Raw genomic sequence first — 72,089 nt, 5'->3', positions numbered from 1 at the left:
TATAAACAAAAATATGTAAATTTTAAACTGAGACAAAAAATCGATTCTAAAAAATTCATTGGTTGAGAGAAAATATGCAAATGTATACACACTTTTATTGCATTCTACATAATTAATCATTATAATTCGCTTAATTTTACGTTTAATTAAATTATGTCGAGTTGTAAAACGGAAGTGCTTTGATGCGCTTAATTTATGTTATTCTGTAAGTTATCATCTCTCGAGAAAACAAGTTCGCGCGAAGATGCGCGGAATTTCTTGCTGTTTATAAACCACATTTACGTGCAAGCGATGACGCGACACCCATCTGCGTGGAAATTGCATTTATACTCAGGAGCGGACTAGCCGAGAAAATTGTTGTATCTCAATAAGTGTATTAAATATTATAACATGAAATTTATTAAAATCACATGTCATGTCATGTCATGTCATTAAAAAAAATCAAATTTATATTTTATATTATCATTTCATATTATAATCAAGATTGAATTACTTGTTTCTTAAAAACATAACATTTCTTATAATTTTGTACAAACTTAATCTATATATTTATATATGATATAATGTAATTTATAATATAATCAATTGTTCCTATATATATACATACATGAAGAAAACAGTTTTGTTCAAGTATCTAAAAATTTAGATCAAATATAAATCTAGAAAAAGCTTTAGATAATACAATTATGTAAAACATTTAGCACTATTAGCTAAAATATATAAAAATTTTGTAGTATTATCATTATGCTTAAACAATCCGTATAATTAGTTAAATTGCAAAATTGACACAATAACAAAATTATATTCAGCTCTGCATCTAGCCAAATTTTTAAATGCTTAGATCAGTAAGATCACTCTCGTTTCATATACACCAAACGCGTGAAAAATTCATGACAAATTTATTTAAAAATTACCAACAATTATCATATCACCAATTTTTCAATAATAACTCCTCTCGACCAATCCGTCCCTGATCGTATTATAGCGAAATGCTTGTATAGAGATGTAGTAACGTCGGTCGGGCTCAACGAGCATCAGGGTGCACGTAGGCAGATAATGAGCAGAGATACGCGCGCACACGGGGATGTAAATGATATACTAATGCAGGAAATGCCTGGTTAGGTCCTATGCATCATCCGTCGCCAGGTGTTAGCTCGACGCGACCAATCCGTCCGGTGTCGACATTGCGCACAACGCAGTTGGTGAGACAGTTTCACCAACAAGTTGTCACCGACTGGCCTTTAAGGTCGTCCAACCTTAAAACGCCCTATCGACCATAACGGGCCACTTCTCGCTTGAGTTCCTTCCGCATCTTCATTCTTCCTGACCAAATGCGATCACCTGTTGTTTCAAGGTGAGAGAACTTCCATACTCAACTGTGAAACCTCGCCGTGTGCAGTTATGCGTGAATTTTACGATCTATAAAACTGTACGATGCGACCAAAAAATAATTTAAATAAAATACGCATGTGATTACAGTTCGATTATAGTTCTATTAAATAATAGCATAAATTATTAATAAAACACAATTATCATATCCCAAAGTAAGACGACTCAAGAAATTTCAGAATAAAAATATTTATCGAAATATTTATCTGATCGATTATCATATATATAATAATAATATATAATCGTGTAATTTAGTCTTATATTTGTTAGTTATTCTGTTTTATTCTTTAAAACTATTGACTATTGTAATCCGTTAATGTAAACGTGAAAATAATAAATGTATCATAAGCAACATCAATTTTATATTTCTATTTTATTTTGTCTCTTAATTTATAGTGAAATTTTCTTAAGACGATTTGATATGTAACGCATGCTTTAAATCGACTTATCTAGTAAACTTAACTGCTTTTTGCCTCCGCTTTTCCCATATCTTCAACCTGTCTGCCTATGACAACCTGTTATTTCAAGATTACCATCTTTATAGTTAACTATGTAGATTTTATTATCATGTTTCTATTATTTTGTTTCATATTAACTGTATATATTAAAAACGAAAATTACTCTAAAAATAATGTTTTATTAACTGTAATAATCACCTTTCATGATCAGTTTTCAGAGTATATGTGTTTTTATTTTTTATAACATTATCTTTCTGTAAATCATTTATTTTCCGTACACACTAACATATTAGGTTCAAATTTTTAATTTTTTAGCCTAAATATATATTTATATTTCATACATTTAGTAATTATTCAATTCAGTAATATGCAAGAAGTTTAATGAAAGTAGAATATATCCCAACGAAATATATAATTTGAAGGACAGGATGACAGAACTTTCATTAGAACTTTCAACACATTAATGTACAACAGTTTTTGTCATTACTAAGCGTTATATTTCTTTAGAATTAAGTTTTGTTTTATTTTTCAAAAAACTCATGAAATAGTCGAATTATTCGAGCATGCGCAAAAAAAATGAAAAAATACAATTTTCAAGATCAAGATTTAATTCGATTTAAAGCAATGTATTTAATTCAATATTTGTAACAAAGAGATTTAATTTCTTGATAAATTTGATAATTTGTTGCGATAAAATCATTAGCACAAAATAAAATAAAACTATCGAATCTAATCTATCAAATATAAATATCATACGTTAATATATTTACTTTAATTTCTCTATTTTTTGAATATTAAAAGAAATTCGCGATCATACTTTAAAGACATCTTTCAGAATTTGCGTGTTTTTTTTCTCTTATCCCACATTTATCTGACTAACGGGCAAATTTTCTAGAAGAGCATAACGGAAGTGAAAAAAGACCTCTAACGAGGTCGAGATTCGAGAAGCTATTTACTAGAAGGATGCAGGTAGATCGAAGGCAAATCGATAAAAACATTGAGAGAAACGCGTGATGCGAAAAGGAAAAGAGAGATTCTCACGCTTCACCGGGAATTCGGCAAACGGCTTGAGGTTGTCTTTGGGTTACTCGCAAGATCGTGCAAGATGTGACCTCCGATTTCTCGTCGAACGTACCTTTGAATCAAAGTATTGATAGTACAAGGCCACGCCGGCCATGCACAAAATACGTCGCTCATTTAAGAATTTAGACTTTAGTACTCATAACTTTTTATTATCTCATAAATCTCATAAAAATTTCAATCAATCGAACAATTAGATACGATTTATCATCTAATCTTATCTAGACTTTTACAGGAAATAATAATCCGCGTGAAATTTGTCCGATAGAACGTAGCGGATTTTAGCCTGATTTTGAAAACACTCTATGCGTCTCTAATGCAAAAAGATTATATGCTTCTGTTCATCAAACGCTGTGGCGAACTTAACATAACGGGTCGTTACGTCTCATCTGATTTCCGTGAAACTCCCGATTACGGAAGGAGCGTCGGGGGGATGTCCGTCTTTCTCTCTTTTCTTCTCCCGTTTCATCCGGCCGGTCTATTATGCGACTGAGGAAACTGTTGATTAAACCGTGACGGGAAAAAGGAAACGGATGATTTCAGAGATCTGCCGCTGGCTGCGGCCACGATTAATACGAAACTCCCGTGAAACGCTTTGATCGCAACAAGAAAACTGCGAAATTGCTTTTTGTCGCGGCGAATTTCGGGTCACCAAAGATATACAGAATATGCAGAAACCGAACGCGGATAACGCATAATGATAACGGTACTCGCGACGCTTTAGATCGTCTCGTTTCGAGTACCGAGTATTACCGTGTACTCAAACGCAATGCGGCGGCGAATTTAAAAGAGCTCCAACGCGTTGCGTGTTTCAATCCCGCGTCATATTTAATTGCCCATAAACTATCCGCGTTGCGGCTCGCACTCGTCGGATTTGCATTTTGTTTTCCAACATAAAGTTTCTCGCGCGGGTAAGCGATTTAATCGAAGAGCAGGAAATTAACCGATCCGCAAGATCGCTTAATAGAGACGCATTTCCGGTACGAAGGAACCTGTTTACGGCCTGCACTTTTCAACTGTCATTGTATAAAAGTTAATTTGCCATATCTGCTTTCCGTGAAACAGATGAAAAATAAATTGCAATGCCCATAAATAACTGTTTCTTGTCACAATGTACATTTGAACACTTAGCCGCGTAGCAAATCTATAATCTCTTTTTTTATTTCTAAGTCCAGTGTATTTGGAGGCAATAAATAAAAATATTTTAATTAGATAGTTATATCTTACTACATAACTTTTGACCATTGTAATAATTTCTTTTTATCCCTTGTCGGAAACCGATTTGCAATCGTATTTCAGGCACAACATATAAGTCATTTCCTACGTATTATTTCGCGCGCGTTGCCGAATGATAATTAAATCCCTCGGAATAACAGTTAACTAAAACATTCGCCGGGAGCTTGTTAAAATTTTTCACGCGTACCATCGTTCGCACGAGCAAAATGAAAGCATGTAGGATTAATTATAATTACAAACCGCAAGCGTTGTGGGCAGTACCATGTACGGGTGCGTCGACATCACATTTTTGTCGTCGGAGATGCCGATAACAACGACAGCAACAATTAACATCGTCCTCATTCACCGACAAACCTTAATTTATCACTGTTGCCGAATACACAACGATGACTTTCTCGCGTTTAATCCCGCGAAGTGGTATAATGAATCTGATAAAATTCTTTCAAAACCAAAGTGTAGAATTAAAACAATTCTAAAAATTCACGAAAAGAACACTTTTGCTGGCAAATCTAAAAATTTGGCTAGCTACAGATCTGAAAATGATTTTGTTGAGCCTTCAAAATTATTATATACGATGTTCAAATTGATTGTTAGAAGATCAAATATTTTTGTAGTATTATCATCATATTTAAGTGTTCTACAAAATAATTTTGATTTGATGGACAAAATTATTTTCAGATCTGTATCTGATCAAATTTTTAGAATTGCCAGCAAAAGTATTCTTCCCGTGTATGTATTTATGTACAAAAGAATATACATATAATTATGTGCATAATTTTTACATTACTATTTTTTTGTATTACATTCAAGAAAATTACTAGAAGTAATAAAAAATAAGTAATAATTTAAATTTTTTATCGTAAATTTTATAATACCTTTTACAACAAAATTTACATTAATAATAACATTTTTTGCTGAATATAATTACTAGAAAATTGCTTTAAAGTATTCATGAATTTTTAAAAATATTGCATGTTATATAAAAATATAATAAAGTTTTTCTTAATAACTTTTTTTATAGACGTAGTCTTGTTGACGAAAGATAACTATTTTCAAGACTTCAAGACTTTTATTCAAAGATAAGACCTATTGCTCGCCATTTGCTAAATAATCGCTGCGCTAAGTAAACCCGTTTTGCGATAGATAGTGGGAAGTATATGAGAAAAATTATATGGGAAGTATATGGGAAAAATTATGTGGGAAGTATATGGGAATAACTATGTGGGAAAAATATGGGAAAAACTATGTGGGAAGAAGATGGGAAAAACTATGTGGAAATTAGATGGGAAAAACTATGGGGACGTTAGATGGGAAAAACTATGTGGGAACTAGATGAGAAAAACTATGTGGGCGTTAGATGGGAAAAACTATGTGGGAAGAAGATGGGAAAAACTATGTGGGAAGAAGATGGGAAAAACTATGTTGGAACTACATGGGAAAAACTATGTGGGAATTATATGGAAAAAACTATGTGGGAAGAAGATGGGAAAAACTATGTGGGAACTACATGGGAAAACCTATATGGGAATTATATGGGAAAAACTATGTGGGAAGAAGATGGGAAAAACTATGTTGGAACTACATGGAATAAACTGTGTGGGCGCTAGATGGGAAAAACTATGTGGGAAGAAGATGGGAAAAACTATGTTGGAACTAGATGGGAAAAACTATGTGGGAAGAAGATGGGGAATACTATGTGGAAACTAGATGGGATAAACTATGTGGAAACTAGTTGGGATAAACTATGTGGGAACTACATGGGAAAAACTATGTGGGAATTATATGGGAAAAACTATGTGGAAAGATGGGAAAAACTATGTGGGAACTAGATGGGAAAAACTATGTGGGAAGAAGATGGGAAAAATTATGTGGGAACTAGATGGGGAAAATTATGTGCGAAGAAGATGGAAAAAACTATGTGGGAAGAAGATGGGAAAAACTATGTGGAAAGTATATGGGAAAAACTGTATAGGAAGTATATGTGAAAAACTATTTGGGAAGTATATGGGAAAAACTATATGGGAAGTATATGGGAAAAACTATGTGGGAAGTATATGAGAAAAACTATGTCGGAAACGTGCGGGACAAACTATGTGATAAGTACACGGGAAAAACTATGTGGGAAGTATATGGGAAAAATTATGTGGGAAGTATATGGGAAAAAAACTATGTGGGAAGTATATGGGAAAAACTATTTGGGAAGAATATGTGAATGAAATTCATGGAATTCAGAAATAAATCTCTCCTTGAAAACAACCGGCATTCGTGTACGAATAATAATTTTGAATTCGAAACCCTCGAGTCGGATACTTCGAGAGCTTCTGGCGAATGATTTCACATTTCGCACCCATATGCATCGTCATCGTCGCATGTGAGGGTAAGTATGGTCGAAAACTGGCACGTGTAAACAGCACCTTGCTCTCCTTGGATAACACGTTGTCACGAAAGAAATATTAAATTAAGCGTTGAAAACTTAATTTAATATTTCTTAAAGCTTGAGAATAATTTCCATAATATATATTCCATAATATATATCCTTACATTCAGTTCATCAAACTCTTATTGAATATCTATTATTAAACATTTAGCAATATCTTACAACTGCACATGTTTAATTTACTATCATATTTGTACACTACAAAAAAAAAAGAATAAAATATCAAAGCAAACAAAAATAAAGAAAATAAATTGTTGTCCATATTAAAATATTATATATTATATATCAATTAGTTTAACTTTTCTGTTTCAATCAATAATCAATACAATTTGCAAAAATGATGTTTACTGCTATATGAAATAAAGACCATACCCTAGAATCTCCATTGATTAAAAGAAGAAGAGGCATATATAGTGCCTCGAAGTAGATTAAGTCGGAGAGACGATCCTCGGCGATTTCCCGTAGACGCATAACGGGAACAATCGCGTTCTCTCGATCGAGTCGTTCGATCGAGAGAACAGCCATGGATCTCTCGATCCTTGCATCCGCGAGCGGTGTCGAGCGAATAGCAGGGCGTGGGGTGGCTGACTACTCTAGAGCCCGGATCGCTCCCGCAAGGTAGCCTCAAGTGGAGGAAGGAGGAACGGCGGGGAAACGACGACTTAGAAAGTGAAACTGAAAACACCAAGTCGGATGCGAGAAGACCCCACCCTGGCGTGGTCTATTCGCACAACGTAAAACCGTTGCGCGCTCCCACACGCGTGAGCGTCCCTCACGTACGTGCGCTTGGTGAACGAATTTAAAGCGGCATTGGGAGAAAAACGGCGATATCGCTGTGTGTATCGTCGCGACGAGACGAGTGGCGGGACCAACGAGATTTCCGATATATCGCGCACGTTCGCTTGAAAATGAAGTTTCGAGAGGATTTCTCGGGAAAGGATAAACGCGCGATCGCGCAACGAAATCGTCCAGGATGTCGATGGATGAAAGGGAAACGTCTGCTACGAATACGATACGGAACGGAAATAAAAGTCACGTGGTCTCTTTCTCGTGAAATTATTTATGTAACACGTCGCTTATTGTCCTTGAAATTAATTCCACATCGCGCAAAAGGCTGCACAAATATGATGTGGAGATGGGAAAAAAGCCAGTACAGATTCGCAAAACACGGTGTCACAGGCAAAAAGTTAGAATCTCATCTCGCCTATCGGTCGACTGGCCGTCCGCTTCTTCTGCTCCGCGAGAGGAAAAAAGGAGCAGAACGAATTTCGTGAAAGGATTGCCGGGAACGAGGGGACGCACGAAGGGGCGGGGGGAAGGGAGAAGAGATTTTTTTGCAGTCTGCCCTCTCGAGAGAGTAGGTGTACGTTCTCGGGACGTGCGCAGCCGTCGTACGACAGTATCGCGAGTATCCAGGAAGAGAGGCGTGGCGCGGGCGCGAGGGGAAAGATCTTAGAAAGTAAAACCGAAGAGTTAAACTTCCACCGGCGCGGCCCGACGTCCGTAAACCCCACCCTGACGAACGGCGCGCTCCGCTCCCGTCGCTCACGTTGCGCCCGCGTTGAAAGAGACTTGCACGCGGCCCGCGCGAAACGCACGCGTGCACGTCCGCCCGTGAGCGTGCACGCTGCACACGCGTACGCGTGATTAGCGGCGGTTCGCCGCCGGCTATCCGTTAAAACGCGCCGCGGACGATAGGATGATAGAACTGGCGAGGAGCGAGGTAAAAGTGGAGCGCTGAATATCTGTTTCTTCCTTTCTTTTCTTCTTCTTTTTTTTTTTTTTTTCTTTTTATTTCTTCCTGCTCGGAGGATCTCGGTGAGAGACCGTAATATGAGATTTGTAGTTCAAATTATGAATGGTCCGGGTTTTCACCAAAATTTTGATTAAGCAAAATCACTTGGCACGAGGCTCAACTCGATTTTTATATGTCTTATGGTTCCGTTGAGGATTCGATTTTTGCAATATCGTGTTTCACTTTGTAAAAAGCAACGATCGTAAAGTAAATTGCTTAGAGGACTCTGAGAATCTCTCTGTAACTTTCTTTTTCTATTCTTAATTTTTTTCCCGCAGAATTTACGCAGGAAAGGGAAGTGCTGCCTGCACGCGATTTACGATATTATTGGATTGATTCTTCGAAGCGGAAAGACGGTCAGCGATGGATAGAGAATTGCCACTGGCTTTCGTCGCAGACATCCGAACGGAGCGCCAGAGTGAATGAAACGAGTGAAAGTGAATAAGTCGACGGAGATTGTGATTATATACGTGGGGTAATGTCGATACACGATAGACGCGCTTCATTGATAAAGTGACGGGATGAGATATGAAGCAATATCGACATCGAAAGCATCGTATGAGATTTCATAAAGATTGATTTAGCTCGTAAAAAGAATCATTAACAAACTTTAATAATGCTATCAGTTAATTAAATTCCTATTTATTATTGGAATTTCTATTTTAACGCTGAGATTCTACGCTTAATTAACGTAACCTGAGAAACATTATTTTCATTATCGCCCGTCATGATAATTTTTAAAAAAAAGGACACAAAGTTCTGTACATACATATTTCCAGCACATTACAAAATATAATTAATTAAAAGCAGGATAAAATAAATCTAACTAACTGCAAACGTCACACGCGTGTGTTTACTACTTCAGGATAATAATATCAATTAATGTATATCAATTGTCATTATCGAGTCACAGTTCAAACCAGAATTAGCAGTTGCATACTCGTGAAAATTTTCTTTACGGAAGCAGTCTGTTTAGGTCCCGTTAAGGTCTTTCGAAACATTCCTAGGTGAGTCGCCTGAGACGATTCCCGTCGGTGGCTTCCCCCGCAGGTGCGATAATGGGTCACTACTTTCGCACTGGCACACCTGGATTCTCTCGCAGATTTATCCTTGTGTAGAATTTTGTATCTCAGCCGTGGGATCACTCGCCGTTTTCATGGCTCGCTCGTCGCGGAAATATTTCACGTGCAATAAGCGTCCATTCGCGTCCCTATTAGAAATTTACTATCACAAAAGCGTTATCTCGCTAACTTTAATGTAGCGTGACGCACACGCTTTATGATTATCGCGAGATCATGTGCGAGTATCGCCTGGTGATCTTTTTTCTATTTCGTCTTTTACTTCGCATCCCGCAAGTTACATTCGATTAATTTACATGCCAGTCCGCAACGTAAAAATATATAAGATATTACGGTACGTACGATCTTTAGGATAAAGAATTAATAATCACCGATGATAATGTAGCATTATAACAATTTTGTCTAAAAAAAAAATTAATTTTAGTAGATTTTATCTTAATAGGATTTTAAGCTTAATTTTTATTACTCGGCAAGCAGACAGCTTTGTGTATATTTAATTTGGACGTTGTTGTCGTAATTACAAAAAAAGACGCGACTTACGACTTACGACTACTCGTTTCATGCAACTGCACGTGTTAACGCAACAGAACGTTAGCAAGTCAAAGAATCAAAACGGACAAAACGGCGATCATTCATTCTCGATGTGCGTGAGACATATTTTATGGGAAGGCACGTTTCGATTTTACTCACGTGCCTTAATGAAGCTATTTACAGTCATAATTTCAATTTGATTTAGTTGCGAATCGGGGGCGAGGCTAATTATGCGGCTCGCGTACGTCCGTCGTGCATTAAAACGGCGATAAACCCTTTCCTTACGCCCACGAAGCTGCGCGGTGGAAGGTGGAGAAGGAGATGCAGAACTATGAGAACGTTAAATCGTATCTCTCACATGTCTCCCATCTCCCACAATCGCATCGCAGGGTACCGCATCCATCCCGTGCCGTCGGTGCATTTACCGTCCATTGAGAAACACACATAGACGGAGCTGCGCCTTCCCTCACCTTCCCGCCCCCCCCCCCCCCTCACCCTCCTGCGTTTCAATCTCCCGATGTCTCGTTGCTGCTAGTCGGCCTGTTAGACGACCGCGAATCCTCGAAATGCGGAGCTCGCACGTGTATATATACGGCACGTATGTGTCTAGCAACGTGATATCCTCGCCCTTCCCAAATTCCTGATGGAAACGCGCACCTTTTTCTCTGCCTTGACTTTGCACACGTTTCTCCGCCCCCGTTGTACATTCCCAGAGTTTGCCGGCGGTCTTTTGCAATTTCCTTATATAGCGTGTATATAGCTATATATACTTTACTCACATGAGAGGAGGCTCGCGAGAGAGAGCTTACGGAAGTTCTCGTTTTACGCTATACGCGTAGAATTACGAATTTACGCACACGGTAAATATGCATATTTAATTATTAAAAAAAAAAAAAAAAAAAAAAAAAAAAAACCGAATATTTTACAATCTTAAATAAAATTAAAAAAACAGATTCACGTCGAAAAATAAGATATATTTACAATGTGTTCCGATTGCACCGCTTTTATCGTTTGCCGAAAGTCGCAACGGCATGGCACGACGAGGATTCCGGAGAAGATTCGCTTCTCAGACGAGGCAGAACGACGGGAGAAGACGCACGCGAGGATCCTCCCGGTGTGCCCCGTAAACGGTTCTGATGTTCCCTTGGCCCCCCCATAAATGGCGCGGCGCGGTATAGCGGCGGCGCGACCCAACGGTTCGTATCAGCGTCAGGCATCTCGGGCACCGTGTACCTACCGATGTGTTCTTACACGTGTGGGAAGAATGTGGAATATCGCGAATGGAATGAAGCAACCCGAGACACACACACACACACACACACACACACACACACACACACACACACACAGGCGCTCGCGTGTACACGTGCACGCCGAGGCGCGGATGCGCTCCGACGGGCGTGTAAGTGCATAATCACCGGGAACAAAACGCCGCGAATTACCGCCTCTATCTTCGTAAATGGGGATCTCCCCGAGCTCGACTCTGCTCGCGCATTAACCCTTTGCACTCCCGGGTCCGACCAAGTTGGCTGCAAACTTTCGCGATTTTCGTTCCTGCGTGCGCACCTCGTGAGAGAGAGAGAGAGAGATCGACAAATTACTACGCTCCGAGATTAGAATAATTACAATTTTGGAGAACGATGAAGCAAAATGTTACATAGCCGAATATTTCTTACAAAATATGTTTATGTTTCTCTCAACTCTTACAAAACGCAGAATAACATTAACTCTATAACGATAAAGTAATGTTAACAATATTGTATAAGCGCACAATGGAGAAAATATTAGAAACAGAAATAAATATTAAATTTTGAAAATAAAAATTAGGGAAAAATTAGGGATGAAGGGAAAAATGAGAAAAAAAAGTACGTTTAATCTTTACTTTTAATTTTTATTTTTAAAATTTAATATTTATTCTTGTCTCTAATTTCCATTGTGCGCAGGACCTAATTTTAAAATATTATTATTTATCTTATATTTAGATTTTCAGTCAATGAGGAATATTTTGTAATATATAATTATACTATCGGTATCGATGTATACATAACTGTTGATCGTAGAGTAGGCGTGTCAAAAAAAAATATACAGAAATATGTGAAAATTATCAGATAATTACTCCGTTTTGCTTGGGAGTGTAACCTGTTAAAGTATGGCAATTAGCCACACGCATCTCCGTAAACAATACACGTGCCCACGATCTGTTGGATGGTGTTCACAATACGTCAATGAGAAAAACAATGCATGATAATTATAAACGTGATAATTATATTCGTTTATATATATTGTGAAATATCCTAGATAAAAAATCTAATCGTATAACATCTTCAACACAAAGCCCTCTTCCTTTTTCTCCTTTATATTTGCATATATCTTTATCTGTACATAATTCAACTGACGCAACAAATTTATTAATTTCAATTGATTTTTTTTTTTATAAATAATAGAACACTATTAGAACAGAAAATAAAAAGATATAATTACGCACGGTCTTTATAAAAAAATAATACGTATTTTTTGTAACAAAAGATATTCGTGATTAAGAGAATTCTGCATTTCTCTTGACGGAGTGCTCGTAGATATTCGGTAGTGGTAACACAGAGTACGCTTCTACATAATACAAATTACTCGATCGAAACGGCAAATCGACATCGGCATTACCAGAGTTGACGTCATCCTAAATACCTAATCGCCTGCAAACCAGATATCGCAATAATTACGGTCGATTCGTAATCATCGAGGAGGATCGAAACACGCCGAGTAAAGAGAGGGAGGGACAATCCAGATGAAGAGAGAAATCTGACCATTGGCCTAGTTATGATTAAAATGATGGATAGATCACATGAGAGTAGATAACTCGAGAAAAATATCCTTTTTATGATGATACAACGTACACAATGAATATATTATTTTCATTTGTCAAAGTAATGTAAAGACATTATTCTAAATAATAATAAAATAAAAATAAATATTTTAATATTTTAAAGGATTTATTTTTTTAAAAAGCTATTTCAAAATTATTCTGCGGTATACGAACTAGATTTCAAATCAATTATTTCATAAATTTTCATTTTCTGCAGTAGATAAAAACATTTTTTCATACGTTTTACATGTTTCATATGTTTTATATGTCAATCAATATATGTTAATTGTTCTTCTAATTTATGCCAATAAGTTAATTAAATATAAAAATTCAGAGCAAATTCGTTTCATTAAAATATAATATATAATATGATATATATAAATTGAAAATATAAATATTCATAAAATATCGTTTACTATTTAGATATCGAGGAAACGGTAAATGAGTCTACTGCTGACCCACTTATGATCGCGAAAAGGAGGAGATGGGAGAAAGAAAAAAATAATTACCGAACACGATCAGTAGATTAGGCGGACGTGAGGTGAGTGAATACACTGAAGGAATATTTTATTTAATTCCAGTTGCGTCATTCGAGAAATTTCCAAGGACCCCACCGGACTGACCATCGCATGCCGAAGATACTGGTGATCTAAATGACAAATCACAATTTGCAAATCCTTGGTGATCGTTTCAGATTAACAGAGATAACAACGAAAAAAAGATTGAGACGCTGTTGCAGTAGAAAAATTCACTCTGATCAAATATTAAATTTATTTAATTACAGTGTAGAAAAAAAATTGCTTAATATTTATTGATCATCTGATCTAAAGCATTTTATCAATTTCTTCGTATCATTAAATAAAAACAATATCTAAAAATATAAAATAAAATGAATCCATAAAAATATAAAATAAATGAACAATAAGAAGTATAGACAAAATATTTCCAAAATATATCTTATATTGTGTGTGTGTGTGTGTGTGTGTGTGTGTGTGTGTGTGTGTGTGTGTGTGTGTGTGTGTGTGTGTGTGTGTGTGTGTGTGTGCATGTTACATACACTTTTAGAATATATAATAATTTAATAAGATTTTATTCTGTATCTTTTATGTTTTTATAAAAGTAGAGATATCGTAAAACGTTTTACATTTATTTCATGAATATAATTGTTATAAAAATTAAAGTAATTTTAATTAAAGTAGTTTTGATTAAATTAATATTTTTTATCATCTATCTTAAAGATTTCTTAATCTCCCCTATAAGTTTTTACAAGAAAATTTATCTTATTTTAGAATGCAAAATAATTATTAAAGATCATGCTTCGATTGACATTTTAGAGGCGCATTTGAGTGACATAATAATATCATCGCATAAAGACGAAAGAAGATTCCTTCGTACCTTCTAGGACGAAGACCTGCCCCATTATGTAGGCTAAGACAATGCGTTTTATATGTAAATTGACAATGGAATTCCGTCCGATGTACTTCCTGCGTCAAAGACGCGAGTAACAATTAACATTTCGTCGAAAGTGCAACGATCAAAGTCGAGGCTCATAACAAGTCCAAAAGTATCCTTGCACACCTGGGAATAAATGTCCGTCAACGAAACAGTGGACATTCCTTGATGATTCACAGATCGGGATTTTACCGAGCGACTCGCGTTTGTTCGCCAGATCTAAGGAACCATATTAGAGCGTCGGTGTTGACGCGTGTCTCGAGATTGTTGAACGATTGTCATGACCTCGTAAAAGAATCTCAACCAACTTCTCATCATGGCCAACAGCAGGGGGCTCGGTAAAATTTCTAACAAGTTATTTCCAAACGATACGAATCGTGTAGCGATATAATTAAAATAGAAACGCGATATATCATTAAATATTTCAACGAGAAACACTTCGCGGCATTCCGTAGTCCAAGTCACAACATGTAACATTCTGCATATACAAAATGTTTCGCACGCTTCAATAAGCTGTTATAGCTCGCAATTTCCGCATTAATATTAAGTACATGTGCATAAACACGCGCGATAATCGTCGAGATGCAACCCGTTCCATAAATCTACTTTGATGAAAAAAGAAAAAAAGAGAAGAAGAAAAAAACACGAAGTATCTTCCTGAAAAAAAATAGTTGGCAAAACATTTTGCGGATCATTCCGGTTCCAAGATCCTTCGGATATGCCTCGATTTATCATCCGGACGCCAGAAGTATAATTCATGAGCGCGCGCGTGCGCACAAAGAAACGTGATTGCGTGCCGCGTAACGCGAAGAGGTGTAACGAAGCCGCCCGAAGGATGCCCGCTATATCGCTGACAGTTACGTAGGCATGCATTATGCATTTTCGCTCTATGTGCGGCCGTAGCGTTCGTACACAACGCGCTCCTCCCACTGAAAACGTGACGATGTTGTGACCAATCGAGAGAGAACAGAAATCGCGTCGCCCCTTCCGCGTCAATATCTTATTGCGGTGCATAATAAATTCACTTGCTGCTCGAACGCACGCGAACGAATCCTCGCGCTCGCCAGTTTAAAGACGCGTTTAAAGACGGTTTCGCGTATTTTTATTACGTAATAAACATAATTTTTCGGATATCGAAATAGAACATCTTGATGGAGCGTATGAGTAAAAATCATTTTGTTAAAAATTTAATTAAAAAAATATTAAATTCTATTATTTTATTACAGAAGCAACTATGGCTTGATTATCATTCGCGGTATAAAGAAAAGAAGGCAAAAGATGCGATGCAATTGTCATTCTTTTGATTAATATCGAAATTATTCAGTTTTGCTTAGATGCTATAAGTTTCACATAATGTTTGAATTTTGAACAAAACTTCTTTCTTCATGTTTAATGTTCTTTCGTAATTTCCCTCGAAGCATCAAAGAATGTAGATCGAAAATTGTGCAAGTGACAGGATCTACCAACAATACCCGGGCCAACCAGGCGAGATCATTGTACTTATCTCGGATGTCGTTAAAGTAAGATTTAAAGCGAGTCGACTACAATGTTGCGCCCACGGGAAGCAAATTGGCATGAAAATTGCAACGAGCTGACGAGAATCCGAACAGGATTCGAGCATCGACAATAAAGACGAGTTTGCGGCCATCGAGATGGCCCATAGTCGATGAAAGTCGAGAAGGTGTTACGATATCTCTATTAGCACATCGAGATTTAAGTTGCCCGATGCAATAAAGCCTTAAATCTACCACACAAGAATTATTTCCATTTCCGTAGTGCGCTCAAATCTCATTTCCAATTTTGATCTGTTGCGCGGTACTTTTAATATAAAGATTATTAATTAATAAAAACACATTAAAAAATAAAATACAATAAAGAAATGATGCACCTACCTTCAGCTGTTTGTAGTATGTAATTTTTAAGTTATATAACATAAAAACTTTTCATGTATTTCTATTTCGTATGTTTTGCATTTAATCTTTGTTGAGCACGCGATGGCATCTCCTCCTTTCTTGTAAATGTTTTTAAAAAAGTTGAAAATTTTCAACGTAGTAATATCCTCAGGTTGATGGTAACAAGAAGCTGAATTGAAACGATCCTCATCCGGTGAATCCCAAGGATCCAGCTAATCTCAAGAGGAGCGTTTAGGATGATTAACTTTCACCGCGGCATGTTGGTGAGCGAGGCTTCCGGTGCGCGCGCGCGCGCGCGCGCGCGCCATTGTCAACGACGTTCTTACTAGGGCGACGTGATTTCGCGCGCGTCGTCGCGGCCTTTGTCGCGACATGCACGACACCATCAGCGACATCGTGTCGTGCCGTCCTCGCCGATATTCATCCGCGTAGGCGTTTAATGATGGGTTCCGCCGGCGGGCGTCGTGTGTGCGTGTCCGCCGTGCATGCACGCCGTGCAACCCCGTGGCGGAGAGGTGTCGTCGTATGGGAATAGAATGCAAGAGGGAGGGGGAGAATCCGTCGCGACGTGGTCGCGAATTCCGACCCGCCTCCATAGGCCTCAAATATCACGATCGACGACCCTGAAGTGACACCAACACGGTGAACCTCCGTCGTTCATCCGGTTCTCTCGGAGAGACCTCGTTGAGCAACGAGCTGGGCGCGAATGAGCGCTGCGAATATATAAATTTCGAGCGCAGAAAATCAATGCACGATACAATACGAGACTCTGGATAAATGGTAAATCGCCATTTCTTTTTCTCTTTCTTTTCTTCTTTTTTTTATACATATAAGAATGCGATGGAGGTACGGTTGGTTATACATTGTGCGCAATTTTGTGACTATGCAGAATTGCCAGGAAGATTCCATTGTCGATGCAATTCGTTGTAACGACGGCTCATTCGGAGCGACATCGAGCATTGTAACGAGTTGCACGAGCGGCCGGCTTTCAACGTCAGCGACATGACGGCGGCCGCGTGCCGAGTTGAAGGCCAAAATTTGTGCGGATTGCAACACTCGCCGTGCGAGAGAATTGCCGACGAAACGGACGAAACGACACGACATTTAACGGAGAAAAGCAGCGGCGAGGGATCAGAGAGCGTCTTTTTGTCCGGCAACAAGAGATCGCAAAAAAGTCATTAAACCATGAAACCGGGGAAGGCTCTTCGAGAGTGGCTCACGTTTCTCCGCTTCTTCTTCCTTTTTTTTTTTGTTTTTTTTTTTCCTTAACTCTTTTTCATCCCGTCGTAACGCTCTGACCAGGTAACTGTGTCAGGACCGTTGTGCCCGAGATCACCGACGGTTGCGCAATCAAGGCGAAGCGTGGAGATCCACGAGGATCCGATGATCTAAGGTCTCGAGGCGTGTACACCGGCCTCCTCGATTTACTCTCCGTGCTTAGTTTCTCGGGCAACCTAAAGCTAAGGAGCTAACTAGAGACTGACCCAGAAAGTAACTTGGATAAAGTTTCCGCTAAATACACCGGCGCAGAAGTGACCGGAACAAATTGATAGTAGGAATCCTAAAAAATTATTAAATGTTAAATAAAAATTAAATACTAAAATAATACGAAAAAATATATATGTTTTTCATAAATTTCTGTACACATTTAATTTCGTCAATGTATTTTCCCTCTAAGATTTTGAATGACTCGAATATCATATTATTCATAGAAAACCGCGAACATCGCGATTGATTATATTCCGTAAGTCTACAAAAAATCAAATCCTTAAAGTTTTTCCTTGAAATATGATAAAACAAAGATAAATAACTTAAATAACCAATAAATAACTATGATTAATATAATTAATGCTGCTCCTTTTCGCATAAAATTTATATTTACAATGTTTCCAAGACAAAATTACATGATCTCATGTTCAAGAAAAGATTCAAGTTAAAAGACCGATCTTCAAAGAAGAAAAGAAGGAAAAATTGAAGATATTTAAACCAGGATATGACGGAATAATAACGAGCTGATCCAGTCCTAGGACAACCGGATTGTCATCGTGGAGAGCCAGGAAGTACCGGATCACATAGTAGAGCTACTACAGTTGCAGAGGTGAATTGGCTATCGGGAAGTGAGAAACGAAATGGAAATACCGCGATGATGAGAAACGATCCTTAACGGTGAGTTCACTCAGAAGGAAAATGAGAAAATGAGAACTGAGATACAATTGCGCCAACACCGAAATCGAAACGCAGCGGACTGAGCAGGAAATCAATGGATAAAGTGACGACGAGATAACTAAGTAAGCCGCGTAACCAAACCGAAGGTATATAACTTGGAAGCTAGCGATACAATACAGGGAGGCTCTCAGGCCTATCGAGTATCCTTTCAGTCACAGACAGTACGATAAATTCGGGACCGATTTTACCAGAACTTTACTGCTGACATTCGCTGATATTTATTAGGCGTGATATTATTTTGTAAATGAAAAATAATTAAATTTAATCTTTTGATATGATAAATAAATAAATAAATAAATAAATAAATAAAATTCAATACAAATAAATAAAAAATGAAATAACCGAGGATATGTACAACAAAAGTTGTCATCAATAATACTCTATTTTTTTGTATAATACGCGAGACGTTGTCTGAGTAAAAGATTTTTTTTTAATACTAAAAAAATAATATAACAAAACAATTGCTAAAAAGAATCGCTAATAATCACTTAGAAATGCAAATTATTAAGATTTATTTGTATGTGTGTTTGTTTCTTTGTTTGACTCTCATATAAATCGCACAAGTGTTATCGAGACAAACGCGGCGAACGCGCGGACGAGGAAGAAGAAAAAGAACAAGAGGGAACCGAAGAAGGAATATACTCGCGAGCGATGAAGCGATAGGGTGTCGATACAGTTGCAAAGGTGAATTAGTTGTCTGGGAGGTTGCACCGCGAGTAACGATAGAGAAGAGATAGTGACTGTGTTCGATACTCTTCGTCCCGTCCCTCCCTCTCTCTCTCTCTCTCTCTCTCCCTCCCTCTGCCTCTCTCTCTCTCTCTCGCTCTCTCTTTCTCACCGGTTCTCTTCCTCTCGCTTCCGCGAAAGCACGTCGACCGACTGGGAGGATTCCGGTGTGTCGGTGACCATCGGGTGGGAGTGGTGCACCAACACCTCCTCTCTTCGGGGGAGGGGGGAGAGGTCCAGATCGGGGCGCACGGGGAGTGGGAAGAACAGTCAGAAGAGTGTCGGAGGAACCTAGGTTAGAGGGAGAGACGTCCTTCGCCGGGGCAAAGTAGGAAAAGGAACACGACGAGAGTCGGAACGACGAGGAAGGGGTGGTGGGAGGGCGGTGGGAGGGGGGAGGACAGGTCGCGTGCCGGCGTGGTGCTACTCCGGAGCTGAAAGAGAGGAGAGCACTTACCTTACCGACGTCTCTCACGGTTAATACGCGCAGGGGAGCTCCTCCACTATATTCCTCCGCGTGCGCTCTTGCACATACACACACACACACACACACACACACACACACACACACACACACACACACACACACACACACACACACACACAGAAAGAACGGGCGCTCTAATATACGTATACGCGAACGCGCGCGCGCGTGCACGTACAAACAACGTCCCCCCCCCCCTCCCTCCTCTCCGTGTGCGGCGTCTCCACGGTGTATTTCCCGCGGTGTATAGCTCACCTACCTACCTACCTACCTACCTACCTACCTACCTACTTACTAACCTACCCGCACCGCAGCCTACGGATTCAGTCTCCCCGCCCAATCGACGGTACTCACGACGGTACATACCCGCTTATTTGTGTATGTCGCGTGTGTGTATGTGTGCGACGTTCGTACGCGCGGTATCGCCCGCTTCACACATCGGCACATAGCTTACTCACCACCGTACGGACCACTCCGCTCTCGTCGCGTCTCACGAATCTCCTCCGAGAGCGCTCTCGGTTCTCGCTGATATTCCGCCTCATCCGCGGCACGAACGAAAGAGCAAGAGAGAGAAAGAGAGAGCGAGAGAGGGAGGCAAGGGGGGGGGGGAGATATCACACGCCTCGAGAGAGGACCTGGACAACAGAGCACGGGCACCAAACGATCGCCGGACGGTGGTGAGCAACGTGGTTGGCTCCTTCCGTCGTTCCTTCCGTGAGAGAAATCAACAGTCAGGACTCGACTGTCCTGTCGGCACGACACACGCGTTTCGAGACACATCCGGGCATCGCATCGGCGGTGTATGATCCCACGGGAATCGGTCATTCGGATCGGATCGCCACGATCACCACGAACGAACTGTAATGAGATTGTCGATTATCATCTATGAGTGCCCGATCGTAGCACGAAGACAGAAGGAAGGACTCTCTAGTCAGGAGGGATAGGAAGAGGAATTTGTTCTCTTCGAGAAAACGGGAGGCTGTTTGGTGCGGTGTGTGGAATAATCTGCTGCTTTAAAAAAAGGGGACACACGTCACGGTATCGGGTGCGAGAACGTATCGGGACCGTTATCCGAGCACGTGGTTTTCACAAGGTGCAGAAACGAGAAGCTTCCGGTGAATCTTGGATACGTCGACGAGGAACGATACCAACGCGATACCAACGGAATGTTCGTGCGGACGTTTCGATATCTCGTATCCTCGTAAGGGCCGACGTCTCGCGCACGTGGAAGGGCCCGGGAAAGAGGGAGAGTGATCTCGAGTGTGAGGATAGTGTGTTGTTGTAAAACAAGTGCTCCTCTACCGTGCCTTCCATCTCTTCCGTATCTGACCTTTTCCCCTTTTTCTCCTTCCTTCCTTTTCTTTTCCTTTTGTCTTATCTCGCTCGGATTGCCTTATGAGCAGAGCAAAGGTGGAAAAGTGTCGCAAAATCAACAGAAGTGCAGGAATCGCTGTCACCCTCGGCTTCAAGGTCGTGGAATGACGTATAAGGTAAAATGATTTACGATTTCTCTCTCTTCCCGTTCGTCATCACGACGCCGGGACACCATGTATTATTATTCCGAGATATCCCGAGCGGCGCTTCTGAATATTTATGAGCATTCCTGCGATCGTCATTTTTCAACAGAAAATAAGAGCATTTAAGACTAGGAAATGAATTTTAATAATATTTTAGATACGCTAATCCGATCACATTAATAATAATTTAATAATAAAACAGGATAAATATAAAATGAAATAGAAATATTGGAAGAGCAGAGAATTTATTTCTTGAAAAGACAAAAGAATTGCAGCAAGCATAATAATTTAATTATAAATTATATTTTTGGCACGCCAAATTTAATTAATTTAACGAAATTAATTTACCGGGTTAAAAACGCAACTTCGTATTATTATTTTGTCCTCCAAGTAAGATTGCAAAAATTGTCACATAAATTGTTTTCAAATTGGTTTAAAAATTTACAAACAAGATTTTTAGAATACACAATATTTGAATCCCAATATTGAGACCTAATGTATATGTGTATGGATGATCGGGATATTAATTATATTGTCATTGGCGCGGCAATGTCCACCGTCGTCGACGAAATCTCGGTTCGTACTCCTGGCGCCGGCGTCCCGCGTTCCAGGTAATTACGGAGCTCCTATGAAATGCGGACGGTGTCGCACAACAATCTGCGATCGGGAACGCTGAATAGTAATAGGCAGAGAGGTTTTCATTTGAATGAAAACAATCAAATGCGCGCGAATGTGACCGCGGAAGTTGTCTCGCGCTCGATATATTTCGTCAACATATTGTCTGACAAGTGTGTACACTTTGCGAGAGCAAAATATAGTAAAACTAACTAAAATTGATAACTAGAATTAGTTTAAAAGATACATAAACGTTTGCATTATTTATTTTTAATAGCGTGATATATATATATATATATATATATATATATATATATATATATAATATGATAAATGCGGCAAATGCCTCGATATTTCCATCGTTAATAAATACGATTAGTAGCATCAACATTTTAAATATTATTCAGGTACACATATTTCTCAAACGTTCCAAATCCAAATTTCATTATTTCAATATTATTCGTAACTTCGGTAATTAATCAATAATAATGAATTTGAATATTAATTGACAATATCAGGATTAACATGAAATATTTTTCCGGTTATACAGGATTGCGCGCTGCTATTTCCTATCGTACGAAACTATGATAGAGCGATACCGGGAAAATCTTACGTAACGCAATTAAAGGGCCGCGAAGTCGCGTCCATAAATTAGCATCCTCGCTCCTCGCAGATAACACGAAAATGCGTTGGATGTTTAATTCGTTTCGAGACCAGTTCTGAAGCTGCGCTTGCGATCCCGCGCAAAAGCAAATCGCCCACGCTCGTCCTTATATCACCGAATGGTTCGTTCTGCTGCCCAGGAAAGCAGACGTTGCAAAAGCTATGTTCCTGCCGTCATCCTTGCCGTTTCCTCGTTCATAAATTTACGTGCCTCCAGGCGCGCGCGACTGCGCCCATTCGAAGGATAGAGAACACGTGAGATTATCCGATACACAAGACACGCAAGACCCCGATAAATATACCTACTATTAAAGTAGTCAAAATAACGTAAGCTATATTTACGACGTACAAATACGCAAAAATAATGTCAGATCACGCAAACGTTCATTTGATTGAAAGTTCACGTTCGCTTGAATTTATTATTGCTGTGGTATTTATTATTGAGCGGTATTAGAGTTTACAAAAAAAAAAAAAAATGTAGCGGTCGTTGCGAATAGAAACAAAAGGAATAAATTGGATAAAAATCGGATAAAGTCAAGTTAAAATTTCTTTCATTTGGTTCCCCTCGTCAAATTATTCTCTTCTGAATAAAGACGCGGGTCAGAATACTCGATTAAGTGGCACGAGAGATATGCCAATGATGCATTATTCATAGATAGCGCCGCTCGCATCGATAGCAGACGCAATAGATAGCGCTACCGAGCGTATGGCGTATGGCGACGTTAACAGTTAATTGATAACAGGTAAGTCGAGTGTCGCGGACGCGGTGATTTTTGTTGCCGGCGAGCGATGCCGATCTCGATATAGACCGACCGACAACACCGTTAACAGTTATGTGAAACCAATGCGGCCGAGAGCAGCAGGCCGCTCTTGTCCCGTGGCCCATTATTTTTCTCTTCCTTACTGTTGCACGTACTGTTGTCCGATCCATCTCTGCCTTGCTATCGGCAATTTGTTAGAATCGGCTTCGTACGTGCGCCGACGCACCCATGGCTATCCGCATGCGATAAATCGCAAATTACGACGGGCGCGAACATCGCGCATCGCACAAAAGTAAATTGTAAATGATACGCGCTGAATCCTCCTTTCTCGCCTTGGGAATAACGATAACTCGAGTACGAGTGCGCGTAGGCGGAAAATTTGAAGAAGTAAATACTACGCGAGTAACGAGAGATCTTTCCGCTATCGGCCTCTCTCTCGCCGCGAAATTGATCGATGGCGATTTGTATGAAATTGATCGGAGGAAAACAAACTCGAAACTATGGAACATAACTATTTTCATTTATAGACACGCATCTTGAGATTTACTCGTACAATACATTTTACACAACGAGTAAAATCTTTTCAATTCTATTGCAGATATTATTTTATTATATATAAGAAAGTGTGCTTAAAAGACGTGATTAAATGTAGAATCGGATAGAGTCTAGATATGATATGTTTGATATAAAGCCAAACATGACGAATCCGCCTACTCTGTCAATCCTATCCTTGCAAAACCGAACGGAACAGTGTCAAACGATATTATGCGAACGACATCAGGATTCTACCTTCTTTCTTTTTTTTTTCTTCTCGTTGCTCAACAATCCGGGCAAGCGTATACAAGTAGCGGAGTGGTATTTGAATACGCCAGCTATTACGAGAATAGAGAACACGACAATCATGAGAGACTCCCAGACGTTCGAACAATGTCCTCACTTCGGTCCTGGACTAGCGCAAACGGCAATAAAACGGGCCGCGAACGACATTACTGTCACCGAGTACCGCCTATTAAGTATCTCTACCGCAGTGATTCTAACAATTTGTGTCTTCCACAATTTACAGCATTATATGCTATTACATTTATATTAATTAATTTTTATATATTGCGTTGTTTCCATAATGTAATTTTATTTTTATCAATTTAATATTTATAAAAATTCATATTTTATATTAAAAAATGAGTTTATTCTTTCTTGAATGTCAGAAAAGAATTCAATGAGAAATTCATCACACCAGAAAAAAGTTATTTTTTTTTTCTTATCTATTTCTATTTTAAAAATATTACAAAACACTCTCTTCTTTTCGTCTTATATATATATATATATATATATATATATATATATATATAATATATAAAATATATAAAATTTGTTCAAGATAAAGTTTCTCCTTGTATTGTTTATTTTTAAATATTGAGTAAACACTGAGCTTCGTTTAAATTAAATGATATGCCTCGAGTTTGAAAAATTGCAATAATTCGATTTACGTCTTTATATATATGATTAAACATCTTTATTAATGTTAGTAATTAACCGTCAGTAAAAAAATTATCGGGATTATTTACGACGTGGATTCACTTTGTAATGCAAATTATCTCCATCAAAGAACAAGCTTACATAAGAAGCCGTTTAAGAGGGGAAAATGAAATAATTTCAATCGTCTTTTTGCCTATGGCCATAAATGTAAATTCGTTTCGCGACGAGGACGACGGTATCTTCGGTAGCATAAAGCGTGATGCGTGGGCTCGCATGCCGGGTCTATGTATACATTCTCGCGCGTACAATGGACTCGCTGCATCTAAATTAAATTCGAGCAGTATCGCAATGCCATTGTTAAATTCATTGCCGTTTAGAAACTCTACCTCGTACCTACGGAGACAATACGGATCCACGTGGACCGTGAAAGCTCCGATTAAATGAAATTTACGATTCGCATCGAGCTTCAGTACGCTTCAGTACTCCAGTAATGAGCAATCACGATAAGCACGTTTTATATACGGCATCTGTACCTGATTAATAATACCTATCGTGTATTAATAGCGTAAATAAATTTGAAAAACTTAACGTTATCTCAACGCGATACGCTTGCTCACAGCAAAATACGACGCGAACCGGTTTATAAAGAGAATCATGCGAGTAACCCGCCAGAAGTGTCGCATCGCGCCAAAATCTCCGTAAGAGATTGATCATAAAAAAATTTATACTCTGACGATTTAGTTGATTGCATAACGGTTCTTAAGGTGTTTCCAAAGAATCAGAACTGGATGTTTTATTTTTTTTTTTTTTTTTTTTTTTTTTTATTGATATTGACTCCGCAGAAAAACAAATTATCGTTCGTCATGGAGATGAAAATTTACTGACTTGTTTCACGTGAAAAATATTTAAAAATGGGGAATTTGTCGAGAACACACGTTGCATTTTGCCGAAAGATCTCTGCAGTCTAAAACCGACGAAACCGACGATTTTATGACCAAGCTGCAGCCATCACGGAACATAACTGCGAACGTGTGGTCTTTTTTTTTTATTCCGGCCTTGATTTATAGCCCGCGTCGAAACGAAACGAAAGGGCGAAGCGCATCGCTTAAGCAAACTGCATATTAATTAGCTATTTCTGCCGAAACGAACAAGAAAGAAACGAAAATTATAGATCGAGGCGTGCGGACAATTCTCTCGACTAAACTTTTTATTCGTTTTTATATGAGGAGGAGAACGTTATAAGAAAAATATACAAAAGAAAGCGTATTGTCCGTTATTTAATTGTAGTGAACAGATACGGCGTTAGCCTTGCGTATGATGAGATTGCATCGACTGCATCTTCGAGTGGACAATGTAGTGACCTTGCTGGCGTGGAAAGATAATTGTAGCGCCTCGAGAAGCTTAAATTTGAGGCCACAGCCTACATTCATGATGTAAAAACGACGATAACATCGTGCGGTGCGTAAAATGGCAAACGGAGATGTAAAAAAGGGCCGTGCAATACCTACGGGTTTTATTATTCAACGCATATGTATGTGCGCCATTACTTATCTCATACACGTTGACCCTCTTATTTCATCTTGCGCTTCACCACAGTCTTCCCGTCCCGCCTGGCGTTTAATCGGACATCTTAAACGTCGTACAACTAAATAAACATTTGACAATACTAATCGAGTAAGATATGCAATTCAATCTTGCGTGATAACGTGTGAAAAATAAAAAAAAAAAAACAAAGTTGCAATTATGCCAAAGTTACCACGAGTTAAAAATCAATTTAACAACTCGATGATAATTTGGACCTTATTTACTGGCCCGACTTTCGTAAAAGTGAATTATTTATTAATAATTAGGCAATGATGCAATAATTCATTTGACATAATATATGATACTGGTTTCGCTTTGAAAGAATGATCGAAAAATGTCTAATGTCTAATATTACGATAATTTTTTTAATAAAAGTTAATATACAAAACTTACTTATTAAAAATAAAAATTACGCAAAGTGTAAAAAATAAAATAATATACAACGCTAAATGAAGTTATCCAAAGTAAACTCGAAATTTGATCGTGCAATGGTGAAGAGAATCGATCGCGTGTGCATCAAGTACGCATGTTTGTGATTTGCTTAATCAGTCCTCCATCATCGCCGAAGGTTGCACACACTTGTTACTTCTTGCTCGTCATTGCGAGCCGCCTTTTCTGCCTTTATATTGTTACATGCGAACATAATCATGAATCTTGAAATCGAAACCAGCATTTTAAGACGATCTGTTATCTGACAAATTGGAGAAGGTAACGCTACAATTCTGTGTATGCTACAATTCCGTTGCTCATTAACGACTTTTTCATTCATTATCTTGAGTATGAACAACAATATAAACTTTAGTCCCAAAATCCCAAAGTGTGAAATCCCAAAAGAAAATTTATAATTATATTAATATCGTAAAAATTTTTCTATCGCAATGCAATACTGTAACTCGTTCTATTTATCAACGGACATAGGAATGTAGCGAACGTTACGAGATCGCCGATTTGTCAAATTGGAAACGAAAACGTTCTCACGATCGATGCGGTCTATTAACGATCTGCTCATTAAAAGCACAAAAAATCTTCGTGAATATCGTGGCAAAGATGTTTCTTTGTGAAAGATTTGTGAAGATTCGTGTTATCCTACGCATCCTTTCACCAATTTTTGTTTCGTGCATCGTTAGACGGCGACGACCTTGCGGTGATATTCGAGTCATTTCATTTCAAGGTTGCTGAAGCACTAGTAATTTAAGTATTGGTTAAACCATTTTTAGATTTGTATTATAATTAAAGGAGTTAATTTGGAGATTCTTGGCAAATTTTACGAAAATTATTATCAATGACGTTGGATGGAAATACACTACAATAATGATAACAACATGCTTATTTTTTCATTTACATAACAAAATCAAATATATATTTAATAATAATAATTTGTAAAACACACACTATAAATATTTAAATGTTGTCCAATTATCAATAATTGCTCATCTGAAACTTGCCAAGTACGCGAGAATTTGATGTCAAAATTTCTATAAAAGTGTTAATTTTTTATTTAGTATAAGTTTTAATAAGATGAATTTTTATATTTATATTATAAAACTTAAATTTTCAAGATTTTACTAATATATTCAGATCTTAATTATCTACAAGAGACAATTATGGCGTTTAACTTACTTGAAATTATTTTTATATTCTCGCCTGGCTTTTCCGCACTCTTTACATTCCTCAAATTATTGTTTTTTTAACAAACATAAAAAAAGATTTGTAAATTATTATTATAATAAAATGTAAAGTGTTTGATATAAGATACATAAGAATGCACTATATGTCCGAATTACCTTATGTATTTGCAAATGTATCGCTATAGGAAAGAAACGTGACGATAACTAAGAGGTTGCCGGAGCACGGAAAGAAATGGGCCACGAGGCTGACAATGCCCGGTAGTATAAGACACTCGCGCTCTCTTGCGAGAGTGGAGGAATGAGGAGGGGAAGGAAGAGGAGAGAGAGACGAAGAGATAGTGTTGACTAACAAACGATGATTTCGTCGTACTGCGTGAATATTTCATGAGGAAACGGTCGGAGATGCCGCGTAGAAGTTGGGCGGTACAGTCGACGAGATCAGCGGATCATCGGCAGACGATCGAGCGTGGGGGAGAGGGAGGGGGAGAGGAGGGTAGATGCGTTACGACGAGGAAGAGACGAGGGGGGGGGGAGCGGGAGGACCGCGGAAGAGGACGGAAGGCAGATCAGGGAAGGAGATGGGAGTGGAAGGGAGGTTAAAGAAAGGGAATCAGGCCAACGGCTGGGCAATAACCGGCCCCGAAGGAAAATTCATGAAAATCTATTCCTGATTTCGTGGCCGATCGCTGTATATATTTATGCGCAATATGGAAGAGTCCGTGTAATCTATAGGCGAGATTTGAAACGATCGAAGAGATCCCCGGCTTGTGCACCCGGCAAAAAGTTGCGTGCCACAATCGAAGTTTCTTTCGATGCGACTTCATACCTTTGAAAATGTGATAATTGCCGAGATGAGCTTGATTACGAACCGAAAGAGTTTACATATTTGTACACAAAAATTGAAATCATAAACATATATTCTAAAACATTGTTTTTTTGAATTGAGCAAACATATTTTATAAATAAACTGCCAGAAAAATTTATGTTAATTGAGAAAATCTTTTCTCGTTAATAGTCATTATAGAAAGCGGTCCGTAACATTAAAACACAATATTTAATTATACGCTACTTCCTGATTTGCACTTTGTTCGTTACTAAGAACTAATAATGTGCTAATCGATTAATGAGGAAGGTACTTTCTAGAGCGTCCAATTAAATTACATTCAGTCCATTCGGTCTCGATGTGCCATCACTCAACGGGCGTTCCCCGTTTATTTTCTATACTATCGCACTTCTTGTTTTCTCATTCACGGTCGATTTCACTCCTTTTAAATCACAATCGCTCGTTAAAGACGAAACGTTATTTTCTGAATTGCGAATCGGATCGACCGACTGAGAAATGCTTAAAACAAAATTCGAGTCTTGCGCAAGTTAATATCACCGTAATAATACAACATTTCATTATGTTCATTATACGTATAACGATAATTATTATTATGTTACTATGTTATTATGTTATTAGTATGTTTACGTTAGCAGAAGAAGATTATTAATCAACATTATTAATTTCTCTTTTATAATAAAGTTAAAAAAATTTTTGAAAGATTTTCTGAATAACGTAATAAATAAATAATTGTCCTATATAGTACTTACTTTGGAATTTTAATGTACCACAAACTATAGTTGCAAATATATAAACTTATTAAATATTAGCAATCTAAATATTTGCAACTTAAACATGCTTTCCTAGAACAAAAATTTTTAATAGAAAAATTTTATGAAGCCAAATATTCTGCTACATATAAAGATTTATTGAACTGCGTTTATATGAATTACAATTTTTAAGATTATTCACTTAAATAAATATACTGATTATATTTTAGGAAAAGAGAAAAAAAAGAAATAATTTAATTTGTAAGTCAAATCTTAAAGGTCTATTAAACTCGAGAATTAGGAATTATAAATTCCAAAGGATATTACGCTGATAATGGAAACCAGATGCTGCTGAAACTGTTAATGGTACCAATCAGCGAATATCCGACGAAAGTCATCATAAATAAAAATAGCGAACGACTTCGTACTCACCGCGTTCGCTTTCCATTGGCCATACTAACGGCCAGTTTCGCAAACTCGGATATCCGCCGGCGGGTAGAAACCATTATCAGCGAGTCTAGCAGAACTGAGAAAATTGTTGTGCCCGATGATGATCGTTTAATGGCGGAACCAATTGTTTGATATCTCGGTTACGCCAGAACTCTTCATCGTCTTACCCTCCCCGGCCGTAATTCCTTCTTACTTCTTCGCCCTAATCCGCGGTTTCCTGACGAAAGGCCGGACGCAGTGGAAAGACGCTGCGGAATTCATGAGAAAGGCTCGCGTACCGTTTGCGACGAATCTTGATGTTGCACCTGGCTGTTATGTGTAGCCGCAGGTTGTGCTAATACTTTCACAGCCGATTTTTATCGTGCGTAGCTTTTTATCAAATGTGAAACTATCTTATAAACAAAACTAACCAGATATCTATGGTGCCTGCACATCCATCTTTGAGATACTATAAGAATTCAGAAACATGTGATAAAAAATATTTATATTAAAAAATATATTTTGTCATGTAATTTAATTTAATTTAATTATATATAACACGATTAGATGGAATGCTTGTTAAAATTTCCCTTCTTTATTTCGCGAGTTATAAATATTACTGTCATCATCCACTGCGAAAATTGCAAAAAGCTACAAGCAGCAAAAACGACAATAATTAATATTGAGAAAAGTACGTTAAAAAGAAAGGACTTGTAATTTCAGAATTCTTGCGAATTTCATCGATTGTTGACATCGACATCTGCGTCGAGAGAAAAGTGAAATCTCAATAAAATCAAGATGAGACATGAAAATGAAAACAGTAAATTAAACGGACGAGAAGTTTATTGAAGTTTCAAGAAGGCGATTAAAAATCACAGCGTGATCGACTCATTTTTTCCATCGGAAATATTTTTCTCTTCATTTATGATCTACAGATATCAATTTTTGAAACTTCGATCTCAACGTTGATTCGTATGAAAGTAAAAAAGGAGGCACAAAATTTTTTTTTAATCTTTTTGAAATCTGTAATCACGTAAAAGTGATTTATTAAAGATAGTATTAGAGAGACGAATAACGCAGTAATCATCCTTTCTACATGACGGGCTTGACTTATGAGTTACGCGGAATTCGATGGGGTTGTCCGTTTTACGGTGAGAGCGCGGATCGGGATTCCAGCGGCTCGCTTTACACTTCGGTTTCATAAGGAAACGTCCGGAGCGAGTCGCTATTTAACTAAATCACGGTGCTCGCGTAGAGAAAACTACCGAATAATATACCGCGCGCCGCGCCAAGATATGTCCGCGCACGGCGAGCGATCTGAAATTCCGCGGATACGCCGTAAAAAGGAGCTTCCTCGGTCGTAAAGAGTCGTTCGTCGCGCGAATTGCAATTCCCGCGTTAAAATCGCTGGCAAATTCCGAAATGCCGATCGATTTTCCTCCTCCTCCTCGATACCTTCCCCTCCGCCGTCGTGGCCAATTGTCGGGCTCGCCCGGCCGGAAAAACGAGTAAAAAAAACCGCGAGGTGGATGTTAGTTTCGCTTGGGCAGATTCCGCCGCTCGTTGCTCAATTCCGAAACAATCGATCTCGATGTAACAGTGATGGAATTGTATACCGATTACGCAACGGTTCTCTCGCAGTTTTTGCGGGGTAATAATAAATTGCTTCTCGCCAGGTACTTTCGATGCTCCTCGCAATTCTTCTCGCGAACGTAGAACGACTCTTACGACCTCGAGCTCTCTCGGAAATGGAGAGAGGATATTTGTCATGATCCTAATAAAGTATTAATAACAATCGATAACTCGACTAATTCTGTATTTCTTTTAATATTATATCTATTAGAATCACTGACTAAAAGTAATAGAAGCCGTTCGAATAAACCTTAATAGGCCCCCTTGCCTTAGCTCGAAGAGGCTGTCCGAAAGAGATAGTCTTATTAGCCGATAAGACCGTTGATGCGCTACACGCAAAGCGCTTCCGAGTAAATGAAACGACAGATCCCGAAGATTAATGATCACGATCGGTTACGAAGTCTCTCTACGAGATGTGATGAATCATGAAATTTGAAATGTTTTTCTACAAGCCACAATATCTTCTTATTGCTTAGCTGCCATTTGACTTCTCAATTAAGGAAGATTGTTTTCATGTTAATCGAGTTGGAAAGGTGAATTCTAATTTCCTATTGAGATAAACGTCGGAGAGACGGTAAAGAGTGAGAAAAAAGCCACACTCGCGTGTTACATGAAAATCGTTTGGAGGATGCCGTGAAATACCCGCGTAAAAGTAGGTAAGTTACTTCCAAACGTGTCTGACCCAAGCCTGCCGGTTTCTACTTCCAAGAAGCGACCGCGCGATTAGAACCGATTTACACGGATCGACTGCGATCGTCTCGTGCTGTCTCTCAACTGTCGGTTTATGCGTAACTAGTCGCTAGTGAATTAAAGAGCCATTAATTTACTTTCGTAGAAAAAGAATCCTCCGATACGACGTGTACATAATTCATTCTAACACGTCTCAACTTCCACAAATCTCATCGAGACAAGGATGCGTATAAAAAAAAAAAAATAACAAGATCGATTTTAAAATTTCTGGCTTTTAAAATTTCTTTATTAATCACAACAGAGAATGTATACGTGCAAAATGTAAATTATGAATCACCAGCGAATTAATGTGCATAATCGACAAAGATGCACTTGTACTTTACTCTCAATTTCTATCTATTAAAAAATTTCTATCTAAAAGAGAAAACATTATATTATATTAAACGTGACAATTACATCTGTACGTACAAGATATATATTTATATGTCGAATTCACATAAAATTACAGATCTTTAGAGTGTTATAACCGTAGGATCATAAATTTGTAAATTGATAAGTACTCGGATGGACTTCGTCCACCGCAGGTCTTTCGAACGAGTTCAGCTGTGTCCGAGCCATAAAAATCGCGTACACCTTATATAATCGCGTTATCTCGCGTAAATCGTATTGAGAAATATCTTCTCGACGAAACAGTCTCCGATCCGATCCGAGAGAAGGGATCCGTCATATGGAAGATCGATTACGTGCAAACAAAAGTCGAGTCTCGATCTGCGACGCGAGTAACGCGGAATCTCTCGGAGAGGACCAAATGAATATCTTATCGAAGAAGGAACATATTTATGGACGGACGTAACGATATACGATACGACAATGTGACGCGAGCCGACGCTTGCAAGCGTTATTGACTGCCGATTGGCTACGATAATATCTATACGAGTCGGGAGGGTTAGAGGAGGCAGAGGGGTGAAGAGAGAGAGAGAGAAGGGGAAGGGGGAGGAGGAACAACGCGCGTGGGCGCCGCACATGTCGGGCTCCCGCGTACAACCCGGGACACGTTCAGCCTCTTACGTCGCGGTGTCATGCGGAATCATAAATAACAATCGGCTGGATTATCGGCGATGCACGCGCGCGCGCGCGTACTTCCCGACATAATGTTGTCGGCGAATTAATTCTCGCGGCGCGGCACGGCGCTGCGCCGCGCTGCGCCGTGCCGCGCTGTGCCTCATAGCGCGCAAGCATCCATGAATAATGAACGATTACCGATGACTGCCGAGACCAGAGCTGAGAGAGAGAGAGAGAGAGAGCGACGTTTAAAAAAATTTTAAACGTTCCGCACCGACTTCGGCGTGCGTGGCGTCTTTGAGAGCACATCACGAGGACCTTTCACCGCGCGTTCCCTTCGCGGATTACTTATCACCTGTTACTCGACCTGTTAATCAGGCCGAAACGGAGACACCGGAAGTGACGGCTTTATCTTCGAGAGCACTTGGGTTAATCTTCGCGATACGTTCAGTTGTAAAGTCATTAATCTTCTGTAATCTTTTAATCACATATTCTTTCCAAATATATATTTTTGGAATTTAAGGCGTTGTAAAATATTACGTAAAAGAATTGTATGTTCAAACAGGAAAATTTATATACTTTACTTGTATCGAAAATTTATTAAAAATTTCAGTGAATTTTTGAAGTTATTTTATATCGTTAAAGAGTCTGTCAGATTTAACATCGTAAATTTCATCGAAATTAAAATCGGAATTACTCGTAATTATTACAGATGATATTTTTGATCTGATCCTATTCTTTAATCGTGGTAAAAGAGCTCGCATGTACGTCTTTCTTATACTATCCTTTGTTTACGTCCTTTCACCGAGAAACGCCGAACAGCGCGTATGCGTTCCGATGAATCATAGCGGCTAATGAGCCCGATAAACCGCGCTTCGCGTAATAATGATTTTTCTTTACGACGAAGAAGATGTTCGGCGCGTTACGTGATCGTGCCACGTCATATCTCCGGTCTTTATAATGTTGCCAGAGGAGCAACGCTCGTCGCTACTAACACGGTGAATGAGATAGATGCGAGATGAAGTAGGGGAAAATTATTTGCTTGTACCGCACTCTCTTTCAACGTAATAAATATATTTCTTTGGAGCAGAGCAATTGGTTTTTCACATTACGCGCGTCGTTACACGCTGCGTGTTTTCCAAGTTTATAAAGAGCCGATACGCATTTCCAGTAAGATGGTAATAAGATAATTGAACAAGACTCTCGATAAGATGAGTGCCAGCGGCGAGTGCTGAGAGAACGCGTTTGCACCCTCCTGTGACTTCTTATGAGAGCAAAAACGTGCGATTGAAACGCATACTATTTCTGGAACGAATTATATGAAGTAAGCTATTAATTAATAAGCTATTAAATAAAAATTATATCAATTTAACAATTCTGATTGATATCAATTCGCGTTTATAATTTAAAATATTTTTAACATTAGTATCCATCCTATTAGTATATTTAATGTTATCTATTATAACGATTTAGTATATCACTTAGAAAACCACATAGAAATCCTAAAAAATAATTTATCGCCTGTGTAAGCATTTTAATTTGAGACATTCAAAGGTGTACTTTAAATGATTAAATATTTAATTGTACGAGGGAATTCATTAGAATAAATTTTACGATGTCTGCGTAAACTTCTAAGAAAATTTTTATTTGTGCTCAAAAAACATTTATTTGCAAAAAATATTTATTTGTTATTAAAATAATAATGTGTCTCTTCGCAGGGGGGGATATTCGAGTGCGCTCAAGACCAACGAAATTCCGTGATTGTCTCTCGCACACGACGAGTAATATTTTTACGTCGCGCAATGTATCAATTTAGCGATGTATGGCGCACTTTATCTCCGACAAGGCTATGCTTAAAGCGACGCGCGTCGTAATTAAATGCCGGCACTTCTTGGCCGGCTTTATCGGTAGGAACGATCGTGGGTTCCATACGCGGGCCCCATACGTGGGGGTCCCATGTGCGGAGAGCGAGGAAGGACACGCGACAGCGTGGATCGATACTTTTATTTTTTTTTCCCTCTTCCTTAACTCCCCTTCCTTTACGGCGCCTTACTGTGTAGACCGAAGAGACTGCAGAGAGAAATTGTGTCAACCGAGAAAAGAAATCGACCGATTGAAATCTCATGCGCGATCTGACAATGCGATCAAGCGGCTCATCTCGTTAGGATAACAAAATGACGAATTCGTTGAATGGATTGTAAATTTCGACGTAAGCACGCATATACGCGTATACGCGCGAATATATTACACGCTTATGCGAGATATGAGTCTTTCTCAAAGATACGTTAAAAGCATGCTGAAATACATGCTTACGCATAAGATAAAGCGAAAATTTATGTATTATTCTTAGGATTCTTAGGAATCTTGGATGTTAATTGAGGACAGTATAAAAAAATATTATTTAAAAGTCCTACAAATCATAAACAATTTAATAACGTCGTAACTGAAATCTTTTATGGAAAAAAAGGAAAAAATAGCGAGAGGTCACAATGGTGAAATTAAAAAAAGTCGCACAATACATACTTCAGTAATTTGAAGATGTTAAAAGAGAATGATTCAATGAAGATTTCGCTGTCGCAAAATGCATTAAGAAACGCCTATTATGCACGCGAAGAAAATTGGCGCTTCCTTCTTTTGGTCTCGCTCGGCTCTCTTCTTTCTTTGAGACCAAAGAAAGAGGAATTACGTCACGCGAGAAAAAACGGCCGATTAAAATCGTCTCCGTCGCTCGACAAGCAGCCAGGGACGTGTCTCGTTTGGATAACAAGTGGCGGATAAATATGCATTACATGAACGACGTTTATCGTGTTACACACACGCGGGAATTAATTAAAGTGAAAATAATTGTTGTGCTCGCGATTAACAAAGAGATCATTTATTTGCGGGACGGTGTTACTGTAGATCGACAAAAATACCAATGACTTGTAAATGTTATATATATATATATCGATGCATGTTAAAGACTGCATTTGTATGTCGATAAAGTTTCATTTATATATATAATTTAATAAGAAATTGTAGAGATTTGGATTTTATCGACGATTATATCTTCTATAAGCCACACGTTTTTTCAGACGTCAATGTTTGATTTCACATAAATACATACGTAGGTATTTTTAGAGAAACACATGAATAATACACGCTGTGTGATATATATTACATGTGTATACAACATCCGATCAACTCAGAATAAATTGCAATTTATATTTGACAACCTCAGAACGGAGCTTTCTTCTTCAGGATTTCTTTTTTTCTATACTTATAATTTTATCTACATTTTCATAATATCAGTTTTTATTTTATTTTATCTGAAATTATTTAAAACGTTCAACTGTTAGAAACAAACATCTCATCATAATATTCTTCTTTGAAACAATATTTTTGTTATTGAGAATAATGTCGAAGGAAAATAACAGATAGGAGAGCTAATACGGGAAAACAGGCAAGGAGTCGACCGACAGACGTGACGAAAAGTGAGACGCTTTGTAATTAATAAAATACATTGCGTTAATCTTTATTAAACGATTCGCGATTATTTTATTTTTTTCGATGTATATATATCGCCTGACATATTAAGGATATTTACCTCGCTACCTATGTATAATTTCTTTTAAATTATATATATATATATATCCAAATTTTTAGTTTAACCTAAAATTATTACAGAATAATTTTATTATATATACAATAAACATGGACATTTGTATCGAAGCATATTCAATAGAGTATCGCGCACCAAGATGCATGCGGCCCTGGAGAAGCACTTATCGCACACGTAGGTGAATGTCGGCAGAGAAATCATACCGGCAAGGACGACGTAGCGAGAGAAAGAGCAGGACAGGGTAAGCGGGCCGAGTGGGAAAAAGATACAAACCACGCCCGGGCTCATCCCGACTTTCTAGAAACCGAAAACTGGATCGCGACTGCCAACATCTCGGGAGATCTCGAGAAACGTCAGTCCGGGTTGATTCACGTAACAGACGTCAGTCTTCGCCGACCACGCTTCTGTTCTTTTGCTCTTCTTATTTCTCCTCCCGTTCCGCGTAACCGGCTACCATTTCCCGTGAACATTACTCACTCTCGGCCGCTCGGAGAAACTCCGCTCGGCAGAGAAAGAATCTGAGATTTTTTTAAAACAAATTTAATCAGAAGAATCGTGGAGCCGGGATTTAAGCTAGATTAGAGCGGACGAATCGCACTCGCTTAGCTATATATTTTATATTTTTAGATTGTTCCATTTATTGCATTATTTTTTTAACTTATTTTTTTCAAAAGTCAAATTTAATTTTTTAAATTTTAACCCTCTTTATTCAACCCTTTTTTCGATCAAAGAGATCTAAATGTAAAATAAAATTTAGAAAACGGAAAACAGTTTTATAAGCTTCGAATTCTCGAAGTACTAAAGTTGTGAGTGAAAAAATAATTATAACAATACGCTTGGAAAGCAACGTCGGCTTGTTTCCTTCGCCGTAACGAGCTGTCAAAAATTTAAAGTCAACAACTCACTCCAAGCGGATCATCAAGTTTTCATCTCTCCAAATTCGCGGCGGAGCGTCGCCCGAGGATGCGTCCGCGCTTGACTCGCGCGAAAGTTTCTCCTCGCTGAGTATTATTACAGGGAACAAGGGAAAGTACATGTAAATCGAGCTTAATCGACATAGTACATCTCTCGCCGGACGACACACACGTTCGCTCTACTACTATCACTTTCTTGCGCGCGAAAACGTAACGTAAACAGCGGCGGCATCGGCGATGGCGATGCAAAGAAAAATCGACGGGCGCAACCGCGCGACGTCGCATCGCGCGTACTTTCGACTTCACCCGGTTAAGTCGCAAGGTATCCTCCATGACGCCCATAATTAACGCTTTTCACCATTATCGTCGGACGAGCGAGGTTTTTGCGCTCGTCCGCTCCTTTTACGCCGCTCTTTTTCCGCCTCACCCTCCCGGCCGCGCTGACAGCACAACGAGCGGATTTCTCTTTCGCCGAAGTGGACAACCGAGTAGCGCATTAGAGATTTCTGGTTCGTAACTGGATCAGCCCGAGCGCAACGGTACACGCAGGCGGTGCCATCGATCGTTAAACGATCGTGATCTCCGAGATACAGATGTGTTTACGGCCTGATCATGAAAGACCAGTAAATCATTGCATTGATTATCGAGATTTACGACATAAAAGATTTTCCAGGCACACAGTATTTATCTATTTAAAAAAAAGCTCAAGAATAAATTTCAAAAGTGTTACATATTTCGCTTTAACTTTTTCATAATGATGATCGTTCATTTTTCATAATGATGATTGTTCATTTTTGCATGTAGCTCTTTTATTTTGAAAATATGTAGCTCTTATAGAATGATTTATAAATAAAATAAAAGTATCTATTATTTGATATTTCACTTTTTATTCTTTACTTTATATAATGTATAATTATTATTATATTAATTCATATTAAGTTATTTTATTTTATTAAATTTTATATGTATTTAATAAGTGTATTTTATATTTAATTAGGTCTCATTATACATATATTTTATATATATATGTTATATATTATGTTTTATATCTCTCCATTAATACTGGTGGAAAAAGTAATGAATATATAAACAGACACGGTGAGATATGTTTGCGATACACACAATAAAAGCTTCTCGCGTTTCTACATTTAATTCAGTAGCACGTGGCGATTGAAGATAAAATATACTCGCCTTCTCGCCATGTGCGAATAGAGACATCAATGCTCGCAAGAACGTGAGGAAAGCAATGATCTCGACATAGCTGCGTCACTTTCAGCCGACGAATCAGCGTATAACAGCGATCTCTTTGCAGCACGTAACATACAAAAAAACATTATTTTTCTCTTTCTTCGTAAATTGGATATTCCACGCTGAAACATGCCGATAATTATTATATCTATCAAAACATGACAGGGAAGATAAAAATACAGCAGAAGATAAAAATACAAAATATTTCTCATATTTCTCATATTTTTAGCTTATGCGATTAGACGTTTCAAATCTTATTATTTTTATTATGTTCACATATCAGATTTTATTTATCTGCATTTCACAGTATAATATAAATATAAATATATAACATTTAATATAAATGTAGATAATATGTCGCCGATAAATGAATATTTATTATTATACTTACGAAATTGTTATCCTTTTTATTTTTTGAATATTTTTTGTACTTATATCATATTTTTTATTTGTTTCTTGATTGATAAGATGTTTATATCAACCAACAAGTTGGTTATAAACAAACGATATTTCTTTCGGATTTTGTTATACAGATATCATTACTTCGTTATATTGCGGAAGAACTCGGCATCTACTCGCTGACGAGCGAACCGTAAAAAAACTCGAGCAAAATTAACTGCGCATATGATCGAGATCCATTAATAAAATTCTGTCAATTAGCGAGCGCTGCGGAGTTTAAAGCACGTGCCAGAGTGAAACGATGAAGCATTTAGAAATGAAACGTAACGTGAAAGAGAGAGAGAGAGAGAGAGAGAGAGAGAGAGAGAGAGAGAGAGAGAAGAGAGACGCTCGACTGAATGATCCATAATACTGGATCGCAAAAATCTGATAGACACATCTTACGTATCTGGCAGGTGTTCCTACTTCATCTATATTTTCTTTTTCTATCCCCGACGCGTCTGACGTCGAGTGGTAAAAATGCGAGCAGGTCGATTTGCCCGAGAGATCGATTTCTTCGGCTTCTAAAATCTTTGCCGTATAGCCTCGGGCCGAAGACACATTTATCACAACGCGATTGATGCCTTGATTTATCGAGTCTCGTTGCGTTCCCTCCTCTTGCCTTTCTCTCCTTTTCACTCTCTCTTTCTCTTCCTATCTCTCCCTGCCTCTTTCGCGCCACGATCAGCAACAATTCACGATGATGTCGATTGAGAAAGGAGAGAGAGAGAGAGAGAGAGAGAGAGAGAGAGAGAGAGAGAGAGAGAGAGAGAGAGAGAGAGAGAGAGAAGGAGATCCTTTCACTAATGTTTCCAAATAGCGTCGTTTTCTAGACGACTCCACTAACGCTTGTCCATTCTTTTCGATTAATCTGGTTCTATCGCGAGCGGAAAGTCTAGCACGATGATTTTTTTTTATTTATGAAGCGTTCAAGCGGCGAGGCTCGCTTGTCAACTGGTCGATGTTACGTGATACGTATCTTTAATAATCGGTTGTGTCTATCTGGAGATGCCACGGCACGGTATATTCAATTACTTTTGACTGACGTTTCGAGTGTCGTAATCGGACGTGACCTTAAAATTTGTTTAACGCCGGCACGTCGGCATTGCTCAACGATATATTTTTCGTTTTCGTCGTTGTCTTGTCAACTTTAAATTTTGCTATTATGTGTATGTATACTCGAAGAATTAATACTTTGATATTTTAACGTACAATACAAATACAATACTTTAAATTTAATAGAATATAAAAGATAACATGAAATATGATTAACAAACACTAGAAATTACAAAAAAATATATTTTAGATAATTAAAAATTTAAATTTTATTATTTCTGAAATGTCTAATATTCTTTATAATTATGTGAGATTAATCCTCCGGCCTTGGCAGTCATAGAAAATACTCAGGATTTAATAGTTAAAAATAAAAAGCAAAATTTATCAACTAATTAAATAAGCTATATATTCCATGTTTCAGACTCTAGCCCAAGCGGAGAGTAGGAGCAAGGCCGAGTGATAGAGGCAGTGTGATGAGCGGATACTTCGGTAGCATCACCCTGTCCCCGACGTTGCTGCACGACCCGAAATATCCTCCAGCCATGCGGGAGAAGGATTCGAGTCCGAGAAAGATGCCGGGCCACATAAGCCCAAAACAAGCCAGCATTTATCCACTGAGCGTCCGCGTGCCGGATGTCGAGGAACTGCCATACGATCTCAGCCACGGTCACGGCCGCGGCCTGTCGAGCCCGACGAATCAGCAACAGCAGCAGCAGCCGCACATGAGCCCCGCGGCCAGACCGCCCCAACCGCATCATCAGGACGAGCTCGATTGCGAGCCGCTCGACCTCCGCGTCGATCATAAAAAGGAGCGGCTCAGAGATGAGAATCAGAATGAGATCGAGGTACTGAATCAGAACAGCCTGGGTGGCGGTCTGCCGTATCACACGGTGCTCTTTCCCCAACATCACGCGATGCATCCGCTGGTCCTGGAAGCGATGTACAGATCGCATCATCACAGCTCGCCGGTGCCCGACCTGCCAAAGATCCAAGTCAGAGCGCTCCCCACGATGGTGCCCTTGCCGCCCAACAGATTCTCCTCGACTTCGTCGTCCACCTCCTCGTCGTCTTCGTCGCAGCCAACCGCGAGAGTCGCCAGTCCGGCCGTTGGTCAACAGTCCCAGCATCAACAGAATCATCCCTCGCAACAGCAACAGCAGCAGCAGCAGCAGCAGCAACAGCAACAACAGCAGCAACCGCAGCAGCAAACCTCGAGTCTGCCGCCTTACTCCATCAGCGTGCAAGCCGGTCTTAAGCCGAAGGACAGATACTCCTGCAAATTCTGCGGTAAAGTCTTCCCCAGATCGGCGAATTTGACAAGACACTTAAGAACGCACACCGGTGAGCAGCCGTACAAGTGTAAATACTGCGAGAGAAGCTTCAGTATCTCCAGCAACCTTCAGCGTCACGTCAGGAACATCCATAACAAGGAGAAGCCGTTCAAATGTCCGCTTTGCGAGAGATGCTTCGGCCAACAAACGAATCTGGATCGACACCTGAAGAAGCACGACGCGGACGGGCCGACGATATTGGACGAGGTCAGATCGAGGTATCACAGTCAGCTTCCGCGGGCCGACGATTCCTACTTCGAGGAAATCCGCAGCTTCATGGGCAAGATCACCTCGCACCGACAAGGCATGCCGTACTTCCCCGGTCTGCTGGGTCACGCGACCGACGATTTCAGAAACGACAAGCAGCAGTTGCAGCTGGACGAGAAGCGAGGCGACTCGTCGTATTTCAGCGACCGGGACAATCTCAGCTCGAGGTCGAGCAGCACGGCCAGTAGGCCGGAGAGCGTCCAGGAGGAACAAAGGGACGTGAACTCGCCGCCCCTCTCCCCCGGCAATAACACCTGAGTCCCGAAGCGCGATCATCAGCATGGTAATCCTGTTAAGAGAGGTTCTCGTTGTTTGTTTCGTCAAAATACGAAGAAAAGAAAATCCGGCATTTCGAAACGTCGGGATTGACTTGAAGAACAAGAGGTTTGGAAAAATGAAATTTTCAACAAGACTCCACATATCGGTATCGCCCCGAAGAACTGCTTTGCATACAGTGATCTAGGTTAATTCGAAACTACATTAAACAAAATAATTCATTTCATTTCCTCATAGAAATTCCTGCAGGCTGAAACGTAAAGAAAAACCAAGGGAATCTGAAGAAAAAGAAAATGGTCAATATTCACGAAGGTAAATCCTAAGGATCGGCAACGAATTTCTTGCTCAAATTAACAAGCGGTCGAATCAGTTTTTTTATTCTAGATTTTAATAATTACGTATTTTAAAAATCAATTTGCAACTGAAAGATTAACTGATAGATTCAACATGAAAAGAATTGAAAATTAAAACGTAGTGCCTTGAAAAAAATATGTGCCTAGCTTCTAGGATGTATTGTCCTTTGATCCTGAAGAATACGATCCAACCGGATCAATATAAAAGAGCCTTAATAATAAAGTTAGATAAACAATTATATATACAACTTACATTAAATATCGTACAATATTAGAATCTTAGACTTAAACGCGTGCTTGAGCGAGTTGAAAGTCATAAAGAGATAGGCGAAGTTGATTGTAAATCTATAGATTTGTGAAGAGATAGAAAAGACGAAGAAAATATCTAATATAAATTTTTACTTAAAAGAGAGGATATAAATATATATCTTTCGTGTTTTGCTAAAAATTTGACATTCAATTTTACAATATTACCCAAATTTTCAATTTTATTTAAATGTTTAATAAAGCACGCAGATATAAGTTATTACGTGCCAAATTTGTATATTATCAAAGCGAAGTAAAAGTTACATTTCGTATTACAAATAACAAATTATTTAGCAAATTAAAGTCTCCTCCAAATTTTTATTTTGTTTCTATATATTTATACTCCTCTCTTTTATATTTCTCACACACAAGCTCAATATTAATTATAAGATGTTTTATTGATTCTATTCATAGGCCCAATGATAGAATGAACTAGAATCATATATAAGAGATAGCATTTATTTATGCTTGCAAGTTGTCGCAATTTTTCTATTCACTTAATGAGGATTAGATAAGTTTAACTACCGTTTCATTACCATAAATTTGAATCTCTATAACACAAAGTTTTTCATTAATCTCACGCAAAATATGAATTGCATCAGCTGGCCAAGATTATTCGCGAGTGAGTAAGAAAACCTTAAGAAAAAAAAAAACGACATTGTTCTTAAATTATGTTAAGCCGCGCCGCGAATTACGATGCATATAACGCATGACTAATTTGCAAAGAAGAAAGGATAACACGGAAAAAAGCCCCGGCACTGTAATTAAGGCCGTTGCAATCCTTTCGATCGTCCCTACACTTTTCCACCTTTCACGACGCATTCCTTTCGCGCGTTCAGCTCAAAGCTACAGAAGTCCGATTTCGAGATCAACGCGAAGTATCATCCAAAGAAATCACGCACGAACAATTTGATCATAGAATAAACGTATATCCGTTCTTTCTCAGACACTAATAGATATATATATATATATATATATATATATATATATATATATTTGAAAATTGCAGAATAATTTCGTAACCTAGTAAGTCTTTTTTATATTGTAAAAAAAAAAATTCCCGACTTAACATTAATTTTTCGTTATCACAATGTCTAATAGTGCACGCCTGAGTTTTCATAATCATCATTGGCTCAAATCTCGAGAGATTTCGTAGCATCGCGTGTCGCAAGATTCGCAGACACCGGACGGACGTCGAAATCGTCGTCGCGAGGAGGTTTGCCGGGACGGACGAAAAAAAATTGATGGAAGGAAAAGTTCGGGCGAACGCCTCGGGACGATTCGCTTCGGCAGAAAACGCCACTGATGGGCGACCGCTCGATTTTACGACCTAGAAAGTGAATTTCAGCGCTCGGGCAACTCGGCTGCCTTCGAGCGTAATCCGCGAATCGCGGAATCGTCGGGCTCAATGATCCGCCGAGGAAGCCGATAATAAAATAGCGTTTAGAAATCGATGGGCGGATCCGCGTGCCGCTCTTGCCGCTGTTGCCGCCGATCGGTCGGCGCGGTTGGGAAATCGAAATCGCTCGTCGGAAGAGCTCGGAAAGTTCGTCACACTCTGCGCACGTCGGGTCATTAAGTTTTCAATCGGAGCCGGGGAAGCCGGTGACGTGTCGCGGAGATATGCCGGGAATTATCGCCGTGAAACGAAACGCGAATGCCTAAGAGCGACGTTTCCCAATCTTCTTTCAAGATACCGCACTCTGATACGCAGATCGAATGGAACGTCGACGTGAATGCATGCAATTATCGTCCTTAGGTCGGATAAGAATACGATTAAAATTTATATAATTAATATTATTATATAATTTTATTCTTTTACTTATATCCGTTTTGATTAAAAAAAAAAAGAATTATCAGAGAGCGACAATTGAATATATGTTCCAGTTGAAATTCCGCGAAAAAGTCTAAAGATTGATCGCGCGAAACGTCGCTGTTAAGGAGAGGCGGAAGAGAACTACGCGGCTCTGCTTTACTTTATCTCTGAAACCAATTCGCAGCGAGAAAAAAAAGATCGGTGCTTTTCCAACGTTACATTAATATGTAATCGTGCCGGCGAGGAAACGCAGGAGAGTTAATTATTCTAGCGACGCGACTATGCGGATCTGAATCGCGAACTTAACTTAATACTCCACGATACTATGTACAGTTCGAGATCGTAATCGGGGTATACTGTATCATGCGCTCGTGAAGTTTTCGAATTACTTAATCCTGTCGCTTGGGAATTGAATAAGAAGACAAGTGACAATTTATCGATATTAACTTCCGCGTGTTATCGTTCTCCGTATTAAAACGCCGTAGAAGGCGGTAACGGGAGAATATAGCATATATTATCATATAATATATTCCTGATTCTCTCTCTCGTAGCTCTCTCGAAGATCGCATTAACCGCGGATCGCTGCCGACACATCTCATTACGCGGGTTTCTTTTTCTCGCGGCTGGCAAATGACAGCGGGATCGGCAGCGCGTCGGCGCGTTTCTGCTCCGCTCGTCGGATCGCGATGCTTTGTTTGTGATTAACGCGTCGGGAAAATACGATATATCCGCCGATATCGCGGCGTGTTCGCGAAGCCGAGCAAAAACTCGCGGCGAAACGGGTATCATTCCGGCCGCTCCGCACTCCGGTACTTCGGGCGCGAACGGTGCGAAATCTCTCTCTCCCGAGGTTCCCATTGAACCGCGGAAACGCGTCGACGGTAAAGAAAGGATCCCCGATCGAAACTCGGGCGCGAGGCGCGGCGAGTACGCGGAATCTCCGTGCGGCGTGGAAAAGCCCCCGTGCTTCCTGCCGGCGGTGATCGGCAAGAAGAGGCGAGTAAACGAGCGGAGTGCCTGGCGAACGTGGCGCGGGCAATCCCACACGGACGATATATCCCCTCGTTTCCTGCGGACGGTCGCTGAAGACCGTACCTCTGGACGAGAAACGAGATGTAATCGTCTTCCGCTCCTTCCAAGTCAGGTGCAAATTCATCGGCACTTTCTAGCGTTCGAGCGTTCGCGCGAGCGAGACCGCGAATGCGAGAGATTCCTCCGGGAGGAATTTACCCTCGACCCTTGGGATTAACCTGATCAATTTCTGGGAGCAGGAGCGTAACGTGGAGGTCAAAGGCATAATAAGGAGTCAAGGTGTAAGGGGAAACTATATGACTGTCTATCTTGCCTGTCTTGCGCTATTTATATTCGAGAACTTCATGTAGGAGCAGATCTCATAAGGATCTCTCACGTGTCTAGTATCTTTCACGTAGAAAAAAAAAACACATGATCTTGAGTATCTCGCATCTGCTAGGACCTTTTCACCGTATGTATTGCCAGGTGTGCGCCAAGATCTTGTGGATCTGTGGAAGATTGCAACCTTCGCTAAATCATATTGCTAAATTAGAAGTGGCTTGTGACTTAGCTGGTGAATATATTCTGACAACTTTGAGTCATTATTGGCATTAAGTCATTACAGCATCTCTCATTAAAATTCCTCGCTCCTATTCTATTTTAGTCTTATTATCCCTACGAAATTTTTTTTTTCAAACGAAAAAAGACTACTTCATTTTACTCAAATTAATTTTCTCTCTTTCTTCTTTTTCTCTCCTTTTTCTGCACATTAAATCTAAATTAAAAAATAAAAAATATCTTAAATATTCTAGACATAAGTTACTAAAAAAATTAGATCTCATTGATCTAAATCTAAATCTGTGAATAGTTTAAACCTTCGCTACTCTTCCATGACAATTACGCGCAATATCTTGTCCGCAAATTTTTTCTATCTTGATTATTAGTTATGGAATGAAATCGAATGGAAATATTTAAAGTCGCGGATTGCTTTCGTCGTTGGAATAATTTCGCGACACGCGATACCACTATTACGAGCGCGCGCTCGATTTTTTCGGTTTTTTCTGTGGAACGCAATTGAAAATCCCGACCGACGAGTCTTAAAAACGGATTAATCGCTTCCCGACTCCTCGGGCGCGAGTTTACTGCGCTTTCTAGATCGTGCCGACACCATCGAAGCGGAAAACAAACAGCACGTCAGTTTCGTGACTGAAAGTGTTATCTCGAGCGACTTCGATTAATTACAAGACTCGCGTCTACGCGCAGCCACGACGCTGACGTAACACATCATTTATTCGGGTTTGTTTCATATCGATGCGACGTTTATTTTGAAAATATTATTGTTATTATGAAGATCAGAGAACCGCTAAATGATGCAAAAATTGATGCAAAATTCGCATAAATACTAAAAGGACTAAAAAATTTCTTTTTATAATTGTACTAATTTTTCTCACGCTAGATCATACCAAAAGACATTTGTTGAAAGTGCGTGTATGGAATGCGTTAATTAATATATTAATGTACTAAACACTGAATTTTATAAAATTATCATAAATCTTGCTTTCCTTTTATTAAAGTCCAATCATTAGTGATAAATAATAATAATTACTTAATTTTATTGCACGCATATTACTAAATTTAATAAAATTAAATTTAACAAAGCTTGTTAAATTATAATAGATCTTAAAAATTGGAATGCATATAAACTAGAATGCAATTTGCAAATAAGTACAAGAAAAAAAAAATAAACATGATGAATAAATCGTTTTAATTTAACTTAAAAACGACGTTATTATCGCAAAGCCGTCTGATTATGGCAGTAATTTCTGACAAACGAATCGTCGCGCGGAGTTTGCTCACCGTGAAACGATTTAATTGTTGCTTCCGGTACGATATTGGATACAAATTTATTGGCGCTTTCTAAACGGCACGGAGGTGGTATGCGTAAATTCGACCTTGATTAACCCGATCAGTGATTCGTAACATTGTAACGAGAATCCGTCCGGTTCTGCCGGATGACGTGAGCTACGGAGTAGCTCAAGGTGCCCCCGTGGAGCATCTCACATCTGTTGTTGGATGCGCTTTTTTTCCACGGTCCTTCCCACTCCTCATCGCGCGAATCGCGGCGGCCACGAGCGAAAAACGACCCGCACTTTCTACGACGTGCGGATGCAAACGCGCGGAAAGATCCCGGCGTGCGATAAGGCTGACAATGACTCGTAAACTGCAACATTTTAACGGTGGTGCGCTTCCCCGAAGCGATCCACTTTTGCATCGCGGCTCGTAAGGGAAGAATCTAATAAATATCTATCGGATTGTTATTCGAATCAGCGTACGGAAAGAGCGAGACGCCACGCCGTTGCCATCCGCGACATCGCCGCGCCGACGAGAGAATTTAATATCTCGTCGGATCAAAATTATTGCGCTTTCTATACGCATATGCAGATAATATCTATAATCATGTGGGTGCTTTCATAGTGATGGGAGCAACTTTGCTTCAGAGTCTTGTTTCTCTCTCTTCTGCCCAGCAAAGATCAAAGAAACCATTTGTACCATATTACAACTCTGGTGTCGAAATTAAACTTCGGAGCAATTCGGAATCTCAAATTTCGCACTCGGAAAAAATATATTGTTTAATATAGCAATATGTCAGAGATGCTAGATATCAAAACTTTTAACGCATGAACCATTTTATGAATAATAATTGCTTCAACGGCTTTTCTAATCTAAGTTCGTTTTCACCTCGCAACACATTAACTCAAGTATAACTTCATTCAAATACCTTCCGGTTGATATATATTATTTACAAAAATACGTACACAAAAATTAAATCAAAGGAATCTTTTCCATTTACTAATATCTCCTGAAGATATCTCACTCTCAATGGCTCTCAGTAGTTCCACAGATCGCCTCATGCATATTTAACGTTCACGTTTTTTTCTCAGAAAAAAGCCAATGTCACATAGCTTCGTGGATCTAATATTTCCATGTCGTCTCACGTTTCCACTCATCCTCGCATTTCTTCCCCTTTTGCCGCCGCGCCCGCCGCGCCCGCCGTCGAATTCCTCATTTTACTCTTATTATTGGCGTTTCGTAATACGGCCTTGCGGACGCGCGGTGACTAAGCTCGCACAATGCAGATCTCGGGTGAAGCCCTGGCGTGCTCGCGCGCGCGCGCGCGAACCCTGTTTTTCTCCTTCACACGCGTACATACGATCGCAGCCGATGGCCTCGGACCTCTCTTGCGTTACACTTTTGCCACGCCCCGATCGAACGGGTAAGCTCATCGCGAAAGTGAAACGCAATAAAGGAGCCACGCCGAGCGAGAGTCTCGACGGTACGCGCGCAGGCGGAAAAGAGAGAGAAAAAGGGGCTTGTCAGGAGAGGGAGAGAGAGAGAGAGAGAGAGAGAGAGAGAGGGAGAGGGAAGAGGAGAGACAGGGTGAGGGAGAAAGAGAGGGAGAGAAAGATATAAGATCCTATCGATCAGAACCTCGAGGCCTGGAAATCGGTTTTCTCGCAGCATCCCGCAGTCGTCGACGTGCGCAAAGAGGACTACGCTTGTAGCCCGAATTTTCTTTTACACATGCATCTAATAAACAACAATAACAATGCAACAATGATGAATCGTGCGCTCATTTATATTTCGTAAAGAGGATTTTGTGATAATAAATCGTGTGATAAAACTTCTTAATAATCACTTAGTAACTTTTAATGATTGATTAATCTACTTAAAAATTAACGTTTATTTTTTAATTGTAGTAAAAAAAAAATTGTAGATATACAGAATATAATTATTTATTTTATTTAGACAATTCCGCATTTCGATAAACAAACCCCAGAAAATTCTTTGCATTTAAACGTTTCGCTTTACGATGTAGCTACGTCGTAAAGGACTGCGCGAGATTGTACCATTTGCGATTGTATCATTGCACTAATCGGAGAACTTTTCGCGAGCGATTCCCCAGCTCTCTCATTTCTCGTCGCGTCGTCGTCGCCGCGTTAAATTGCGGCATTAAATTGCGCCAGGTTCTCGCGGGGCGAGACGCGCCTCGCACTCTTCTCGATCGCATCTCTTCTCTCGTTCCAGTTCACGTGCGTGATTTCACCGGTCACTCGCGCGGTCACTTGCGACACTCTCGGACCATCCGATCGTCACCGAAATTGCGACAGCCGGCAAGCCGAGATAAAAGGGAAGAAGGAAAGAAAGTAGAGGAGAGAGAGAGCACAGAGCGGCTGTGGTCACCATTAGGAAACTGTAACGTTTATTCGAGTGTGCGTGAGCTGCGGTGCTCCTCAGCACGCGAAGCCCCTTATGTTACCTTCCAGTCCAGTGAAATCATAAATTCCGACGACTGTAGATATAAGTGCGTATCGTAACAACGATATTAATATGAGAATTATGTAGCGTGAATTATGTACGGCACTGTGCCTTTTTTCTTTCATATACGAACGAATGTATACATAGCTATTAGAATTCGTATTCGAGGCTCAATCTTAAATAGACAAAGTCGTAAGGGTGCAATGCTGCAATGAACGATGTGCAATGAGCGTCGAAAAGGAGTACCTTCGAGTATCCTCAAAATCTTTTGGTTACAGGATTACGTCTTTGCACCACGATCATCGCGTTTCTATATCGTTGACATTTTATTTAAAAAAGAAAAATCATTAATTTCAACAATACATTTTAGACGTTACTTCGACATGACATTAAGTTTGAAGGCTATTCGACGTCTTTTGACGTCGTTTAAATAAGCGATCACAAAACTGTAAATATAAGAGAATTTCGCGATGCGTGGATTAAAAAGTCAATTTATCTCGCGACTAAGCGTATGCCATCTCACGACATAACATCTCACTTCGATTAATTTAAGTCCGACTTAGATCCTTAATGTAGATTTACGATTTAAGTCCGTAGCGACCCTAAGCCCCATTGCGATCTCGATCGTCGTTACGTCGAATTCTAATGGAACTGTCGATCCGATTCGCACAAGTGTTCGTACCACCATCCTGTAATTATATATAGTCAATCGCGCGCGGTATGTATTAAGAAAATTATAAAGAACTATCTCTAATTTTTACATGAGGTATATAAAAAGAAACGAAAAAGTATATATATATATATATATATATATATATATATATATATATATATGTATACAAATATATATGTGAATATAGATATAATATATATACATACAAATATAAATATAAATCGTACCACGACGATTGTGATTTGACCGAGGTTACCGTGTTATACGTACTTTTACTATTAGCCACGGAAACGGCGCCGTGTGCTGAGGAAGCTATAAAGCGCTCGTTACCTTTAGAACAAGTAGTATTTAAGAAACACTCAAGTTACACGTACACACATATATACACATACACACGCGACATACATAAACAAGTTTTCAAGCTCAGTCCCAATCCCATAGATTCTCCTTACGTCAATAGTCAAATGTTGAAGAGCATAGAAAGACGGCTTCAATCGGACGAGCGATCGTATATTGTTCTATTGCGGCGAGGAAGAAGATATCGTTATCTTTTTGTGAACTATTTGTTTGCGAAAGATATTTCCACCGAAATACATTTCAATGGTCCGTTCCAATAATTGGACATTCCTCGTTTTATAAAAAGAAAAAAAGCTGTTCTGTATTCAAGGATTTTCTTTAAAATAATCTTGATTTCGAATATTATAATTATTTTCATCTCGAACTCAACATGTTTTTACATGTGTCAGAAAGAAATTTGTATTTGAAATGTGTGTGCGTGCGTGATAATTGTTACAATTAAAAATCTTTCTCGAGATCATGTAAATTATGTGCATAATTCACACTTGCTTGTTTTCCGGAATGATCCATTGGTTCAATCCTTTTCATGTGAAGACGCGGTTGGCTCATCGAACGAGATAATCGAATAAAGATGACGAACGTGAACGATCCTATAATTGTTCGTCACTCCTATTTTCCATGTGACATTTATAGTTACATAGTCACGCCTTTGCGTGTGCGGCACGATGATGACTGTATATATGTCAATATGTAATATTTCAGGCAAAAAAATATATATATATATATATAATAATTCAATATATATAAAGAAAACTTGTGTGTGATTGACTTTATTCTACCAAATCCTTTTTGCAATCACAGCTTCCGATACAAAATGATTTTATCATTAATAAAAAAATAATATATATGTAACGATTTGTTATAATTATTTTCACAATGTATAATTAGTAAAAACAGTACAGTGTATAACTAGTGAAAAAAATGTAAATATTTTCTTTTTTATGTTTTTTATGTAATTTTTTGTTTAACATGTGGTTTCTTAAAAATTGACAATATGTATTTAACGATTCTTTTTACATTTTTAATTTTTTTCAGTAAAAGCTATTTTGGAGGGTACAACATACGTATTTTTAGCTAATTATATACAAAATCCTATATTTTCTTTTAAAATATTTATTAATTATAATATTATAATATTAATATAATATAATTATGCATGACATTTATAAAATAATTATAATTACATTAAAATAGCATAAAATAACATTAAAGTAACATTAAAAATAACATTAAATAAAATATTTCGTATTCAATAAAATAAAAAACAAATAACCAGATTTTAGCATAAGTTATAAGTTATAAGGATGCTTCCTCTGGTGCATTCTGCTTTGCAACTGCTTTGCAAAATAGTTTTTTCTTTTTATAGATGGCTAAATATCAAGGCAAGTTAATGGCGCGTTCAACTGAAAATGGTCCCGTTTTCAAAAAATTAAATCCTCTTTTCTTCACATTGAGAGAAAGAACCGCACATTAACGTGAGAAACGACGACTTGACCAGGGTCATAGGTGTGTGAGAACCGGAACATTTGCACTAGCGGTGAACGAGTTGGCGACGTGATCTGATGATGAATTTTAAAATGTATATTACTTTTCAACAATCTCAAATCACATCCACTCATCCATCTATGTACTATGGTATTTACAATTGTAAATTAAACTAGAAGAATTAGCGACATAAGATGAATCATTCAGGAAATCTGCAATTAATTATGTTGATATTCTTCATTAAGTACAAATCATGATTAGCTACTTCCCGCTCTTTATAAGATCACAGTCTCAATTATAATCGAGATGAAGAGGCATTTAAGTCGCGGTATTCTAACGCATATTTGAAAAAAAAAGTCTTCTTGAATAAGTAATACATATTAAAATAATAATATATATTAAATATTGGATATTTATCAAATAACATTAGGTATAATCTCGTTTGTCAAACTAAATAACATTACATATAAAATATACTCTAAAAATCTGCCTAATTAAAAAGTAACCGGTTCTGTAATGTACAAGATGCTTGATGTCCCGTAGTGGTTCGATTATCCCCGTTGATACCGGGAGAAAAAAAGATCATTCGTTTCGGAGACAACGCGAATCCATAAATAAAGTCTCACTCATCTCGACCAAACTTGGCCTGGAGTTGATCAGATCCGAAGGCAGGAGGAATACAGGCGGAATAGTGCGCTCCGGGCTAAGTGCCTTCTTAGCTTCATCGAGGACATGACTTTGACCCAGATATCGATAAACTGTGCCAAGTAGCCCGCGGATGCAGCTCGATGCTGTATCGTCTGGATCGAAATCACGCCGAAAATGATATGACAGAGATCGATCTCCTGCCGCGCGTTATGGTTTAACAAATATTCTTCCCTTCCAATCAGTTTGCAAATCAACCTTGGCGATTTAATTTTTGGCAGATAATTCATCCAATATCGTTGGACAATAACACATTTATGGTATTGTACACAATTCACGCATACATTTATAATACATTAACAAACGATCTTGTTATAATTGCGAGATACAATATGGTGAACTAATACAGTCAAAGTAAAGATAACACGCTACTGTTTATTTTTTTTACTGTAGTTTTTTTTAAAGACACACACACACACACACACACACACACATACACACACACACACATATATATATATTTAAAAAATTTTTATGGATGTAACAATTTTAATAATAACATAAAATATTTATGTTATTAAATTGTCAAAACGTATTTCTGTGTTCTCGCTCATATGTTGCAGATCCCCGAAAAGTCATTAAGAACGAAAAGATAATAATACCTTAAAGAATAATATGTTACTGCCGAGGAAACATTATGTGTTAACCTTCAGTAAACATATTTGCCTAGTGTAATTGATCAGGGTTGGAAAAAACCAAAATCCTTGAGACGCTACTTTTAATTAGGAAAGTTGCTCTGCAACGGTGTATATCAAATTAATTGGACGGTAAGATGAGGAAGGTGAAACACATCAGATATATAAATATTATTATTAAAGATATAGATTTAACATAAAATTCATGCATAATAAATCGTGTAAGTTCGTAATCTTTGAATGCTTGAATAAAATATGGAAAAAAATATAGAATAACTGTTGCAAAACAAATAAAACTTGTAAATGACAGAACGACATTAAACTGAAGCAATCCTCGTTACAACCTTGACGATGATGACAATAAAGATGACTCGTCGACAGGGCCTTAACTAGCAGTGAATCACTAACAATAACGCATCTTCTTTGGAATTGTGACAGTGGAGGATTACCTGTTTAAGGCAAAACCAAGTTGACTAAAGTAACGTGCCTCCGCGCGATCCACGTGCCTTTATTTAAGACATTTTCAAACTAGTCATCCAGCTTGGTGTTTATATATTACTTTGAAGGGTAACGTTAATAGGAAATCATATAGCAAAACGATGCTCACGTATACGTGCACGATAATTATGGCATCGACGCATTCTTATTCTCGAAACGACCATTCATGTTCAGATTATTAACCATGATTAAGCACAGTCATCTCATCCATTAGATGGCAAAACAAGATCCATTTACAAGATGAAAAGACCGCACAATGCAAAAAATTAATGCTTTTGTGTTCATTTTTTAAATACATGAATTGTCTTGTAAAATATTGGATGCAACTAAATAAAGGTTGCAATAAAAAGAGAAAAAGAATATTAAACGAGATAAGAACAAACAAACGAAATTAAATTGCAAATATATAAAAAAGCAAGAAAGTTCAAGAAATCATAATCATGATAATGCGAAATTAAGAAGATTGTGAAGATTGTAAAGAAAAAATAACATACAGGAATAATAAATGGTACATATTTTTTATTTTTTATTGCATCAAACTGCATTGCAGTTTAAACTTTGTCAGCAAAGACATACATATTTCATTTGATTTCGTAAATATAAAAGTAGAAAAATATTAATTTTCTATTAAAATAACATCCATGCGAATTATCGCAAAGCGTAGTAAAGCAGTAATAAAAATAGATTCTTTTTATTGATACATTGACAGCTTATTAAGACACTGTCTTGTCTTTTCTTCTTTGTTAATAACATATGGACATAATTATCATTTCCAAGAAACTGGTTCCAAGATCCATTGTTGATTAAAATTTTTAGTACAAGCCGCTATTGTAAGTGTGTCATCGTCTGTTGCCTGAAGACACATCTCAGAGGGCACATGTAAAAATACTTTCGTCTAAAAATAATCATTGGTTATAAAATTAACCAAAAGAAGTTAAAAGAAGTACTATGATATTTGATATTCCACCAGAGATATTGTACCTTTTCATTATATTGCCATTTTTGTCTTTCGCGACCGCTACATGCCATTATTTTCACTTTTGGTGTCTTTTGTTGCGTATCTCGTTCCGGTGCGTCCAAACATACACTTTCATCGGTCATTATCACACCATTTTTGGTCATTACGAACATCTGGCTGAGCATCGGTCGCGGTATGCATGAGTGTAGGATTGCGTTTCCTGAAGGTTGCCCGTAAGAACCTTTCGCAGTCGGTCGCATAATGCATTTCTTTGTTGCAGCATGTATTATCTGATATAAATAATATTACAAATATATTATTTCAGTTATTTAAAAAATTTATTTATGTATTATATATATAAAATAGTTTATGCTGTTTTATATAATAAAAAGTCAGTAATACCCTGCCAAAGAATCGATCATCCGTAGGAAAGAAATGTTCCGGCCATACATTCTCCAAGTACCATGAAAAACTTTTACATTGTAGTTTCTCGCGTAAAGCTAATCTTGAACGAATTTGCTGTTTATATCTCAGTTTAGCCGCCTCTAATAAAATTCAAAGTATAATGATTCACTCATCCATGAAATTAAAGATCTAACTGATAAAATTGATAAAATGCTTATAACGATGATAAATCATCATTAATAATAATCTCACCAGGATTGAACTTGAAATAGAACTCCGCCCATTCATCCATCCATACCAAAGCGACTCTGGCAAGGTTGCCATATAAGATATCTCCAACGCCGCCTGGAAAAGTGTAAGGAGAAGACTTTCGAAAGAGATGTCCGACATGGGAGCATGGAGCAATTTCGATACTGCCTCCACATTGCCAAGCTCGGAATGATAGTTCCAAGTTCTCGCCACCCCAAATTCGCATTTGATCGTCGTAGCTGCCCAATTTAAAGAAATAATCTTTGTTCATTGAGAATAGCCCACCTGCCATTGCGGGTGTTCGAAATGGTTCGACTATGTTCTCACGCCTTTCCTTTAACAGACGGCCATTCAAAGTTAGCCATCGAAAGTGCAAATCCCAATTGAATGCACCCCAATGAAGTTCAAACGATCTATCAAATTATTAATTTTTACTGATAAGAAAATGAATAAAGAAAAGAAAAGAAAAGATACAGAATCAGAACAGATACAGAATCTTAATTATATCCGTATTAATTATATTAATTACACTAATTCTATTAATTGCATTCATGGAATTAAAAAAAACGTTCTAGATACCTAAATAATTACCTTGTATAACTAAAAGTATTATCGTTTATTATATCAATCACTGGAGCGACTATTCTTGTTGCATTTTTACCAACTACTTCGAGCAATGGCTCCAACCATCCTGTAAATATTACTTCAAATATTGATACTGTACATAATATTAGAAAAACTATTTCAAATGTTACAGTATAATAGAGCTTACCTACCAACCGTACATTCGCAGTGAGCATCGAGAAAAGTGAGAACTTCGCCCTTGGCATCCCTTGCGCCCAAAATTCTCGCTTTTATCAATCCAATTCTTTCATTCGATCGCAAAACTCTTGTAGGAACACTCAAATTATTGACATAATCATCCAAAGGATTCTTCAAAAATTCTAACAATAAATAACAAAATAAAAATAAATTTGTTATAAATATAAAATTAATAACATTAATTTAATTTTTTATTTTGTAATTAATTTTGTAATTAATTTGATATTTGCTTACCTCTTTCACTGTTATCATCAACAAGAATAATTTCTTCTAATAATTCTCTTGGAGATCTATTTATAACGCTATGCACTGTTCGTAATAGTGTACTCCAAGCTTCATTGTGAAATACTATAATAATCGAAGTTTTTGGTAATTTACCTAAATTTGCATACTTTGAAATGCATCTGTAAAATGTTTTAAATAAAACTATTTAGAATATTTTACTTATTAAATGATATAAAAAAATCTGTATGACAAAAAATTAGGCAATTCTTACTTTTTTTTCCTAACATCAGGTAAAGATCGATTTAGTGGTATTTTATCGCTAGCCATTAAATTAAATCGATTAATTTGGTATAATTGTTGCATTTTATAAAAATCTTTTGGATGTATCACTACAGGTTCTCCATTTTTGCCTTCAAATGGCCGTGGATTGAACAAGTTTTGATTAATAATATCTGAAAGAAAAATATATAAAATTTCTACTTACAAAATCTATTTCTGATGTAATTATATTTATTACCTTTTGTAATATTTGGAATTTTCAAAGAATCAACGGAGTCTCCTATGTAATGACCAACTACTATATGAATTCCTCGTTGATCAATGTAATCTTTTTGATTTCCATGTGATCTACAATAATCAGAAGAATCATTTTAAAATCAGTGTCTAAATAATATATAAATTATAATCATATAAATTAATTGTTAATTTAATTATACCGGAACGAGATAAAGTTATTTTGTAGATTGACACTTTTCTCCTTGTTCTTAGACCAAATCAGAAATGCGCCTATAAATGCGACGGTTAAGAAAAGGATCATCGACAGACGTCGAGATCGTCTCAATTTAGGCCACATTTTGCTATTCGTTAATCCATATCAATCACATTCATATCTTCGATACGTATAGGCAGACGGTCAGTTCACACACACTGATCAACTTCGAGAGTTTCACATCATTTTATTTCATCAAGCTGTCTGAAATTATCACACAAGTCCGGTTTCTGTTATCATAAATTCTTCGTGATCGATAGGTCGGGTCATTGCAACAAAAAAGGAAGATTTCAAGAATTCCTGAAGTACGTTGTAAACGAGATTGTTTCATCATTTTTTTAATTTTCTAAGATGGTTTTTGTAGAACTCATAACTTTATTTTTTTTATTTTCTTATCATGTTTTTTATATTAATCTAAATTTCATTTGTATATTTGCATGTTATTATTTTTATTTATATTAATTTATATTAACATAAATTATATAATAAAAAGACTTTTTACATTTAACGTAGCTATTTTAAAACTCCAAAATAATAAAACATAAAGGACAAAAAATGTAATCTAAATAGAAAAGAAGAATAAAATTAATACAGAACAAAGTATAATAGTATTATAAAAAAATAGATATTATAGTGCATAATATTTTATATGTTTGTGTAATAAATACTCTTGCATAAAACAAAACATCTAAAATAAATGCAAAAAATGATTTAAAAATCTATACGATAAACCAAAAGAAAAATCATAGAACATCATAATGATCCATCGCAAAATAATCCTTTGAATCTAATTGTAATTCATAATTAGACGTAAAAATAGACGTATTAAATCTTCTTTCTGAGATTACAAATAATTTATTGCGACGCAGTGGAGGAGCTTCTAATAAAGCCTTGTGCAATACCATATAAGTAAATCCTCAAGGCGAGAGAAAACGCCTGTACATGGCGCGATTGCACCGGGAAGCGATCTAAATAAACAATCAAGCTTAGACAGAAGCTCCGTCGGCCGACACAACAACTATGTTCGACAGTATCATGTCGTAGAAAGTAGTGCTAATATTACCTCTCGCGATCCTCCGAAGCAACGCTCAGATCTTTTGTCAGGCAGCCAGCACTCGTCGAGCGTATACAGCGGAGGCGAACGCTCCGACGTCGAGCGATGTCGCCATTCGCCGTTCGCCGTTTCGGAGCAGCCGACACGCGGCAACGCGGAGTCGCAGATGTGTCGTAATTCGTAATGCGCTGACGGCGCCAGGGAGGGCGGCACCGCCGACGGCTCGCGTGCAGCACGCCACACGCCACGTTGGAAGACTTGACGGGTCGTCGCATCCCGTTGAACTCGTCGTGTGCTGTGTTTTGCGCACTGGAAAAGTTTTCTCGTTCACGGCTGCGTCCGAGCGCGAATCAAGGTGAGAGCGCGTCCCTCGGCCAAGACGCTGTGATTCCGGTCGTTCCGACGACCGGCGTCTCGCTCGGGCGACGGACGTTTATCATTATCCGGTAGCGCAATGATCTCTGCAACGATGATTGCATTTTTTAACATTGTTGTCCCAGTGCGTTGACGTGCGATTAATTCGACGTCGCTCGAGTCGCCGTCGCCTTCTGCTTTGATGCGCGTTATGCGGATATTTCCCTCTACGCATAAGATCGTATCTTAGATTCAAGATGTATGATGCATTAGTAAGCAGATTTCTTTCTGGTTTTGTGTATAGATGAAAGTCAAAGAGCTGCTGAAGACAGTGAACGTAGCATGGTCCCCGCCAGCTCAGCATCCCATTATGCTAGCTGCCGGGTCAGCGGCACAGCAGTTAGATACCAGTTTCAGTACTTCTTATAGTTTAGATCTATATTCACTAAATCTGCAACAGCCGGGATATGAAATGGAACTAAATGCCAGTATCCCTAGTGATCATAGGTCTGTGGTTTGTATAAAATTAAATTTAATATCCCAGTAAATTTATTCGATGAACAATTCTGAGCAACAACAATGTTATTGCATATAATATATAATAATAGAAAAATTATACAACAATAATATAACAATAATGACACTACCATTAAGAGTTATAGAATATTGATTCAGGCTATTTAATCGAGTGACATATTTATTGATTTAGGTTTCACAAAATTGTCTGGGGATCCTGTGGAAATAAATCAGCAGGTATAATTGCTGGTGGTTGTGAGGATGGTACTATACAAATATATTCTGCTGCAAAATTATTGGCCAGAGAAAACAATTGCTTGATCAGCAATCCTCATAAGCATTCTGGTCCTGTCAGGGCAATGGATTTTAACCCTTTCCGAAATCAGCTTGCTACAGGTGCGACAGATAGTGAGATCTTTGTTTGGGACATTAATACAAGCACGCCAACAATCATCTCTAAGAGTCAACAGTTAGAGGATGTTCAGCATATCGCTTGGAACAAACAAGGTCTTTATATCAAATTGTTCTCTAAAAAATTGTATGCCTGTGACTAATTGTTTGTACAAATTTTATCTATTGACAGTCAATATTATTTTTATTTTATTATTTTACAGTACATTTGCAACAGATTCTTGCTTCGACGTTTTCACAATGCTGCATTATCTGGAATACGAAAGAAAAGAAACCAGTATTCAAACTGACAGATACAAATACAAGGGTATAATTGTTTTCAACTTAGTATTATGATACGATATCCAAAAATGTATTTAAGAAAGATTTTATTGTAACATTTCAATTTTGTATAGGTACGCTGGAAAGTTGCTCAGTGGCATCCAGAGATCGGAACACAATTGTGCTTGGCATCTGAAGATGATCAGACACCTATTATTGAAGTATGGGACGTAAGATTTCCAACGTCACCTTTAAAAGCTCTACAAGGTCATCATCGTGGTGTTCTTTCAATTGCATGGAATCCGCGCGATCCTGATTTACTTTTAAGTTGTGCCAAAGATAACAGAATCTTATGCTGGAATCCCAACTCAAATGTATTGGTATGTAACATTTGGTAATGCTAATATATATTTCAATAAATTAATGAATTTTTAACTATTAACGTGTTTAATGGCAGAATGGTGAAATTGTATGTGAATTAGCCCAAACGGCTCAATGGAACTTCGATGTGGCTTGGTGTCCGAGAAATCCAGCATTAATTGTTGGCAGCAGTTTTGATGGTCATGCTGCTGTCTACTCTTTACTAGGTGGACAACAGCAAAACACATCTAACAAAATAGAATCATTCCCAGGAATGGATCCTTTTTCTACACAGCATACAGTACAAACGCCCGCAGTATTAACGAAAGCTCCTAAATGGTTAAAGAGACCATTTGGAGCATCATTCGGAGTAAGCTTTTAGTTTTGTTTTATATTATACTATTTATTACTTGAAAAAAAAAAAATTTATTCATTTATTCATAATAAACATTTATTCATAATAAAATATTTATTATAAAATAAAAATATTATAATTTAATATAACTTTTATAATAATTAATAATTAATAATTTATAATAATTAATAAATATAATTTTTAGTTTGGCGGTAAATTGGCAATTTTTGAAAATCAGCCTGTTGATAAGAAATCAAACAAGGATGAAAGTAATAAAGTTATTATAGCGCAAGTAATTGTACAACCCAATCTTATTCAACGTTCCAACAAATTAAAAGCAACATTAGAAACCGAGCAATTCAGTGATTTTTGTAAAGAGAAGATGGATAATTCTTCAGATGAGCATATTAAGAAAATTTGGAGATGTGTATGTGCTTACTTTGATGAAGATGTAACGAAAAGTATATTAGAGCTATTGGGTTATAATATCGAAATGATGAATAATAAGCTGAATAAATTTGTACCTCAAGATGATATAAACAATATCACAGAAAGTGTCTCTAATCTTAATAATGTAAGGTTTTGATTAATTCATATCACACATGAACTTTCGTTGCAATTAATTTTAATTATAATTATGTATGTTTTTTATTTGATTTAGGTGTTAAATGGAAATGTACCTGGCAGTACTGCATTTGATGCCATGGCACAAGAGAAAAGCAAAAAAATGTCATCAAATAAACTTGCAGATAGTACTTACACCATAAATACTTCTGATGGTAATTAACATGTATTAATAATATCAGTATTGTAACAAAAGATATATACAAAATTTATGTTCATATTATTTTTTTTTTTAGATGAGGATGGTCTTATCACTCAAGCCATTCTATTAGGAAATATTGAAGCTGCTGTATCTTTGTGCTTTACTAGCAAAAGATATGCCGACGCCATAATTCTTTCGATGGCTGCTGGTCCTGATCTATTAGCGCGCACCCAGTACAGATACTTCTTAGAAAACTCCAGTTCATTAAATTCTCTCATCAATTCATTAGTTAGTGAGAATTGGGCAGAAATTGTCAAGAATAGTGATATAAAATCCTGGAAGGAAGTACTGGTTGGTATATTTACACATTCCAATACACAGGAACGACCTATTTTATGCGGTAAGAATACAATAAAGCATTGCAAAAATACTTTATTACAATCATTTATTATTTTTAATATTTATAAAATAAATTGTCACATAACAGATATGCTTGGCGATCGCTTGACGTTATGTGAGAACCCTGCTCTTAAGAAACAAGCACAAATATGTTATATTTGTTCTGGCAACTTGAATAAATTGATCGAAGTGTCTGATTCTGATATTCAAGAAATAGTTGAATTGATCGTAATAATGCAGAAAGCCTTGGAACTTCAAGGTATCAGAGAAATTCAAATAGAAAATAAAATTGCTACTGTCTTGTCTCAGTACGCTGAAATGCTGGCCGCAGAAGGCGATCTGGAAGCTGCCTTGAATTATCTCGGGAACAGTCAAGAGCAAAGAGTTTCGATGTTAAGGGATCGTTTGATTAAAGCTTTAAATTACAGACAAGATCAAAGACATGTTACAAAACCTACAACTCAGAACTACTATCAAGAACAGACACAAAGAATGCCGCAGAATTCGCAAAGCATATATAATCCGCTGCAGCAACCATTACAGCAAACAATGCCTGTACAGAACTGGAACACAGCTCCACTGAAACAAACTTATGGAGCTACAAATCAATTTAATGCTCAGCCAGCTCAGATGTACGGAATGCCTCCTCCTCCTCAACCTCAAGCGCAATCTACAATCTACGACCAATATTCTACGTCACATCCGTACAATCAAATTCCCGTAGCGCAATCGTCAAATCCTCCTCCTCCACCTCCACCAACATCCAGTTCTAATTTGAGTAGCTCGAGACCATCCAGTGTCGGACCTCAATCGAGAACAAAGTATCTGCTAGATCCATCTGTAAAAGCCACTCCATCATATAATCAGAATACTTTCCCGCCGTCAAATCCATTGTACAAGCAAGTCCCGCCTGTTTCTGTTTACTCTCCGCAAAGTTCATATCAATCGCAAGGTCCTGTGCCGGGTAATGTTTATTCCAATCAACCGCCAAGTTTTATGAATAATCCAAATCCTAAAGAACCAGAACCATACAAGCCGTTGCAGCCAAACATAATGTCGCCATTGCAAAATGTGTCTCAGACTCAAATGTACGATCCTATTAGATCTCAGCCTACTTCACAAACGCAGACATACGGAAGCGAAAATATGTATCAACAATTACCATCGCAATTACCATCACAATTTCCAACGCAATCATCTGGATGGAATGATCCACCCATTGCAAAAAGTTCCAGAGCACAGGTAAAGTATAACCATAGAATTTATCTAATTGCATTGTTCAATTCCGTTTAGCCCCTATTCGCGCTATTTCCCTGTATCGCGTCTTCGAATAAATTTCTTACATTTAGATACTGATATATGTATATATTAAAATCATATAGCCAATACTGGCACTATACAACGAAATGTCTGCGGAACATTCTGGTACTAGAAGATGGAAGGAAAAACATTCAAAAGGTGTAAACGTTAAGGTAGCCGGCTTCGCACGTCGAGAATATTATATCTACAATGTTTCGTAATAATAGAATATACATTGTTATATCTTATTTTACTTATATATTCTCATATTTAATAGAATTAATCTAATTGTTTATAACCTTTTTATATTCATGTAATATGAACTAATAAGCGTGTTATGCGAAATGGAAAGTCCAAACTGCTTCGCATTTTGAAGTTGATGTTACGCAGATTAGTCATTTGTTTATATCTTACAATTCGCATAAAATTGTTTTTATACTCTTATTAATATTATCACTTTAAGTATCAAAGTGAGTTTGTGGGACTTTGTTGTCTGAGAGCTTTCATTTACTTCCATAGTGCCGTAGACGCATCATCAATCACTATTGCAAAGTGACTGAAGAATCTATGAATGCATCACTAAAAATGAATTATTTATATTTTTCCAGCCGAAAACAGACTATCAATCACAAAATCCAATCATGCATCCATTACAAACTAATCAACCAGAATCGAATGTAAGTCTTATGTGCAATTTTTTATATATTTATATATGTATATGCACACATACATACATGAATTATACATTTATACTCTAATGACTTTTTTAGCCCTTACCTCAAGATAATTTTTATCAAGAGCAACCTCCGGCACCTTATAATTCGCAATTCAGGCAAAACCTACCGAATGTGGCACCACTTAATAAACCAGTTGAATCATTACAATCTGCAATGCCTATAATGCCTGCAATGCCTGCAGTGCCTGCGATGCCTGCAATGCCTGCAATACCTGCAATGCCTCCAATGCCTGCAAGAGCAGTGGAAGCTGAAAAACCTAAAGCACCAATACCTGAGCAACATATGCATTTAAAAACGATATTGGACGAATTAAAAAATCAATGTTATGAAAATGCAAAAAATCCAGTAAGTATCAAATTTTGAACACACACACACACACACACACACACACACACACACACACACACACACACACACACATATATATATATATATATATAAAACATGATGTTAATGTAATAAGTTAATTACATTTCTATATCGTTTTAATATGAGACATTTATATTTGTATCATTTCTTTAGCAAATCAAAAGAAAGATAGAAGATGTATCAAAGAAATTGGAAGTGTTGTACGATTGTCTTAGAGAGAATAAGGTCAGTTGTAATATTATTAGTTGTAATATTATCATATGCATTTTAAACAAAAATTATGTCTTCTTTTCAGTTATCTCAGAATACTTTGCAAGTTTTGCATCAAATATCACAGATGATTCAAAATGGCAATTATACAGGCGGATTGGACTTACATACGCAATTAGTATCAGGACCAGATTTTAGTCAAATAGCTTCCTTTATGCCTGGAATTAAAGTATTACTTCTAAGTGCCCTTCAATTGAGCGTTTATATTAGATAGAATGCTCAAAAATTATACACACAAATTGTTTATATACATTCATTATGAATTTTTATAATTCTAGAAAGCCTTAATGAAAGAATTATTTCTGTTATATTAATTCTGAATAACATTTGATACTAGGTAATCAACAATATAGAGTATCCATATAATTATGCATTATTTGCCATTCAAATTTTATATAACCTGCTTTGAAAATTATATTTTATCAGTTATCAAAATGATTTTATATTATATTGCGAATTATTAATCTTATTGTTAAAGATATATGTAAGAAAATAGCAAGATATTTACAGAAGACGTCCATATGAGATTTAAAAGCAAGATGTTAAAAAAATCTTGTTTTATATAATATGTATATATAATTATGGTATTAAAATCGATTATATGAAGAAATTGAGCACTTGTTTTTATAATTTTCAAAATTTTAGTTTTTATTTTGTGCTCAAGGCATGTTTAATAAAATGGATTGTAAAATGGATTTTTGCTATAAATAAAAATGACGGTCTTTTAATATTGTATAGATTTGTATATTAAATTCTATAAAATCTTTATAAATAATTTACAAAATGTCGTAATTGTTATTGCTAAATAAAACTCAGAAACAATTAAGTTATGAGTGTATCAGTAATTGTTTCAAAAAACTTGATATAAAAATATTGTATAAATTATATAACCATATATGTTGAGATTTGAAATTAATTCATTGAATGATTAAGCTATGCAGAATAGCGCCCTTTTCAGAGACAATAAATTTTTGTAACAATTCGTCTAAAGGATCAATGCCATCCCGCGCGGCTTGTCGACGCATGGCTTGCTTTAATTCTTCACGTACCCCTTTATCAACGCCACGAGTAGCAATACGACGATCTATAATTAGTTTATAATTTTGTTATTTCTGTAAAATGATATATACATATTAAAGGTTATTATATATATATATATATATATACTTTGTATAATTCCCGCGCTTGTAGTTATGTCCAATGATACTCCTCCGCCATGTTCGGTCCATAAATATGTTAATTCTTCTAAAATGTCTACACATATTACATATGCTTGGAATAATGGATAAGTAAAACTTCCACGATTGAGAATTCGTTCTGTTATTGTAGTCAAAATACTAGCTTCTTGTGGCCAATCTATCTGCATGAGAACCAATGCATGTCCAATAGCCAGATCTCCAATATTTCCGGGTAAAGAAAAATTATCCTAAAATCGAATTATCATGTACTAACAACATTAAAGGATTAAGGAAAAAAGATTGTTACCTTTATAGCTAAAAGAAGTAATCTGCAACAGTATTGTAAAATAGGGAAACGGGCAAGAGTTAAATAATGTAAATGCCTCATGCTTGGGACTGTCAGATTGTGAGATACTTTGCCCGATGCAGCAGGTAATGAATTCGCTACCAGAACAATATATTCCAACATACCCTAAAAAAGAATCATTTAACAGGTAATAGAAAGAGAAAGGGTACCAGAAAAATACCAAAAACAATTTGTATAAATAATTAAAAGTTTCAATAAAACTTATCATGCAAATCATAACATACCTTATAATCTTTCAAAAAGAAGCATGTACTGGCTGAACGAAGATTAGCAGATAAACTACCCCCTTCTGATAATCTAGCCAATACTTCATGATGTAAACTTTTATACATTGCTAAATCTGTTAAGAAGAGATTCAGCCAGTTATCTAACCGCAATTGTTGATTCAGTTTGGTTATCTCTCTTTGAAGATAATCACTGCTGTGCAATAAATCCCATAACTTTACTGCCAATGCTAGACCATTGCCATTATAATCACTATCGCTAGTGATTATTATTCCAGCATTATCATCCCGCTTTCGCTTCTTTATTTTGGATTCTAGCTTATGGAAAATTTAAGGTGTATAAATATAAAAATATAATTATATCCAAATATCATGAACATAGTATCTTTCACCTGCAGAGGAATATATTCCTTCCCCAAAAGCTTCTACGAGGCAATACATTGTTTCTTCACTATTCATAAGAGTGTTATGCTCATTCAATATTCTTAATAATACTACAATTGTACACATTAATAATTGTCTGACAATCGGCTCATCGCACAAACCAGTGCTGTGTACAATTGCGTACTGCTGCAGTCTATCGCTGTATGCTTCTCGACTCCAAGGTGTAGCAAATAAACCACTCAGTTCCCATCCTAATTTCTTGCCTATTAACTCTACGATTTGAAAGAGTCTGTCCCATGGATTTTGAATTTGTGTATCTTGTGGCTGTTGTATGTACGCTAAATAAAATTCCACAGCCTTACATAGCAATCGTAAACTAAGACGTGGATTCAATTCTACTACAGCACCACCAAGCAGTGGCAATGCTTCACATGCCAATAATCTTCTGAAACCATTCACGGCTCGACCTGGATGGCTATGCTTCTCTGCTGTTAAGAGAGTTTCCACCAAACGTGTCTAAAGCAATAATGTTAATAAATATCTTTTAAAATTAAAATATCTGTTTAAGTTTAAAAATACATACTCCATGAGTTGCAATAGTTTGAGGAAACTTGCGCAATAATAATAGCAATAATTTACAATGTTCCATTGTATCTTCGCTATGATCTGCTGTCATTACGAGCAATCTATGTTGTAGATCCTGTGGAATATGTTGGAACATTCGGCATAAAAATTCTGCCTCGCTATCGCATTGTTCTAAACGAAGACACGTTGTTACTGTTTCTATCTCTTTCCATATGTCACGATCATCCGGAAAATTTTGAAATCTACATTTAAAAAAATAAATTATATAAAAACAAAGTATAAATAACAAATTTCAAGAGTAATCAATACTTACATTTCACTGAAACATTTTGCAGCTTCTTTTACATTTTTTGACAATTTCTCAATACGATATGCCTCAAACTGAAAACAAAACAAAACATTGAGCATTATTATCCATATAATCAGAAAAAAAATTTAATTCAATTATTGAAAATTATGAAATAAAATAATTTCTAAAAATAATATCTGATATTACTTCACTCGTGTGAAATGAAGAAGAAAAGTTATATAGTAAAAAGTAAATATATAAAATGTAAAAAAAAAAAAGAGGACAAAAATTAAGCGTAGCAATAAGCCGGTACTAACCTGAACTTTTGCACTATGTGGAAATAAAGATTTTGCAGTGATCAACCATGATTTAGCGGCATAAATGTCGACTGGTAATGCCTTCTTAGCTCTCATTATCAAATAATCTTCTTTGGATAACTGATTATCCGTACTGGACGGTTTTTCCAACATAATGTAATATCACGTATAATAACTCCAATATGCATATACAGCTGCACGCAGCTCCGTACTTTTGCATCCCTGCCTGTATTATGGCTCGTGATATTTATAATTATATTATGACATTCGTAGATGGCAGTAAATGATTTATCAGCACACTTAGTTATCAGCAAACGTTTAATTACATGCTGAATTAATATCTACTGCCGTTTATTCTTTATTAAAATACGCAACTTTAAAAAAAATGTTTAGTGTTTTTATTAAAAAATCATTTATCTTATGGATAATGATGAAATTCAAGATTACGCTGTATTCATAATCGCTTATTCTATAACTTATGTATCTTTTTCCTTGAAAAAGTTTTCTGGGTACTACTGTCGTCTCGGCAGGTACACGTTATTTCCATAGCCGGAAAAGTAGTATTCTGGGATATCGCCATTGCATAACGATTATCTAATCTTTTTTTCTACAATATAAAAAAATAATTATTCATTAATCTCAGTAAGAATATTTAGATTTCCATAATATTAAATATTATAATTTTGAAAATTTATAAAAATTAAACATTATAAGAAACAATAAATAATAAAAAAGTATAAAAATAATACATATTAATCAAAACATGATGAAAAAGATATATAAAAATTAAAATATTAAAAATAAATACATACAACTAAACCAAAAAGTTATACAGACAATAGAGATTACAAAGAAAATGATTTAGAAAATGATTTATTGAATTTATTTAATTAAATTGAATAAAATAGGCTTTCGAGATCTTGCCCAACGTATCGCGAATCTCTGTTGTCTGTAAAATATTAAAGATGCAGTTTTACAGCATTTAAATATTCTTTCAGCTGTCAACTCAATACACCTCTCAATTTTCCATTGCGTGCGTCAATTAATTTCGAGGTATCGCGTAGTAAAGCGTCAATTATCGACGTCATTAATCGCCAGGCGATCCGCGTCAATCTGGCGGCTCGTAAACCAACGACGATTCTTCTTGAGATTTTCCGCTCGGGACGACGGCGACCGGCAACAAAGGCGTAATTTTGCAAATCCCTTGAGCGATATGGAACGTCCGCGCTTGCACGCGTGGTCGTCCGAGTAGTTCCATTTATAAAGATATAACAACGGCCAAATCCTCTTACCCCGTGATTCCGCCGTGAGCTACCCACATGGAGGAGGGAGGGGGGAGGGGAGGGGGGGGCGAAAAGCTCTCTTAAGTGGTTATGGCGCTTTGGCTTTGTATCCGACGGCTTTCCGACGGCTCGACTTAAGTACCGGAAATAAAGCTCCATCGACTATGGCTCCGACGCTCGATTTATGCGCAAGGATGGAACTGCAATCGAGCTCTCCTCCGTTGAGCTGAGAGAACCACGACGATCCATCATCGGTCGAACCTTTTTGGAGCAATATAGTCACGCTGCACTCGATGTAAAAATTTTTGGTAGAAATAGCCTTTCAAACGGAACATAAAATGGTATTTTGAAAGGTGGTCCTTTTACGATACACTCGGGGCAAAAATATATTTCTATAATGTAGCGACTCTGAAATTTGAATCTGAGCACCCATACTATTTTTATAAAATCACGAAAATGAAAGAATTATATGTGGTGATTTTATGAAAGAGTATTATTGAAAGTACAGTCACAGTAATATGATATAATTTAATTTATTAATTGCGGCAACAAAATAAAAATTGTTAATATGGCGATATAGATTGGATATTAGATTAATACTATTATTTTTTTGTAAGTATAATTATGTTGACATTTTCTTCTGTAATATACTTATAACTATAAATATAAATTAAATAAGAAATTATACATTTCATAAAACGATGTTAAAAAATAAAAAATATATTATAATATATGCTATTATACAATTATATTATTATTATATAAATTAGATAAAAAATAAAAATAAATTTAACAAGGCAACATTACAATAATTTTCATACAAACTTTTTTCAAAAATGAAGAAATTAAACTTTCTCAAAATAACTTAAATAGCATAAAGAATATTCAAAATTTGGAAACATAGAAATGGAAAAAAACACAATTGTAATTTTTGTGTGGTAACCATCTTGTGTTCTTTTTTCTCATAATTCCGTTATATGTAGGAAAGAAACGTTTGAATACGACGCTAGTTATTTTGAATCTACGTAGGGGTGGCGATGTGCGTTTCGTCTGCAACTAAATTTTGTGTATATGAGACGGTCGGGGTTGCACAGCCGGTGGCTGCGTTAGTTATCCTCTGTCTCGGAGAGCCTCTGTCTTTCCCCCTCGTTCTCGGTGGTTCACAATGGCATTAAAATTACCGAGAAAATTCAATTCCCAGCTGAATATATATCGTATTCGCGCGTAGCTCGCGCTCGCGTATTTGGTCATACGCGAGGAAAAGCACCGAAAAATCATAGCAAATGGATGGCAATGTCAATTTGAAAAGTTGAATGCGCCAGATAAGATAAAGATAAATGCACACTGTGCGACATGATGCGAAAATTGAAAAATATTTTGTTATGTTTTCAGCAAATGGAGGGATACGTATTGGATTTAGCGCGAATGAGAGCGAAATGAAAATTTTAAAATCGGAGCTCGTTATGAATCGCACTCTCGTCTCTAACGAGTGAAAACGTCCATAAGAATATTACAAAAATATATATATATATATATATATATATATTTTATATTTGAGATATATATTAAATTGTATAAAAAAATATACTGATTATATCCAATTTCTTTCTTTTCCTTAGCATACTGAGATTGTATATTTTAATATGTAGTATGTAATATGATAAATATATATATTTTTTTATACAATTTAATATATATCTCAAATATAAAATATAAAATATATATATATATATATTTTTGTAATATTCTTATGGACGTTTTCACTCGTTAGAGACGAGAGTGCGATTCATAACAAGCTCCGATTTTAAAATTTTTATTTCGCTCTCATTCGCGCTAAATCCAATATGTATCCCTCCATTTGCTGAAAACATAACAAAATATTTTTCAATTTTCGCATCATATCGTACAATGATATATATATATGTATATATATATATATATATATATATATAGATCCCTCTTAGCTATATTGAATATATTAGAATGATCTAATATATTCCCTCTTAGCTATATTGAATATATTAGCTGTTCCCCAGACAAAACTTAAATACGAATACTTTCAGTATAGTTTATATACAACATAATTTATATTTCAAATGTAACAAATATATAAATATAAAATTTTTTATTTCATCTTCGGAATAATCTCAGAATCTCATGCATTGTTAAAAGTTTTATCAAATTAATATTGATTTCTTAAACATAGCCTTATTGGGATGTTGCATCATCAGTTTATCACACTAATCGACATTTGTCGCTGGTAATTTCCACAATTAAAAA

At 37.2% G+C, this 72,089-nt stretch overlaps 4 protein-coding genes across 6 annotated transcripts; 2 read left to right on the top strand and 2 right to left on the bottom strand.

Annotated features, from left to right (window-relative positions):
• Nucleotides 1-20,112: 20,112 nt before the first annotated feature.
• LOC105427723 (uncharacterized) lies at nt 20,113-42,936 on the top strand. Its single transcript, XM_011639594.3, has 2 exons — nt 20,113-21,156; nt 40,995-42,936. Exon 2 carries the CDS (start codon nt 41,047-41,049, stop codon nt 42,427-42,429), a length of 1,383 nt encoding a protein of 460 aa, XP_011637896.1. The 5' UTR covers nt 20,113-21,156; nt 40,995-41,046; the 3' UTR covers nt 42,430-42,936.
• A 12,169-nt stretch (nt 42,937-55,105) lies between these two features.
• LOC105427726 (polypeptide N-acetylgalactosaminyltransferase 1) lies at nt 55,106-59,247 on the bottom strand. Its single transcript, XM_011639596.3, has 11 exons — nt 59,095-59,247; nt 57,979-58,235; nt 57,780-57,889; nt 57,534-57,714; nt 57,272-57,441; nt 56,992-57,159; nt 56,807-56,906; nt 56,219-56,628; nt 55,964-56,106; nt 55,585-55,851; nt 55,106-55,498 (listed from the first exon to the last, which is right to left on the bottom strand). The coding sequence occupies exons 2-11, from the start codon at nt 58,113-58,115 to the stop codon at nt 55,370-55,372; spliced, it is 1,815 nt and encodes a 604-aa protein (XP_011637898.2). The 5' UTR covers nt 58,116-58,235; nt 59,095-59,247; the 3' UTR covers nt 55,106-55,369.
• Nucleotides 59,248-59,288: 41 nt separating this feature from the next.
• On the top strand, nt 59,289-65,917 carry Sec31 (COPII coat complex component secretory 31). 2 transcript variants are annotated; one of them, XM_089083722.1, is made up of 15 exons: nt 59,289-59,440; nt 59,744-59,946; nt 60,149-60,462; nt 60,570-60,673; nt 60,762-61,007; nt 61,085-61,357; nt 61,548-61,916; nt 62,004-62,121; nt 62,203-62,508; nt 62,596-63,749; nt 63,890-63,979; nt 64,415-64,483; nt 64,577-64,888; nt 65,066-65,137; nt 65,208-65,917. In XM_089083722.1, the coding sequence occupies exons 2-15, from the start codon at nt 59,744-59,746 to the stop codon at nt 65,394-65,396; spliced, it is 3,819 nt and encodes a 1,272-aa protein (XP_088939848.1). In that variant the 5' UTR covers nt 59,289-59,440; the 3' UTR covers nt 65,397-65,917. The 2 variants fall into 2 exon arrangements, with proteins under 2 accessions (XP_088939848.1, XP_011637897.3); XM_011639595.3 differs by lacking the exon at nt 63,890-63,979 and having other exon boundaries at nt 59,290-59,440.
• IntS10 (integrator complex subunit 10) lies at nt 65,905-68,771 on the bottom strand. 2 transcript variants are annotated; one of them, XM_011639597.3, is made up of 8 exons: nt 68,527-68,770; nt 68,234-68,301; nt 67,919-68,162; nt 67,344-67,851; nt 66,952-67,265; nt 66,668-66,832; nt 66,350-66,608; nt 65,905-66,266 (listed from the first exon to the last, which is right to left on the bottom strand). In XM_011639597.3, the coding sequence occupies exons 1-8, from the start codon at nt 68,677-68,679 to the stop codon at nt 66,100-66,102; spliced, it is 1,878 nt and encodes a 625-aa protein (XP_011637899.3). In that variant the 5' UTR covers nt 68,680-68,770; the 3' UTR covers nt 65,905-66,099. The 2 variants fall into 2 exon arrangements, with proteins under 2 accessions (XP_011637899.3, XP_088939849.1); XM_089083723.1 differs by having other exon boundaries at nt 66,156-66,294; nt 68,527-68,771.
• Nucleotides 68,772-72,089: the final 3,318 nt, after the last annotated feature.

Source organism: Pogonomyrmex barbatus, unplaced genomic scaffold (assembly GCF_055798465.1).
Source record: "Pogonomyrmex barbatus isolate J1 unplaced genomic scaffold, ASM5579846v1 scaffold8, whole genome shotgun sequence".
Taxonomy (NCBI): Eukaryota; Metazoa; Arthropoda; class Insecta; order Hymenoptera; family Formicidae; genus Pogonomyrmex; species Pogonomyrmex barbatus.
Note: the sequence above shows the minus strand (reverse complement) of the source record. Positions and strands in the feature narration are given on the sequence as shown.

Excerpts from the sequence above, each read along its gene's own strand:
- LOC105427723 (XM_011639594.3), top strand. The coding sequence starts at position 41,047 with ATGAGCGGATACTTCGGTAGCATCACCCTGTCCCCGACGTTGCTGCAC.
- Sec31 (XM_089083722.1), top strand. The coding sequence starts at position 59,744 with ATGAAAGTCAAAGAGCTGCTGAAGACAGTGAACGTAGCATGGTCCCCG. Across the intron at positions 60,674-60,761 it reads TGACAGATACAAATACAAGG|GTACGCTGGAAAGTTGCTCA; the intron begins GTATAATTGTTT and ends AATTTTGTATAG. Across the intron at positions 62,509-62,595 it reads GGAACGACCTATTTTATGCG|ATATGCTTGGCGATCGCTTG; the intron begins GTAAGAATACAA and ends GTCACATAACAG.
- IntS10 (XM_011639597.3), bottom strand. The coding sequence starts at position 68,679 with ATGTTGGAAAAACCGTCCAGTACGGATAATCAGTTATCCAAAGAAGAT. Across the intron at positions 68,163-68,233 it reads GCAAAATGTTTCAGTGAAAT|ATTTCAAAATTTTCCGGATG; the intron begins GTAAGTATTGAT and ends TTTTAAATGTAG. Across the intron at positions 66,609-66,667 it reads TACTTCTTTTAGCTATAAAG|GATAATTTTTCTTTACCCGG; the intron begins GTAACAATCTTT and ends ATTCGATTTTAG.
- LOC105427726 (XM_011639596.3), bottom strand. The coding sequence starts at position 58,115 with ATGTGGCCTAAATTGAGACGATCTCGACGTCTGTCGATGATCCTTTTC. Across the intron at positions 57,160-57,271 it reads TGATGATAACAGTGAAAGAG|AATTTTTGAAGAATCCTTTG; the intron begins GTAAGCAAATAT and ends ATTTATTGTTAG. Across the intron at positions 56,907-56,991 it reads TCACTGCGAATGTACGGTTG|GATGGTTGGAGCCATTGCTC; the intron begins GTAGGTAAGCTC and ends TAATATTTACAG.